Source organism: Oryctolagus cuniculus, chromosome 18 (assembly GCF_051225735.1).
Source record: "Oryctolagus cuniculus isolate XC-2025 breed Fujian yellow rabbit chromosome 18, ASM5122573v1, whole genome shotgun sequence".
Taxonomy (NCBI): Eukaryota; Metazoa; Chordata; class Mammalia; order Lagomorpha; family Leporidae; genus Oryctolagus; species Oryctolagus cuniculus.
In genome coordinates this window covers 653,753-706,075 of record NC_142884.1, presented here as the reverse complement: position 1 = coordinate 706,075, position 52,323 = coordinate 653,753, and the positions used below count along the sequence as shown (strand labels likewise).

The 52,323-nt window shown below is 43.9% G+C and overlaps 3 protein-coding genes and 1 pseudogene across 6 annotated transcripts; 2 read left to right on the top strand and 2 right to left on the bottom strand.

Annotated features, from left to right (window-relative positions):
* Positions 1–12,004: 12,004 nt before the first annotated feature.
* ORYCUNV1R1639 (vomeronasal 1 receptor oryCunV1R1639) lies at positions 12,005–12,928 on the top strand. The gene is given in 1 exon segment (NM_001167323.1): positions 12,005–12,928. A coding segment is annotated over 1 exon segment (924 nt).
* An 827-nt stretch (positions 12,929–13,755) lies between these two features.
* Positions 13,756–14,453, bottom strand: LOC100350698 (ER membrane protein complex subunit 4 pseudogene; annotated as a pseudogene).
* Positions 14,454–20,037: 5,584 nt separating this feature from the next.
* Positions 20,038–20,961, bottom strand: ORYCUNV1R1575 (vomeronasal 1 receptor oryCunV1R1575). The gene has a single exon (XM_070062675.2). It carries the CDS (start codon positions 20,959–20,961, stop codon positions 20,038–20,040), a length of 924 nt encoding a protein of 307 aa, XP_069918776.1.
* Positions 20,962–34,124: 13,163 nt separating this feature from the next.
* On the top strand, positions 34,125–46,798 carry LOC100351453 (uncharacterized). Of its 4 annotated transcripts, none has more exons than XM_017337905.4 (4): positions 34,125–34,414; positions 34,564–34,602; positions 35,119–35,260; positions 43,576–46,798. In XM_017337905.4, exons 1-4 carry the CDS (start codon positions 34,382–34,384, stop codon positions 45,045–45,047), a joined length of 1,686 nt encoding a protein of 561 aa, XP_017193394.2. In that variant the 5' UTR covers positions 34,125–34,381; the 3' UTR covers positions 45,048–46,798. The 4 variants fall into 4 exon arrangements, with proteins under 4 accessions (XP_017193394.2, XP_069919460.1, XP_069919459.1 ...); XM_070063359.2 differs by having other exon boundaries at positions 34,136–34,274; positions 35,134–35,260; XM_070063358.2 differs by having other exon boundaries at positions 34,136–34,274.
* Positions 46,799–52,323: the final 5,525 nt, after the last annotated feature.

Here is a 52,323-nt window from a genome sequence, read left to right as displayed (position 1 = left end):
AGGCTCCTCCAACAGCAGACAGTCCACTTAACACAGACATAGTTTAAAAAAAAAAAAACCTCACAGTGAGGGAAGAAGAAATAACAATGCCAAGCAACAAACACAGAAATCGAGGGAACAAGATCAACAATGACACCATGACGCCTCCAAATAAACAAAACACCCCAAGCCAAGATTATGAAGATGATGAGATAGAAGAAATGCAAGATATGGATTTCAAAAAATTTATGATAAGAACATTTAGAAGTTTTCAAAAGCAAATCCTTGAACTACAGAAATCCTTATTGGACAGGATTGAAAATCTCATGAAAATGAAATTTTAAGGAAGAATCAAAATGAAATGCAGAAACTAGTAGAACAGGAAAGTGTGACAGTGAAGAGAAATCAAAATGAAGTGAAGAGCTCAATAGAACAAATGACAAACACATTAGAAATTCTAAAAAACAGAGTCAGTGAAACAGAAGAGAGAATATCAGACTTAGAAGACAGAGCACAGGAAAACATACAGTCAAACCAAAGAAAAGACGAGGAAATTAGAAATCTAAAAAATATTGTTGGGAATCTACAGGATACTATTAAAAAAAAAACAACATTCGAGTTCTAGGAGTTCCTGAAGGCATGGAGAGAGAGAAAGGATTAGAAGGCCTTTTTAGTGAGATACTAGCAGAGAACTTTCCAGGTTTGGAGAAGGACAGAGACATCCTAGTACAGGAAGCTCATAGAACCCCTAGTAAACATGACCAAAAGACATCCTCACCACAACACGTTGTAATTAAACTCACCACAGTGAAACATAAAGAAAAGATTCTAAAAAGTGCAAGAGAGAAACGTCAGATTACTCTCAGAGGATCTCCAATTAGACTCACAGCAGACTTCTCACCAGAAACACTACAGGCTAGGAGGGAATGGCGAGACATAGCACAGGTGCTAAGAGTGAAAAATTACCAGCCCAGAATATTATACCCTGCTAAGCTCTCATTTGTGAATGAAGGTGAAATAAAGACCTTTCACAGCAAACAGAAATTGAAAGAGCATTCCACCACTCGTCCAGCCCTGCAAAAGATACTTAAAGATGTGCTACACTCAGAAACACGGCCATCAATATGAAAGAAGGTAAAGGAAGAAAACCTACCAGTAAAAGAGCATGGGAAGCTCAAAGCATATACTAGAAAATATCTCTGGGGGCCGGCGCCGTGGCTCAATAGGCTAATCCTCCACCTTGCGGCGCCGGCACACCGGGTTCTAGTCCCGGTCGGGGCGCCGGATTCTGTCCTGGTTGCCCCTCTTCCAGGCCAGCTCTCTGCTATGGCCAGGGAGTGCAGTGGAGGATGGCCCAGGTGCTTGGGCCCTGCACCCCATGGGAGAACAGGAAAAGCACCTGGATCCTGGCTCCTGCCATCGGATCAGCGCGGTGCGCCGGCTGCAGCGGCGGCCATTGGAGGGTGAACCAACGGCAAAGGAAGACCTTTCTCTCTGTCTCTCTCTCTCTCACTATCCACTCTGCCTGTCAAAAAAAATAAATAAATAAATAAAAAAAATAAAAAATTCTATTAAAAAAAAAAAAAAAAAGAAAATATCTCTGGGAAAATGGCAGGGCAAAGTCACTATGTATCAATAGTCACATTACATGTTAATGGACTTAACTCCTCAGTTAAAAGACACCGATTGGCTGAATGGATTAAGGAACAAAAACCCAACTATTTGCTGCCTACAAGAAATACATCTCTCTAACAAAGATGCATGCAGACTGAAAGTGAAAGGTTGGAAAAAGATATTCCATGCCAACAGAAACCAAAAAAAAAAGAAGGTGTAGCAATATTAATATCAGAAAAATAAACTTTAATACAAAAACTCTTAAGAGAGACAAAGAGTGGCACTATATAATGATTAAGGGTTCAATTCAACAGGAAGATGTAACTATTACAAATGTATATGCACCTAATTACAGGGCACCGGTCTATTTAAAAGATATGTTAAGGGACTTAAAGGGAGACTTAGATTCCAATACAATAGTACTGGGGGAATTCAATACTCCACTCTCAGAAATAGACAGATCATCCGGACAGAAGATCAACAAGGAAACGGCAGATTTAATCGACACTATTGCCCAAATGGATCTAACAGATATCTACAGAACTTTCAATCCTACATCTAAAGACTTTACATTCTTCTCAGCAGTACATGGAACCTTCTCTAGGATTGATCACATACTAGGCCATAAAGCAAGTCTCAGCAAATTTAAAAGAATTAGAATCATACCATGCAGCTTCTCAGACCACAGCAGAATGAAGCCAGAAATTAGCAAGTCAGCAAACCCCAGAAAGTATGCAAACACATGGAGACTGAACAACATGCTCCTGAATGAACACTGGGTCATTCAAGAAATCAAAAGAGAAACCAGAAACTTTCTGGAAGTAAATGAGGATAACAACACAACATATCAAAACTTATGGGATACAGCAAAAGCAGTATTGAGAGGCAAGAGTATAGCAATAGGGGCCTATATCAGGAAATTGGAAAGACACCAAATAAATTAGCTTTCAGCGCATCTCAAGGACCTAGAAAAACTGCAGCAAACCAGACCCAAATCTAGTAGGAGAAGAGAAATAATTAAAATCAGAGAAGAAATTAACAGGATTGAATCAAAAAAAAAAAACATTACAAAAATCAGCCAAGCGAAGAGCTGGTTTTTTGAAAAAATAAACAAAATTGACACCCCATTGGCCCAACTAACTAAAAAAAGAAAAGACCCAAATCAATAAAATCAGAGATGAAAAAGGAAACGTAACAACAGACACCACAGAAATAAAAAGAATCATCAGAAATTACTACAAGGACTTGTATGCCAGCAAACAGGGAAATCTATCAGAAATGGATAGATTCCTGGACACATACAATCTACCTAAATTGAACCAGGAAGACATAGAAAACCTAAATAGACCCATAACTGAAACAGAAATTGAAACAGTAATAAAGGCCCTCCCAACAAAGAAAAGCCCAGGACCAGATGGATTCACTGCTGAATGCTACCAGACATTTAAAGAAGAACTAATCCCATTTCTTCTCAAATTATTCAGAACAATCGAAAAAGAGGGAATCCTCCCAAATTCTTTCTATGAAGCCAGCACCTGCAACCAACCTAAATGCCCATCAGTGGTAGACTGGATAAAGAAATTATGGGATATGTACTCTTTAGAATACTATACTGCAGTAAAAAATCAACGAAATTCGGTCCTTTGCAACAAAATGGAGGAATCTGGAACACATCATGCTGAGTGAAATAAGCCAGTCCCTAAGGGACAAATATCATATGTTCTCCCTGATCAGTGACAACTGACTGAACACCAAAAAGGAAACCTGTTGAAGTGAAATGGACACTATGAGAAACGGTGACTTGATCAAAATAGCCATGACTGTTAATGAACAACTTAATACGTTATCCCTCTTAGCATTTTTTTTGTCTGTTCTACTTAATACTACTGGTTTAATTCTGTAATTAATACACAGTTATTCTTAAGTGTTGAAAATTAACTGAAATGGGATCCCTGTTTAATATAAGAGTGGGAATAAGAGAGGGAAGAGATGTACAATTTGGGACATGCTCAAGCTGACTTGCCCCAAATGGTAGAGTTAGAAACATAGCAGGGGATTCCAATTCAATCCCATCAAGGTGGCATGTACCAATGCCATCTCACTAGTCCAAGTGATCAATTTCTCTTCACAATTGATCATAATGAAAGGACTAAGAGACAAAGGGATCACATAAACAAGTCTAGTGCCTCCTAATACTAACCGATAGAATAAGAAAAGGGGAGAGCTATCCAACATGGGAAGCGAGATACACAGCAGACTCATAGAATGGAGGATGTCCTAAACAGCACTCTGGCCTCAGAATCAGCCCTAAAGGCATTCGGATCTGGCTGAAAAGCCCATGAGAGTATTTCAGGCATGGAAAGCCAAGACACTCTGGCGGAAAAAAAAAAGGTACCTGAATGAAAGATCTCTGTGAGTGAGATCCCAGTGGAAAGCACAGTCTTCAAAGAAGGAGGTACCTTTCTCCAAAGGGAGGAGAGAACTTCCACTTTGACTATGACCTTGTCTAAATAAGATAAGAGTCGGTGAACTCAAAAGGCTTCCATAGCCTTGGAAACTCATGATTGGAGGATAGGGAGATTACTGATGCCATAAATAGGAGTGTCAATTTGTAAAGTCAACAACAGGAGTCACTGTGCACTTACTCCTCATGTAGGATCTCTGCCCTTGATGTGCTGTACATTGTGATTTAATGCTATAACGAGTACTCAAACAGTATTTTTCACTTTGTGTTTCTATGTGGGTGCAAACTGCTGAAATCTTTACTTAATGTGTACTAAACTGATCTGCTGTATATAAAGAAAATTGAAAATGAATCTTGATAAGAATGGAAGGGGAGAGAGAGCGGGAAAGGGGAGGGTTGCGGGTGGTAGGGAAGTCATGGGGGGGGGGAGCCAATGTAGTCCATAAGCTGTACTTTGGAAATCTATATTCATTAAATAAAAGTTAAAAAAAATAAACAAATATCTCTTGTTCAAAAAAACAAAGAATTTAAAGAGACTTGGAAACTTAGTGTAATATGTGAATTTGCCTTGGATCTGCACAAGGGAAATATTCAAGGGTACTGTTTGGACAGATTGTGGTAGTACATTATAATATGCTTTTAATAATAGTAATGTGCAAATGTTTAAATTCCAAGTCTTTATAGTAGGACTGTGATTATATAAGAAAACATCTCTATGTTATGAATTATGCTTTTAAATATGCACTGCTATATTTCTAAACTCCACTCAAATTGTTTATATGCAGTTATGTTTTGTGTATATGTCTTATATATATGTGAAGAAAATAGAGGTAAAGAATGATAAAGTAAATGGATAAAAAGATTAGAAATTGCTAAATGGAATATTGACATGTGTATTGTTTCTACTGCATTTTTTCTGTAAATCTGAACTAAAATTTTCAAAATATGAAAACTGATGTGCTTCACTTCCTAGAAAATAAGATCTATTATATAATCAACCAAATTAATAAAACAATTTGATGCAATTGCATCTATTTTTCACATTTTTTAAAAAGATTTATTTATTTATTTGAAAGTCAGAGTTACACAGAGTGAGGACAGGCAGAGAGAGAGATAGAGAGAGAGAGAGGTCTTCCATCCACTGGTTCACTCCCCAGTGGCAATAACAGCAGGAGCTGTGCTGATCCGAAGCCAGGAGCCAGGAGCTTCCTCCAGGTCTCCTACACCGGTGCAGCCCAAGGACTTGCCATCTTTTCCTGCTTTCCCAGGCCAGAACAGAGAGCTGGATCAGAAGAGGAGCAGCCGGGACTGCAACCGGTGCCCATATGGGTTGCCAGCACTTCAGGCCGGGGCGTTAACCCGCTGTGGCACAGCGCCAGCCCCTTCACAGTTTTAAGAGTAGAAATAGAAGGGATCCTCCTTGAACTTCTAATAAGTTCCTACAAAAAAAGCTACAATACATACAATATAATGTAAACATTTTCCCTAAGTTCAATGGTGAAAGAAGAAATTTCACTGAATGTCCTTGAGCATAGGCTATTACGACGATTCAGTATGAAAAAAGGCATGCATATGGATGGGAAAGTATCAATCTTTTTTCTTCATCTCATTAAAGCATTTTAAAATAGAATCAGTATGAGCTCTACCACGAACAACTGAACTGTTCAGGTTAGTAACCATCCCTATTCTTATGTTTTCCTGAACTCAAATTCTGCTCTTGGCTCTTTCCCGTAGGCAGGCATTGTGCTGTGGAAGCTTAAGTTGCCATGTGAGATGCCTGCGTCCTGGAGAGGACGCCTGGGGTGGAGTCCCAGCTACTCCCCGCTTCTGACCCAGCTGCTGCCAATATTCCTGTGGCAGCAGATGATGGTGCAGGCATCTGGGACTCTGCACCCTTGGGGGAGACCCAGACAGAGCTCCTGACTCCTGACCACTGACCCCTGACCCTGGCCTGGCCTGGTTGATGTCTGGCTGGTAGCAGGTATTTGGGAAGTGAGCCAGTGGATGGAAGTTTCTCTCTCTCTCTCTCACTGCTTTACAAATAAATGAATCTTCACAAATCCATTAGGTTAAAAGTGATTCTTTAAAAACCCATATGGTTATCATCATGTATAACTTTCTAATTTGGGTGTATCCCTTACGTTCTGTTTCCCTCAACCAGAGTAGAAAGTCCGTGGAAGCAAAACTGTTTGAATGTATTGTGTCCTGTCATATCCCAGGTACTCAGAAAAGTGCCTGACCATAATTTATAAAACAGATAGTTCTTGAAGTACTGAATAGATGTGTCCCAGTCATATTCCCATCTATTTGGCCCACTCTGACGGCTCTTCCTAATTTTATTCGTATACTGCACACATTCAGTTTCAGAACCCGTAGGAATAAAAGTAATCCTATCTGCAGCCAAAACCAACAAGGTGATTAAAACTCCAGCAGAACACGTGTTCACCTTCCTCTCCTGCTTGCTAGGGCTCAGTGTCTCCACTCAGCTTCCACTGGGATTATTGCCTGTTTCAAACGTGAGGTCTCGCCTGTCCGTCTATGACATCTCGTCCTGTATTAATAATATCTTTAATGGATCTGCACAATTCACAAATGTTTTTCACAGGTAATTTCCATTCCCCATGCAGACACTGTCACCGCACTGCTGGGTGAAATGATAATCACTTCCCAGCAAGAAGATGAGATCATGGAGTCCCACACCCTTATCTCAGGTCCAGGGTCCTCTTTCCACTCCTGCACACTGTGGTCCTGACAGCGATGGCAGCCAGGTAAGTGCTGATTCGTTTCAGAGGACTGTTGTATTCTGAGAAGGCCTTCACCTCAGAAAATCCAGTAAGAATCACAGAAAATAACTCTTTTTCTGGGATTGGAACATAAATCTAGGAACACACATACATGCCCATATGAGGGTACTTCAAAAAGTTCATGGGGAAATGCAATTAGAAGTTTATTTTGGTGCAACTTATTTAAATCCATGCAGTTTTTTAGTAATAGAATGTTCTATGAATTTTTGGATACCCCTTCATATTTATGCATATATATTCAGGAAAGATGTTTCCTATTGTACTTTTAAAATTTTCTTGAACATGTAATACTTGTATCCCTTTAGAGCATACAGTGCAATGCATTGTCACATATATATGCTGTAAACTGATCAAGTCAGCAATGTCTTTTGGTAATCCCTTGGCATACTGCCGCCTCCTTCCCTGCACAGGGGCCGCTACACCTCTCTTCTTTCCCCCTCACTCCTGCTGACGCTGAAGCCAGCCTCACTCCTCCCTGCCTGAACACTCCGCCTGTCACAGCACTTGCTCACAAGGCTTCACTCTGCAGACGTGGGCCGAGCAGTGAGCCAGAGATGAGCCCAGGCTGCTGAGCAGGTGCCTGGTGTCTGAGAGACAGGTGCTGGTGTGTGCATTGGCTTTTGCTTTCTTCTGTCATGGTTGTGAGGAAGTACATGTTGGACTACATGGAGTCTGTAACGATGCCTGAAATTTCTGTCCTTAGTAAAAGAATGTTGAAATGCATTGGGGTAAAGGAAGTCTCATTCTCTCTGCTATGTCATGGGAGAAAAAAAAAACTTATTTCAACAAATATGTGGCTAACTATTCATAAAGCTCAAACATTTTTTAAGGGATCAACCAAGAGCTTTAAGGTCTCAAAATTTAATTATTCTCATGGCTTGAAACCTATTTTGATAGTGCCTTGTGTTTTCTTTCTACTCAGTTCCTTCAGTCGCCTACAGCATATTTTTGTTTAATCAAACCTAAAATGAAGCGAGCGTTAGAGCTGCTGCCAGAGACTTTTTCATGAGCAGCTGTAGATCCTTCTCAGGAGGTGAGACGTGTTGACTGAGGTCACCCCAGTGTCTCCACAGAAGCCCAAGGGTCAGGGAAATTGTGCGCCTTCCTCGCCTTGTGAATGCCTGTGGGTGTTCACAGGCCTGGGTGATAAAACTCACCACAACATAAGTCACAGGTTCCTGTTATGCACCTGGCTCTGTAAGGAACCTGAAACCCCTGCACTACCCGTCATTGTGTAACTCAAGTCACAATTTCTGGTCCACATCATGCCTGGGCTTCCCCTCCCCCTCCTTGGTTGCTCACCGGTGACTGTAAATCGGCCTTTTCAACCTTCTCTGGTCTTTTTAAAATGATGCCTTTCAATGAAAAATGGGAGCGTGTCCGGAGGAACCCAAAGCTGAGATGCGCACTCTGCCACCCTCCTCCCCTCCCGACCCCGCCCCTCCGCCTGGGGTGACAGAACCTCACAGGGTGAGGCTTTCCATGCTTCCTGCATTCACAAACCTCGGGAAAGACCTCTCACACCTCACCTCTGCCTGACCAACTTGCTGTCTTCCCTCCTCTCCACATCCCCTTCACGAAGCTCGCTGGCGGGTGTGCGTGCACGGTGGGGGCAGTTGCTGGCGGCACCTTGTGCTCACCTGGGAGTCCTGTTGCTCAGATGGGCTGGAGTTTTCGTCGCTGCTCACAGCCGTAATACAATTAAAACAGTGGACGTATGGCACACATAGTGAAGTACTTTAAATGCAACTGTGGGGGCCGGCACCGTGGCTCACTTGGTTAATCCTCTGCCTGCGGTGCCGGCATCCCATGTGGGCGCCGGGTTCTAGTCCAGGTCGGAGCGCCAGATTCTGTCCCGGTTGCCCCTCCCCCACTCCAGCTCTCTGCTGTGGCCTGGGAGTGCAGTAGAAGATGGCCCAAGTGCCCCTGCACCTGCGTGGGAGTCCAGGAAGAAGCACCTGGCTTCTGGCTTCAGATCGGTGCAGCGCCATAGTGCCATTTGGGGGGTGCACCAACTAAGGTTGTCTCTCTCTCTCTCTCTCTCTCTCACTGTCTATGACTCTACCTGTCAAATTAAAACATGCAACTGTCACAAAAATATGTGAGAAAATAACTTAGGATATTATAATATATATTTTCCTACCAAAATGGATTTCAAAATCTTTCCATATCATGGACACTTAAGGAACTTAAATAGTAACTTACATTTGTTGATTTATTTTATACATACACACACACACAAGATAGAGGATGCAAAATTACTTTCAGTAGAAATAACCCTTCAATTAAAATTCAGCAAATGTTAAACATGTATATGCTATATTTGAAACTCAAAAAATCATCATTCATCTGGGTAGCACTGTCTGAACTATTGCAGTGATTGGATTTATGATTTTTTTCTGGTAAGAATTGTTGTTCAATTTACAATTTTTTTCCATTTTCTGGTAAGTGTTGTGGTCTTCTATTTTAACTTCTATACATTTAACTTCCCACTGTGTTTCTTTTTCATTTTGTTGTTGGTAACTTTTGTCTTACAGAAGTTTCCCTCGTGAAATTTTTTAGAGAGATTTATTTTATTTATTTGAAAGAGAGAGTTACAGAGAGAGGTAGAGAGAGGTCTTCCATCAGCTGGTTTACTCCCCAGATGGCTGCAACGGCCAGCGCTGATCTGATCCGAAGCCAGGAGCCAGGAGTTTGTTCCAGGTCTCCCATGTGGGTGCAGGGGCCCCAACTTGGATCACCTTCCACCGCTTTCCCAGGCCAGAGCAGAGAGCTGGATTTGAAGTGGAGCAGCTGGGACTTGAGCCGGCGCCCATATGGGATGCCTGCACTGCAGGATGGGGCTTTTACCTGCTGTGCCACAGCGTTGGCTCCTCTCATGTAAATTTCAGTCTTCAATAAGACTAATTCTCATGCTGAAGATTTGGTCTAGGATTAGTCATCATTTTCCCAGCCCAAAGTATGCACTGCACCCAGTGTTTTTTATTGGGGAACTTTGCCAATTTTTACTGTCTATGCCCCATGTGTTACTTATCTCTCTTTTTAGAATGAGTGCTAGAAATTTACCCTTAGGCTTTTGACTCCATCTCCAAATAGTTTCCTTGCACATTTCAAAGGAACTGTTTTCTTGGGGTGAGTATCTCTTTGCTGCCACATCCCCAGCGGTCACGAGTATGAAGGATTCCGTGGACACTGATGGTCATAACCTAGGTCTGAGACCTCTAATGCTGTTACCTCCTGACTTAGGGAAATTCTTCCAAAATGAGTACCATCCATCATTGTGCTTTGCTTACACAATAAAAATAATACAGTCTGTACGAAAAACACAGCAGAAAATGATTGGCACTTTCCTCTTTTCAAAATCAGTTTCCAGGATGATTACACTGGCAGGCAAACTCTTTCTGTCTGGTTCTAGCCGAATCCAGAGATCCCCACTGATAAAGCATCAATCACGTGGATTGGAAGCACGTGGAGGCAGGTTTAATTGTGGGTAAGATACTCGCCAGGTGATGGCCTCTGGCCTACAGATGCAACAGCGCAGGTGCAGAGGAGGAGGTCTTGACCATTGTTTCCTCCCCAGCAGGACCAAGCAGGCCAGAGCATGACGGGAACCTGAAGGCTCAGAAAACGGGGAAGCCACTGACCAGGACCTGGTTCCTGTGCTAAAGGTCTCCAATCAGAACTTGCCACACCAGTACTCCCCAGCGGCTGCCCTCTCCCCCATCCCATAAACCTGTCCCATACCCCAGGTGAGAGAGAGAGCTAAGCTTTGCTTCACCTTCTCCTTGCTGGCTGACTTCAACAATAAAGCCTTTTGTGTTGTTGTTTTCCTCAAAGCAAGTGCCACAGTAAATGGCTCCTCTGAGTGTCGGGCAGTGAGCCCTTGCTGGATGTCATCGTGAGTTGGTTCCCTGACATCTTCCACAGGAAAACATCCTGTTTTGATATAATCTTGAAGATGTTTAACATATTTGTTGAGGTTCAAGTCATGGATGTAACTATTCCTTTTGTGCTCCATTTGTACCAATGTTTTGCAAAAGACTCCTTTTCAAGTTATGTTTCCTCCTCGCAAAAACCAGGGTATCTGCACCATCCTAGCTTTCTTGTTTGACAAGCAGCGTTGGGGACATTTGGATGTTTTCTGCCCCACACCCCGCAGCATCGTTTATCTTCAAGACGGTTGGCTTTCTTTGAGAAATCACCTCTTGAAATCTCAGTCTTGCGACTTGAGATGCTCAAGGAAAAGGGGCTGTTGGCGATGACTGTTCGTGGGAGGGAAATGAGAAATACATGTGTGTTTTAAAGTCACTGCAGGCTGTAATTCTGCCAAGACTTGTGTCGCTTGGAGCTGTGTAGATTTTATATTCATCCACAGAGATGCATAGTTTTTGCCTTGTGCTAAGTCTTCCTTACCAATTACACTAATATACTTTGATATATTTCAAATTATTAATGCAGTATATTGTGCAAATATGATGTGATAAAAGCTTAATATTTCCTTCCAGGTATTTTTGTTTTCATGTGTGTGTCTGTGTTTTCAAGTCATTTGAACTACTTCTTTCATGTGCACTAAGAACACCATGGTGATAATCAAGCTAAATTTTCTTTTAATTAGCAATGTTATGGGTAGTGATACCCAATATCTACTATTGTTTTTCAGTAGTTATGTGAAATATTGTTACTTGTATAAGTCAAACTACAAATTAGATTACTTCATAAAGCCTATTTTAGTTTCTTATCCTTCACTACTGTTCCAACTCTGCCCCTGTGTTTTGATCCTCAAGTTGAAGTGTTTTAAATGAGACATATGCTACACTCATTCTGTGTCTTGGCCTTTTGTGTAAGAATGTATCATAGAGAAAAGTCCACGTCCAAGCACAGAGATCTGCCCAACTCCTCTCTGCAGCTCCAGAGAAACTGTGGGGCACTTGCCCATCACCCCTTCAACTGTAAGGAGAGACTGAGGCTATTTAGAATTCAGTCTTCATTGAGCTTCCTGGGATGCATGAACGAAAGCGCTGACCATTTAAAGTAGAATATAGAGAAAAGGCTGCATATTGAAAAGTGAGACACATTGGCATTTGTTTGATTGTTCATTCTTTCTCACTTCAGCTGCAACCTGTGCCCTCTAGCACTTGCTGTGATGTGTTCTGCCAGCCTGGATATTGGGATTATCTTCCTCACTCAGACAGGGATTGGCCTTGTGGGAAATTCCTCCCTCCTTTGTCTTTATAACTTCACTCTGCTAACTGGACATCTTTTGAGGCCCACAGATTTATTTCTCAATCAACTGGTCTTGGCCAATTCCATTGTTCTTATCTCTAAAGGTATACCCCAGACCTTGGCGGCTTTTGGATGGAATTATTTGCTGGATGATATAGGATGTAAACTTATCTTCTATTTTTACAGAGTGGCAACAGGAGTGTCCTTCAGTACCATCTGCCTTTTCAATGGTTTCCAGGCCATTAAACTTGACCCCAGTATTTGGAGATGGATGGAGCTTAAGATAAGGTCCCTAAAGTTCCTTGGCTTCTGCTGTTTCTTCTGCTGGGTTCTGCATATTTTAGTAAATTCTTGTCTTCCTATAATAGTGAGTGGTCCATTGAATATCAAAAATACCAGTATAGAAAATAATTATGGGTACTGTTCTTGGCATTTAAGTGGAAATCTTTTAGATTCATTTTATACAATCCTGTATTTTTCTCCTGACCTCATAAGTTTGGGCTTCATGATCTGGGCCAGCAGCTCAACCATCTTTATCCTGTACAGACATAAACAGAGAGTCCAACATATTCACAGGCACCGACTCTCTTCCAGGCCTTCCCATGAGGTCAGAGCCACCAACATCATCCTAATCCTGGTGAGTTTCTTTGTCACCTTTTATTCAATATATATCACGATGACACTGTGGATGACACTGGTTGCAAATCAAGGCCAGTGGATCGTGAACACCTCTGTGCTTGTGGCATCGTGTTTCCCAGCATTCAGCCCCTTCGTGCTCATCATCAGTGACACCAGAGTCTCTCGGTTGTGTTCTGGCTGCAGGGCGGGGAGAAGTGCTTCCTAATCTGCTTGCAGTGCTGTGAGTCTGTTCTCTCCTGGGTGTTCAAGTATTCATTCCAGTGTCTGTTCATCAGAGGACTGCGTATGTCAGGATTGTGTGTCACCATTTCAAGAAGGGCAGTCCTGTCCTCATATCACTACACGAGTGTTGCAATGGAGGAAAAATGAACCTTGTACGCATAATTAAGCAAAGACTCATTTAATTCTTAGATTTGTCAGTAGAGAAGTTCAGGACATTTTCAAATATCACATCGGAGAGACCTAAGCCTAAGGCCCCAGGCAAATCTTTAATTTGAGGACTTACATAAATTCCTGGAAACTTTTTTATTTGTTTGTTTCTAACTACTTTTTTGTTGGTCTAATTTTATCTTTTAACCATTTTTTACTTTAAAAATTACTTCATTTAATTGACAAATAGTAATTCTGTATACTTGTTTTTAGGCATTGTTCTCAACTATAATTTATTAAATGGAGATGCTGTATGGTTATTGATTTAGCAGCAACTGTTGTTTTGTTTACATAGAGTTTGTTTGTATTTGTTGTTTTACTCTGTATTGGAAACACACATAAAGTTTTCTACATTATTTTCAGTCAGGGTTTGTGGTATAATTTCCTTATGACAGCAGTAATATACATATTGTCTTTCTGGAATCTGTCTCTCCAGGGGGAAAGAGCTTTTGGTTCTTTCCAGATCGGTGATTACCTTGAGTGGGTGCTTACGAGCCGATGGAGTCTAAAGAAGAATGTTAGTGAGAAGCAAATCCATAGGGCAGGTGCTCACTGTCACAGAAGTGGTCCTCAGACGTACCTGGCAGGGAGATACCATGATTGTCATGGTGGTTTCCCAGGGCAAGGCTTAGCCACTGCACTCTGATGTGTTGACCCCTGTGATTTCCACAAATGTGAGAAACTCATGAAAAAAAGTAATCCTCTTCCACCCAACTCCATTCTCTCAGGGTGCTTCGTGTAGGCTAACCCATCTGATGCATGTGTTGGCAGCAATCCCATAGACTAGCACTTGTAAACAGCCAATGCCAAACCCATCAGGTTCCCAATAAAATAGACCAAACCCTGAGGAAATTACTACCTTCAACTTTATAGCGTCTTTTTTTTTTTAATACAGAGAGAGACAGAGAGAAAGGTCTTTCTTCCGTTGGTTCACCCCCCAATGGCCGCTATGGCCGGCACTGCGCCCATGCGAAGCCAGGAGCCAGGTGCTTCCTCCTCGTCTCCCATGTGGGTGCAGGGCCCAAGCACTTGGGCCATCCTCCACTGCACTCCCTGGCCACAGCAGAGAGCTGGACTGGAAGAGGAGCAACCGGACAGAATCCGGTGCCCCAACCAGAGTACCGGCGCCGCAAGGCGGAGGATTAGCCAAGGGAGCTGTGGCGCTGGCCAACTTTATAGTATCTTTAAAGCGGCTGAAATAGCCATCAGTGCCTGCATGGGTTGCCCGTCCATCATACACGCCCTCATTGAGGGGGATGATGGAGAGCATTGCCTGCAATATACATGGTGAAGAGGTTCATTGGAATCTGTTTCAGGGGACCTAAGTCAATGTCCCAGCAGCGCTTCTCCATCAGGACCCAGTCTGTCTCTTGCATGCTGGTATAAGGCACTTGTTTGTCCAAGTAACGGTACAATGAGTCTCCCTGGCCACTAATCTGGTCCCTCCTGCCTTCTCTAGGCCCACTCAGCTTAATGGCCAACTTGAAGCACCAGCATCAGTTCCTGACCAGGCTCCCTTGGGCCATCAAGACGGTGACTGCTTATTAAAGCCAGGAAGCTTTCACCCTGAATGGTACTTGCCGCTCCCTTGCCCGCAAAGGAATGACACTGTTCGCAGCTTATCGGTCTTCAGTAGACTTTTAATGAGAAAATAACAGTGACAGAGAAAGAATGAAGGGAGGAGAGTGGACAGGAAAGCCCCCTCCTTCCTCAGCACACAGCTTATATACAAAATCTGGCCAATTGCAAGCGGGCTCAAGTCCATGCACGGAACACTCCAATCCGCTGTCTGTTCACGCAGTGTGCACGCATCCTCGGGCCAATCAGATGAGGTGTCACGCAGCAGGCAGGCTCACCACGCGGTCCTCGACGCCATCTTGTTGTTTACAACATTCTCAACTCCTCTGGAAAGTCGCGACCGTGGGAAAGCATTGCCCTAACCGAAACTAGCAACATCCACCTTGTGATAAAGACACAGCAACAGCTATCAGACCGACCTTGACGTGGGGGCTCCATGGCTGCGCATCCCATGGAGCCCCACAGTACTCCTGCGCAGGCCCACTGGTGTCTAACATCTCAATAATAGTGTATGCTTATGGGGTACAATGTGCTGTTCTGATCTATGTATACATTGTAGAAGGATCCAATCAAGCTAAGTAGCATATCTATCACCTCACCAACTTATCTTTTTTAATGTTTATGTTAAAAATCTATTCTTTTGGGGCTGGCACTGTGGTGTAGTGGGTAAAGTCGCCACCTACAGTGCCGGCATCCCATATGGGTACCAGTTCCAATTCCCATTGCTTCACTTCCAATCCAGCTCTCTGCTATGGCCTGGGAAAGCAGTAGAACATGGCCCAAGTCCTTGAGCCTCTGTACCTGAGGGGGAAGAGCTGGAGGAAGCTTCTAGTTCCTGGCTCCTGGCTTCAGATCACAAAGCTCGAGCAGTTGCAGCTAACTGGTAAGTGAACCAGCAGATGGAAGATCTCTCTCTCTCTGCCTCTCCTTCTCTCTCTGTGTAAATCTGACTTTCAAGTAAATAAATAAATCTCTAAAAAATTTAAATAAATTAAAAAATAATGTGTTGGTCATTTCTTGGTGAAAGTAGCAGGTATGTTGTTAAAGGTCATACACTGATCATCTAGTAGAGTTACAAAGAGTATTTGTGTGTAACTGAGAAGATGTAGAGGGGCCGGCACTGTGGTGTAGCTGGTAGCAGCTGCTGTCTGCAGTCCCAGCATCCCATATAGGTGCTGGTTTCAGTCCTAGTGGCTCCACTTCTGATCCAGCTCTCAGCTATGGCCTGGGAAAGCAGTAGAAGATGGCCCAAGTCCTTGGGCCCTGCACTCGTGTGAGAGACCCGGAAGAAGCTCCTGGTTCCTGGCTCCTGGCTTCGGATAGGCTCAGCTCTGGCCTTTGCAGCCATCTGGGGAGTGAACTGACAGATGGAAGACCTTTCTCTCTCTCTCTGCCTCTGCCTCTCTGTAGCTCTAGCTTTCAAATCAAACAATCAATCTTCAAAAAAAAAAAAAAGATGTAGAGCTTACAGACAGAGATGCAAAGCAAGACTTTAAGGAAGAAAGCTGGAGGAGGGGAGAAGGAGGAAGTACTGGGCAGTGAGCAGCCCTCTCCCAAGGGGAACGGGTGATTGCCTGAGAAGAGGCAGGTGCTTCCTCAGGACAGCAATAATCTCTGTTAATTGCTAGAAGGGCACAGATAGTACTAACCTCCCTGACTCCTGTTAGGCCTGGAAGTGATGCGTATGTGTTTTGGCAGATGCAAGCTTAGAAACCCAAGAGAAGCACAATTAGTCTCGTCCTTGGGTAGGGGCCTCCCCTCTAAGCATCCCAACTTCCCTCTGGTGGTTAGTTGGCTTGCAAGAGAATGCCCTTCCCACTTTAAATTAGGTTCACATTAGCAAATTATATGTATTTAAAAGATAGCTCGGGAATCCCATAAACCCCACAATACTGTAAACTCTTTTGCAAGAGTTTATGCAACAACCGAAAAGTCTGAAGAGTTCGCACAAGCCCGGATGCTTCCACAATTACTAACACAAGACTGCAGCTTCAGAAAGCCTCCATCATTCTTCTTCAGGTGGTTCTTCTGCCTCCCAGGGTGCACATTAGTGTGATGCTGGATCAGAAGCAAAGGAGCTGAGACTTGAACCCAATTACTCAGATATGAGATGCCAGTCTTCCAAGCAAAGTCTTAACTGCTATGCCAAGTGCCTGTCCTCAGACAGAATCTTTATCAGCAGCAAACCTAATGGGGGAAAATTTTAGACATTTATGACACTATGAGTAACCTTTTAAAGTTTATTAGCATGGATTTCTTGCTGTGAAGTTTTATTTCATACCTGGTGTTTGAAAAACTACTCACATTATAATTACACAGCTCTGGGCTGGCACTGTGGTACAGTAGGTTAATCCTCTGCCTGCGGTGCCAGCACCCCATACTGGTGCCAGTTCTAGTCCTGGCTGTTCCACTTCTAATCCAGCTCTCTGCTGTAGCCTGGGAAGGCAGTGGAAGATGGCCCAAGTCCTTGGGCCCCTGCACCCATGAGGGAGACTTGGAGGAAGCTCCTGGTTCCTGGCTTCGGATTGGTTCAGCTCCAGCCTTTGCGGCCAGTTGGGGAGTGAACCAGTGGATAGAAGACCTTTCCCTCTCTCTCCCTCTCTCCCTCTCACTGTCTGTAGCTCTATCTTTCAAACAAATAAATAAAATGTTTAAAAAAAATTACACAGTTCAATGAACTTTCTCAAGGTCAAAATCTCTCTGAAAGCAGTACTATAGTCAGAGTAGCATCATCTCTGCGAGCCTCCATTTCTGCCACCTAGTCACCAAGGGAGTGGAACATCTAGTATTGATGTGTAGTTTGTCTCCTAACATTCCTCACTCTTGTACTAGCAGTAAATCGATGCATGCACTCTTCTGTCCCCTCTTCTCTTTCTCTTCCTCCTCTTTCAGAAATCCCTCAGGCTGATGGAGATGCATGTGTGACAAGTGGCCTAGGATATTCTATGCCTGTTCAGATATCACTCATAAGGATGTGATGCACAATGCAGTCTTAGCTAAAACAAAAATTCACTGCACTAGACCAGTGCTTTGTGAGCTTCCAGATTCTGTGGTGAAATTCATCCATTGTGTTTATTGGAGTTGGTTTCCTTCTTGGGGATGTGACAACGTGGGTATTTCAGTTTCAGGATGCAGGATAATAAAGCCAAGTGTATGTGGAAAATGAGTTTGATGTGATTTTGCCTGGGGAGTCTTCATTGTACGCTCTCCAGCTCCATCTTGGATTGAATGGTTCGGTAAAGTTGGTGAGGATCCAGCCTTCTCTATGGCTGTTCCCTCAGTGCTGGGCAGCTGGCAGGGGTCCTCAGTGAGCTAGTACAGCCCATGCAGAACAGCCCCACATCTCTTAGAATCTGGTGTGGGACTGGCCTTCTGGTCTTGGCAGGAGGCAATTTTAGGATGTTGCGGGAAAGGGAGGTGAGGGGGACAAGGCAGGGTGTGGCTGCCTCTGGGCACTGCGTGACTCCCCTGCCAAGCAGCATGGACTCAAAGGACTCCCTGGAGCTGCACGCAGCAGTGAGCACAGCAGTCCAGGCAGCACAGAAGATTTGGGTGCATCCACAAGCAACGAAACACACAGATGCGTTCAAGAAACTGCAGTGAGAATTCAGTGTCTGGTCGACAAAACACGACCAGAATGAAAAGGACCGCCTGAAGAATGATGGATGTAAGGTCGTCACAAAACACACCAAACGCCGCAGTAAGGGAAAGGGTTTACGGGGAAAACCCCGCAGGCTGGAGGGAAGGGGAGAGGAAGGAAGGGAGAGAAGGAGGAGAGAGAGAGAGAGAGAGAGAGAGAGAGAGAGAGAGAGAGAGAGAGAGAGATGGAGGAAAGGAAGAAAGAGAGAGAGAAGAGAAGAGGAGCTGAGCCAAGAGAGCCACGTGTTCAGGAACAGGTCCTTTTAAAACTTTGCTGGAGGGCAGGCAGGGAAGCAGGAGCAGCGAATCCCATTAGGATGGGGGTGGAGCTTGACACCAGTGGTTGGGCCATGTGGCTACCTGGCTTCCAGCAATGCAGGGGTGGGGGGTGGCTAGAGCCTAGGATGATGTCAGGGTGTAGATCGCGCCATAAAGACTGCGCCATTTTCCTAATAATGGAGGCTTTCTGAAGCTGCAGTCTTGTGTTAGTAATTGTGGAAGCATCCGGGCTTGTGCGAACTCTTCAGACTTTTCGGTTGTTGCATAAACTCTTGCAAAAGAGTTTACAGTATTGTGGGGTTTATGGGATTCCCGAGCTATCTTTTAAATACATATAATTTGCTAATGTGAACCTAATTTAAAGTGGGAAGGGCATTCTCTTGCAAGCCAACTAACCACCAGAGGGAAGTTGGGATGCTTAGAGGGGAGGCCCCTACCCAAGGACGAGGCTAATTGTGCTTCTCTTGGGTTTCTAAGCTTGCATCTGCCAAAACACATACACATCACTTCCAGGCCTAACAGGAGTCAGGGAGGTTAGTACTATCTGTGCCCTTCTAGCAATTAACAGAGATTATTGCTGTCCTGAGGAAGCACCTGCCTCTTCTCAGCCCTTGGGAGAGGGCTGCTCACTGCCCAGTACTTCCTCCTTCTCCCCTCCTCCAGCTTTCTTCCTTAAAGTCTTGCTTTGCATCTCTGTCTGTAAGCTCTACATCTTTTTTCTTTTTAAAAAATTGATTGATTGATTGATCTTTCAGGGGATTTTACCATATCAAAACATCTTACTCAGCTTTTAAAGTTTTTTTTTACTAAAAGTTATTATATTTTTCAAAATACTAAAATAATAGATTTTTAACATGAACATTAAAAAAGATAAGTTGGCAAAGTGATAGATATGCTAATAGGTTGACTAGATCTTTCAACAACGTATACATAGATCAGAACAGTACATTGGACCCCATAAGTATACAAAATTATTACTTGTCAGTTAAAACAAAATAAATTTTTAATGTAAAGATAGTTAAAAGATAAAATTAGAAAACAAAAAATATAACATTAGAAACAAACAAATAAAAGTTTCCAGGAATTTATGTAAGTCCTCAAATTAAAGATTTGCCTGGGGCCTTAGGCTTAGGTCTCTCCGATGTGATATTTGAAAATGTCCTGAACTTCTCTAATGACAAATCTAAGAATTAAATGAGTCTTTGCTTAATTATGCGTACAAGGTTCATTTTTCCTCCATCGCAACACTCGTGTAGTGATATGAGGACAGGACTGCCCTTCTTGAAATGGTGACACACAATCCTGACATACGCAGTCCTCTGATGAACAGACACTGGAATGAATACTTGAACACCCAGGAGAGAACAGACTCACAGCACTGCAAGCAGATTAGGAAGCACTTCTCCCCGCCCTGCAGCCAGAACACAACCGAGAGACTCTGGTGTCACTGATGATGAGCACGAAGGGGCTGAACGCTGGGAAACACGATGCCACAAGCACAGAGGTGTTCACGATCCACTGGCCTTGATTTTCAACCAGTGTCACCCACAGTGCCATCGTGATATATATTGAATAAAAGGTGACAAAGAAACTCACCAGGATTAGGATGGTGTTGGTGGCTCTGACCTCATGGGAAGGCCTGGAAGAGAGTCGGTGCCTGTGAATATGTTGGACTCTCTGTTTATGTCTGTACAGGATAAAGATGGTTGAGCTGCTGGCCCAGATCATGAAGCCCAAACTTATGAGGTCAGGAGAAAAATACAGGATTGTATAAAATGAATCTAAAAGATTTCCACTTAAATGCCAAGAACAGTACCCATAATTATTTTCTATACTGGTATTTTTGATATTCAATGGACCACTCACTATTATAGGAAGACAAGAATTTACTAAAATATGCAGAACCCAGCAGAAGAAACAGCAGAAGCCAAGGAACTTTAGGGACCTTATCTTAAGCTCCATCCATCTCCAAATACTGGGGTCAAGTTTAATGGCCTGGAAACCATTGAAAAGGCAGATGGTACTGAAGGACACTCCTGTTGCCACTCTGTAAAAATAGAAGATAAGTTTACATCCTATATCATCCAGCAAATAATTCCATCCAAAAGCCGCCAAGGTCTGGGGTATACCTTTAGAGATAAGAACAATGGAATTGGCCAAGACCAGTTGATTGAGAAATAAATCTGTGGGCCTCAAAAGATGTCCAGTTAGCAGAGTGAAGTTATAAAGACAAAGGAGGGAGGAATTTCCCACAAGGCCAATCCCTGTCTGAGTGAGGAAGATAATCCCAATATCCAGGCTGGCAGAACACATCACAGCAAGTGCTAGAGGGCACAGGTTGCAGCTGAAGTGAGAAAGAATGAACAATCAAACAAATGCCAATGTGTCTCACTTTTCAATATGCAGCCTTTTCTCTATATTCTACTTTAAATGGTCAGCGCTTTCGTTCATGCATCCCAGGAAGCTCAATGAAGACTGAATTCTAAATAGCCTCAGTCTCTCCTTACAGTTGAAGGGGTGATGGGCAAGTGCCCCACAGTTTCTCTGGAGCTGCAGAGAGGAGTTGGGCAGATCTCTGTGCTTGGACATGGACTTTTCTCTATGATACATTCTTACACAAAAGGCCAAGACACAGAATGAGTGTAGCATATGTCTCACTTAAAACACTTCAACTTGAGGATCAAAACACAGGGGCAGAGTTGGAACAGTAGTGAAGGATAAGAAACTAAAATAGGCTTTATGAAGTAATCTAATTTGTAGTTTGACTTATACAAGTAACAATATTTCACATAACTACTGAAAAACAATAGTAGATATTGGGTATCACTACCCATAACATTGCTAATTAAAAGAAAATTTAGCTTGATTATCACCATGGTGTTCTTAGTGCACATGAAAGAAGTAGTTCAAATGACTTGAAAACACAGACACACACATGAAAACAAAAATACCTGGAAGGAAATATTAAGCTTTTATCACATCATATTTGCACAATATACTGCATTAATAATTTGAAATATATCAAAGTATATTAGTGTAATTGGTAAGGAAGACTTAGCACAAGGCAAAAACTATGCATCTCTGTGGATGAATATAAAATCTACACAGCTCCAAGCGACACAAGTCTTGGCAGAATTACAGCCTGCAGTGACTTTAAAACACACATGTATTTCTCATTTCCCTCCCACGAACAGTCATCGCCAACAGCCCCTTTTCCTTGAGCATCTCAAGTCGCAAGACTGAGATTTCAAGAGGTGATTTCTCAAAGAAAGCCAACCGTCTTGAAGATAAACGATGCTGCGGGGTGTGGGGCAGAAAACATCCAAATGTCCCCAACGCTGCTTGTCAAACAAGAAAGCTAGGATGGTGCAGATACCCTGGTTTTTGCGAGGAGGAAACGTAACTTGAAAAGGAGTCTTTTGCAAAACATTGGTACAAATGGAGCACAAAAGGAATAGTTACATCCATGACTTGAACCTCAACAAATATGTTAAACATCTTCAAGATTATATCAAAACAGGATGTTTTCCTGTGGAAGATGTCAGGGAACCAACTCACGATGACATCCAGCAAGGGCTCACTGCCCGACACTCAGAGGAGCCATTTACTGTGGCACTTGCTTTGAGGAAAACAACAACACAAAAGGCTTTATTGTTGAAGTCAGCCAGCAAGGAGAAGGTGAAGCAAAGCTTAGCTCTCTCTCTCACCTGGGGTATGGGACAGGTTTATGGGATGGGGGAGAGGGCAGCCGCTGGGGAGTACTGGTGTGGCAAGTTCTGATTGGAGACCTTTAGCACAGGAACCAGGTCCTGGTCAGTGGCTTCCCCGTTTTCTGAGCCTTCAGGTTCCCGTCATGCTCTGGCCTGCTTGGTCCTGCTGGGGAGGAAACAATGGTCAAGACCTCCTCCTCTGCACCTGCGCTGTTGCATCTGTAGGCCAGAGGCCATCACCTGGCGAGTATCTTACCCACAATTAAACCTGCCTCCACGTGCTTCCAATCCACGTGATTGATGCTTTATCAGTGGGGATCTCTGGATTCGGCTAGAACCAGACAGAAAGAGTTTGCCTGCCAGTGTAATCATCCTGGAAACTGATTTTGAAAAGAGGAAAGTGCCAATCATTTTCTGCTGTGTTTTTCGTACAGACTGTATTATTTTTATTGTGTAAGCAAAGCACAATGATGGATGGTACTCATTTTGGAAGAATTTCCCTAAGTCAGGAGGTAACAGCATTAGAGGTCTCAGACCTAGGTTATGACCATCAGTGTCCACGGAATCCTTCATACTCGTGACCGCTGGGGATGTGGCAGCAAAGAGATACTCACCCCAAGAAAACAGTTCCTTTGAAATGTGCAAGGAAACTATTTGGAGATGGAGTCAAAAGCCTAAGGGTAAATTTCTAGCACTCATTCTAAAAAGAGAGATAAGTAACACATGGGGCATAGACAGTAAAAATTGGCAAAGTTCCCCAATAAAAAACACTGGGTGCAGTGCATACTTTGGGCTGGGAAAATGATGACTAATCCTAGACCAAATCTTCAGCATGAGAATTAGTCTTATTGAAGACTGAAATTTACATGAGAGGAGCCAACGCTGTGGCACAGCAGGTAAAAGCCCCATCCTGCAGTGCAGGCATCCCATATGGGCGCCGGCTCAAGTCCCAGCTGCTCCACTTCAAATCCAGCTCTCTGCTCTGGCCTGGGAAAGCGGTGGAAGGTGATCCAAGTTGGGGCCCCTGCACCCACATGGGAGACCTGGAACAAACTCCTGGCTCCTGGCTTCGGATCAGATCAGCGCTGGCCGTTGCAGCCATCTGGGGAGTAAACCAGCTGATGGAAGACCTCTCTCTACCTCTCTCTGTAACTCTCTCTTTCAAATAAATAAAATAAATCTCTCTAAAAAATTTCACGAGGGAAACTTCTGTAAGACAAAAGTTACCAACAACAAAATGAAAAAGAAACACAGTGGGAAGTTAAATGTATAGAAGTTAAAATAGAAGACCACAACACTTACCAGAAAATGGAAAAAAATTGTAAATTGAACAACAATTCTTACCAGAAAAAAATCATAAATCCAATCACTGCAATAGTTCAGACAGTGCTACCCAGATGAATGATGATTTTTTGAGTTTCAAATATAGCATATACATGTTTAACATTTGCTGAATTTTAATTGAAGGGTTATTTCTACTGAAAGTAATTTTGCATCCTCTATCTTGTGTGTGTGTGTATGTATAAAATAAATCAACAAATGTAAGTTACTATTTAAGTTCCTTAAGTGTCCATGATATGGAAAGATTTTGAAATCCATTTTGGTAGGAAAATATATATTATAATATCCTAAGTTATTTTCTCACATATTTTTGTGACAGTTGCATGTTTTAATTTGACAGGTAGAGTCATAGACAGTGAGAGAGAGAGAGAGAGAGAGAGACAACCTTAGTTGGTGCACCCCCCAAATGGCACTATGGCGCTGCACCGATCTGAAGCCAGAAGCCAGGTGCTTCTTCCTGGACTCCCACGCAGGTGCAGGGGCACTTGGGCCATCTTCTACTGCACTCCCAGGCCACAGCAGAGAGCTGGAGTGGGGGAGGGGCAACCGGGACAGAATCTGGCGCTCCGACCTGGACTAGAACCCGGCGCCCACATGGGATGCCGGCACCGCAGGCAGAGGATTAACCAAGTGAGCCACGGTGCCGGCCCCCACAGTTGCATTTAAAGTACTTCACTATGTGTGCCATACGTCCACTGTTTTAATTGTATTACGGCTGTGAGCAGCGACGAAAACTCCAGCCCATCTGAGCAACAGGACTCCCAGGTGAGCACAAGGTGCCGCCAGCAACTGCCCCCACCGTGCACGCACACCCGCCAGCGAGCTTCGTGAAGGGGATGTGGAGAGGAGGGAAGACAGCAAGTTGGTCAGGCAGAGGTGAGGTGTGAGAGGTCTTTCCCGAGGTTTGTGAATGCAGGAAGCATGGAAAGCCTCACCCTGTGAGGTTCTGTCACCCCAGGCGGAGGGGCGGGGTCGGGAGGGGAGGAGGGTGGCAGAGTGCGCATCTCAGCTTTGGGTTCCTCCGGACACGCTCCCATTTTTCATTGAAAGGCATCATTTTAAAAAGACCAGAGAAGGTTGAAAAGGCCGATTTACAGTCACCGGTGAGCAACCAAGGAGGGGGAGGGGAAGCCCAGGCATGATGTGGACCAGAAATTGTGACTTGAGTTACACAATGACGGGTAGTGCAGGGGTTTCAGGTTCCTTACAGAGCCAGGTGCATAACAGGAACCTGTGACTCTTACGTTGTGGTGAGTTTTATCACCCAGGCCTGTGAACACCCACAGGCATTCACAAGGCGAGGAAGGCGCACAATTTCCCTGACCCTTGGGCTTCTGTGGAGACACTGGGGTGACCTCAGTCAACACGTCTCACCTCCTGAGAAGGATCTACAGCTGCTCATGAAAAAGTCTCTGGCAGCAGCTCTAACGCTCGCTTCATTTTAGGTTTGATTAAACAAAAATATGCTGTAGGCGACTGAAGGAACTGAGTAGAAAGAAAACACAAGGCACTATCAAAATAGGTTTCAAGCCATGAGAATAATTAAATTTTGAGACCTTAAAGCTCTTGGTTGATCCCTTAAAAAATGTTTGAGCTTTATGAATAGTTAGCCACATATTTGTTGAAATAAGTTTTTTTTTTCTCCCATGACATAGCAGAGAGAATGAGACTTCCTTTACCCCAATGCATTTCAACATTCTTTTACTAAGGACAGAAATTTCAGGCATCGTTACAGACTCCATGTAGTCCAACATGTACTTCCTCACAACCATGACAGAAGAAAGCAAAAGCCAATGCACACACCAGCACCTGTCTCTCAGACACCAGGCACCTGCTCAGCAGCCTGGGCTCATCTCTGGCTCACTGCTCGGCCCACGTCTGCAGAGTGAAGCCTTGTGAGCAAGTGCTGTGACAGGCGGAGTGTTCAGGCAGGGAGGAGTGAGGCTGGCTTCAGCGTCAGCAGGAGTGAGGGGGAAAGAAGAGAGGTGTAGCGGCCCCTGTGCAGGGAAGGAGGCGGCAGTATGCCAAGGGATTACCAAAAGACATTGCTGACTTGATCAGTTTACAGCATATATATGTGACAATGCATTGCACTGTATGCTCTAAAGGGATACAAGTATTACATGTTCAAGAAAATTTTAAAAGTACAATAGGAAACATCTTTCCTGAATATATATGCATAAATATGAAGGGGTATCCAAAAATTCATAGAACATTCTATTACTAAAAAACTGCATGGATTTAAATAAGTTGCACCAAAATAAACTTCTAATTGCATTTCCCCATGAACTTTTTGAAGTACCCTCATATGGGCATGTATGTGTGTTCCTAGATTTATGTTCCAATCCCAGAAAAAGAGTTATTTTCTGTGATTCTTACTGGATTTTCTGAGGTGAAGGCCTTCTCAGAATACAACAGTCCTCTGAAACGAATCAGCACTTACCTGGCTGCCATCGCTGTCAGGACCACAGTGTGCAGGAGTGGAAAGAGGACCCTGGACCTGAGATAAGGGTGTGGGACTCCATGATCTCATCTTCTTGCTGGGAAGTGATTATCATTTCACCCAGCAGTGCGGTGACAGTGTCTGCATGGGGAATGGAAATTACCTGTGAAAAACATTTGTGAATTGTGCAGATCCATTAAAGATATTATTAATACAGGACGAGATGTCATAGACGGACAGGCGAGACCTCACGTTTGAAACAGGCAATAATCCCAGTGGAAGCTGAGTGGAGACACTGAGCCCTAGCAAGCAGGAGAGGAAGGTGAACACGTGTTCTGCTGGAGTTTTAATCACCTTGTTGGTTTTGGCTGCAGATAGGATTACTTTTATTCCTACGGGTTCTGAAACTGAATGTGTGCAGTATACGAATAAAATTAGGAAGAGCCGTCAGAGTGGGCCAAATAGATGGGAATATGACTGGGACACATCTATTCAGTACTTCAAGAACTATCTGTTTTATAAATTATGGTCAGGCACTTTTCTGAGTACCTGGGATATGACAGGACACAATACATTCAAACAGTTTTGCTTCCACGGACTTTCTACTCTGGTTGAGGGAAACAGAACGTAAGGGATACACCCAAATTAGAAAGTTATACATGATGATAACCATATGGGTTTTTAAAGAATCACTTTTAGCCTAATGGATTTGTGAAGATTCATTTATTTGTAAAGCAGAGAGAGAGAGAGAGAGAGAGAGAGAGAAACTTCCATCCACTGGCTCACTTCCCAAATACCTGCTACCAGCCAGACATCAACCAGGCCAGGCCAGGGTTAGGGGTCAGGGGTCAGTGGTCAGGAGTCAGGAGCTCTGTCTGGGTCTCCCCCAAGGGTGCAGAGTCCCAGATGCCTGCACCATCATCTGCTGCCACAGGAATATTGGCAGCAGCTGGGTCAGAAGCGGGGAGTAGCTGGGACTCCACCCCAGGCATCCTCTCCAGGACGCAGGCATCTCACGTGGCAACTTAAGCTTCCACAGCACAATGCCTGCCTACAGAAAAGAGCCAAGAGCAGAATTTGAGTTCAGGAAAACATAAGAATAGGGATGGTTACTAACCTGAACAGTTCAGTTGTTCGTGGTAGAGCTCATACTGATTCTATTTTAAAATGCTTTAATGAGATGAAGAAAAAAGATTGATACTTTCCCATCCATATGCATGCCTTTTTTCATACTGAATCGTCGTAATAGCCTATGCTCAAGGACATTCAGTGAAATTTCTTCTTTCACCATTGAACTTAGGGAAAATGTTTACATTATATTGTATGTATTGTAGCTTTTTTTGTAGAAACTTATTAGAAGTTCAAGGAGGATCCCTTCTATTTCTACTCTTAAAACTGTGAAGGGGCTGGCGCTGTGCCACAGCGGGTTAACGCCCTGGCCTGAAGTGCTGGGAACCCATATGGGCACCGGTTCCAGTCCCAGCTACTCTTCTTCTGATCCAGCTTTCTGTTCTGGCCTGGGAAAGCAGGAAAAGATGGCAAGTCCTTGGGCTGCACCGGTGTAGGAGACCCGGAGGAGGCTCCTGGCTCCTGGCTTCGGATCAGCACAGCTCCTGCTGTAATGGCCAACTGGGGAGTGAACCAGCAGATTGAAGACCTCTCTCTCTCTCTCTCTCTCTCTCTCTCTCTGACTCTCCTCACTCTGTGTAACTCTGACTTTCAAATAAATAAATAAATTTTTATTTTTTTTTGACAGGCAGAGTGGACAGTGAGAGAGAGAGAGAAAGGTCTTCTTTTGCCGTTGGTTCACCTTCCAATGGCCGTCGCGGCCAGCACGCCGCAGCCAGCGCACCGCGCTGATCCGATGGCAGGAGCCAGGTACTTATCCTGGTCTCTCATGGGGTGCAGGGCCCAAGTACTCCACTGCACTGCCTGGCCACAGCAGAGAGCTGGCCTGGAAGAGGGGCAACCAGGACAGAATCCGGTGCCCCGACTGGGACTAGAACCCTGTGTGCCGGTGCCACAAGGCAGAGGATTAGCCTAGTGAGCTGCAGTGCCAGCCATAAATCTTTTTAAAAAATGTGAAAAATAGATGCAATTGCATCAAATTGTTTTATTAATTTGGTTGATTATATGATAGATCTTATTTTCTAGGAAGTGAAGCACATCAATTTTCATATTTTGAAAATTTTATTTCAGATTTACAGAAAAATGCAGTAGAAACAATACACATGTCAATATTCAATTTAGCAATTTCTACTCTTTTTATCCATTTACTTTATCATTCTTTACCTTATTTTATTCACATATATATAAGACATATACACAAAACATAACTACATATAAACAATTTGAGTGGAGTTAGAAATGTAGCAGTGCATATTTAAAAGCATAATTCCTAACATAGAGATGTTTTCTTATTTAATCACAGTCCTACTATAAAGACCTGGAATTTCAATATTTGCACATTACTATTATTAAACAGCATATTATAATGCACTACCACAATCTGTCCCAACGGTACCCTTCAATATTTCCCTTGTGCAGATCCAAGGCGAATCACATATTACACTCAGTTTCCATGTCTCTTTAAATTCTTTAATAAATCAATCCCTAAGCCTTTCACAGAATTCCTTGAAATTGTCATTTTTTTAAAGATTGTGGGCCAATTTTTTTGTAAAACTTCCATGTTGCCAAAAGATTAAACTTTTGAATATTTCTCAGGGAAACCACAGGAGGGATACTCCATCTTCCTTGGGGCATTGTCTTTAGGTAGCACAGGATGCTCTAGTTTTTTCAGTACTGGGTATGTTAGTTTTGATTATTTTAATGTTGTCAGATGTCCTGTCTTCAAACCTACTGCTTTTCTTTTATAGTTATTGAACACTCAGGAGATATTCTAAGTTATGTAAATATATGGTCTTTTACTCACAGTTTTAGGAACCACGGATGATTTGCTAACTTGGTGTGTTCTTATTAGGTGACATTGCACTGTGGGGTAGACTTCCTATCCCCCATTATTCCGCCTTTCTTTTTTTTCTCGCTTTCACTCATGTATCCGTATCAACAAGGATTCACAGATTCTAAAACTTCTCATTGGGTTATAATCTGGAGTTCTGAAGTTGTCACTATTTACTCTGATACAACATCAGAATAAAGCCAATAAGTACTTCTTCAATCTGGTTTCCTTTGCCCACAGTCCTGTTACCATGTCAACATTGTTTCCTGGGAACTTCTTTCTGATACAACAAGGCACTCCAGAAACTTTTCCTTGGACAAGAATCAGCCGTTTTACAAACAAGTTTTGCTTCCTTTTGTTCCAAGCATTAGATGGGTTTAGGCTACTGGTATGCCAATGCTTCAAGGCCCTGTCAGAACACAGTGAAATCTGGTCATAAGTGATATCCATGCCATAATATTAGGCAAAGCCATCAACCAGACTCCAGTGTAAGTAACATTTGCATTCAGGGAAATGAACAAACTTTATTTATACTAGAAGAGATGGCAAATACTCTTTTCTTTTTAATGTAAAATTTAAAATGTAACCTACATGCTGCAAAAGATCTAGAAGAACTCCATGATTCCATGATGCCATACATTCCCACTTGTCCTTTTCCAGGAGATTTCCCCATAAAGTGACGACTACTGTTCTGCCAGCTGAAATCAGTTTTGGCTTTTGGCTTGTTCTATAAAGTCATAGGAAAGTATAATCTGTGTCCTTTGTAATCCCAGGATTCTAATTTTAGAAGTGATTGAGTGATGGCACCATGAAATTAACATCACTGAAAGCACTTGTTGCTGAGATTTGCAGAGAGCAGGGAGACAGCGCCACGCAGGAAGCATGAGACTTTGCTTAGGAGGCAGAAGCAGGAGGAGGGGAGGGCTGAACCAACATATTTATATGTGCTCTGGCAGGCTTTGGGTTGTAGGGATGGCCCCTTGTTGTCTGGTAATTGGTGCTGGCATGGCTGAGGTGCAGCAGAAATGCTGCTTTGATGTGCAAGATTTGGGTAAGGAGATGGGTGGGGTCACAGTCCTGGATCTGGGGTCTTCACATGAAAGGCAGACTCTAGGGAAGCTCCCAGCACTCCTTGGAATTAGTTAGCTGTGGTGGTCACCAGCTTTCTAAAATGCCAAACATCATCACATGCAGAAAAAAAAAAACATATCATCAGAGCTGTTTGATGTCTGGCTTTTCATACTCCTGATATTAATCAGGATGATGTGTCAATAAGTCATCCCTTTTACTGATTAGCAGGTTTCAACTTTCTATGTTTAGGTATTATTGAAAGGCAGAGTGATGGGGGAGGATAAGAGAGAGGGAGAGAGGGAGACAGACCGGTGTGACTTGAAGCATGTGGTGGAGCAACCATTATATAGCTAAGATGTTAACTCCCTAACAGCTGTCCTTAGATGAGCCATGTCTCATTGAGGCAACCGTCTTTTACCCAATCTTTCTCTAGTTGTCCTTCTCTCCCACTCTTTGTAGAACTGTGTATTATAAATTTCCCAAGGCTTGGATAGCTGTCATCACTAGGGAATGTGCTGTCTGTGTCTTGGCCACTTCCTTGAGGAAAGGAGTTTCAGTTGTTCTCTGGGACCCTCTCTCATCTATTCCCTACTCTAGTCACTAAAGGAGCTCTTTGGAGATGTTCAGGTCCATGATAAAAGTTCTTTCCCTGTAGTCCCGTAACACTTCACTGACCAAGTCAGAACTGTTCCTTCCATGTTGGTATTAACATTATCAAGATTTCAAGCCATATCTAAACAGCAGCACAGTGCTAAAGAAGACCATGTCAACAGCTCTTAGGTTAGCTTTCCAAGCTAGTGTAAATTGAATGGGTAGGGGGACAACAAGCCCAGTGGGTACAGCTTATTATTTATACTGATAGCCCAGTCACGCCAAGTCCCACATTACGTCACTGAACCAGAGGTTCCAGATAAAGGTGGAATGGGTGGTGGGTTGATCTACTGGGGTGGAACCACTGATAACCTAGAAAATCTTTTTTAAAGATTTTAAAATTTTCAGATTTAAAAATCTGAAAAGGAATATCTGACAGAAGCATCCTGAGGCAGAAGAGTGTTGGCTGATGCTTGGAAAGTAACTGTCCTCTCAAGGTGCTCAGGAGCAAGAACACATGCGTACTTCCCAAAAGACAAACAGGATCCATGCTCCAGAGTCTGCAGTGGGCCTTTCCCACGCGGAGACAAAGGACAAGTCACTAGTGATGGAAGTCCGATGACTCTGACACAGAGAGGTGATGAGGAGGGTCCTGCTGCAGACTGGAGGCGCTGTGGTACATGGGAGCAGCCTTCAGTGAGGCTCTGTGTACAGCAAGAGGCTGCAGACGACTCTCAGACGGTACCTGGACATATTGAATGGTGGCACACCAATGAGCACACCATCTCATCCACATGAACTCCATCTTAATGTTGAACTACATGAGGATTTACCTCTGGTAGATCTGTCTGTCCCACTTGTGAAAATAGAAGAAAAGTTTACTTCTGTTGTATCCCAGTTAAGTGTACTAATACAAGAGCTGCCATTGTCTGATCAATCTTTTTTGACAAAATAACTAAAGGGTTAGCTGAAGCAATCTGAGTAAGAATTAAGCCTGTGGGTCTACCTTTGAGCCCAATGACAGCATGATATTTGATAGAGACAACTGCGCAAAATGTGAATCCTCACTTAATGTAGAAGGAAGAGTTCATACACTTAATGGCTGTTCATTTCATAGGAAACTGAACTTAATTTGCTTAACTTTAACTATTATTTTTCACCCACAATCAAATCTCTGTTTTGCCTATTACAATACATAAAGCCCCAGGATGCCCACAGGTGTGTAACAGCAGCATCCCCTCCTGTGTCCAGGCTGCACCACATCACCTCATGCTGTTCTCAGAAAAGTGGATGTGAGAGTCGAAAAGCCTGCTCAGACAGGTAGATCTTGAATTACACCATGGAAACCTAGTGCTGTGTGTTGGACTGTGAAGGAGGTTTAGGTAAAATGTACATGAGTGCCTGAGCTAGGCTCAACAGACCAGAACAAACCACGATGGAATTATTCTGCTGTTTCTCATTCCTGCTGAAGCTATCTTACAAAAATAGACTATTCTATGCCCAACAGAGTGGCATTCTATTTCAAGATGGGAAGCTGGGGACCAGCACTGCAACACAAGGAGTGAAGACACCGCTGCAGTGCCAGCATCCCATATGAGCACCAGTTCGAATCTCAGCTGCTCCACTTCCAATCTAGCTCTCTGCTGTGGCCTGGGAAAACAGATGGCCCAGGTCCTTGGGCCCCTGCACCCACATCGGATTGGCTCAGCTCCGGCCATAGCAGCCATCTGGGGAGTAAACCAGCAGAAGGAAGACCTCTCTCTGCCTCTGCCTCCACCTCTAACTCCATCTTTCAAATAAATAAATCTTTTTTAAAAAGCAATTGGATTTTTTAAATGAATTTGTTGAAATGTTAAACTTCCAAATTGGTTAAAACTTAGTTGTTTAATATTTTAAATAAATGATACACTGATACAATTGCTTTCTCAACACCATCTATAATTCTTTTTTTTTTTTTTTTTACAGGCAGAGTGGACAGTAAGAGAGAGAGACAGAGAGAAAGGTCTTCCTTTTGCCGTTGGTTCACCCTCCAGTGGCCGCCGCAGCTGGCGCATCGCGCTGATCCGAAGGCAGGAGCCAGGTGCTTCTCCTGGTCTCCCATGCGGGTGCAGGGCCCAAGGACTTGGGCCATCCTCCACTGCACTCCCTGGCCACAGCAGAGAGCTGGACTGGAAGAGGGGCAACCGGGACAGAATCCGGCGCCCCGACTGGGACTAGAACCCGGTGTGCCGGCGCTGCTAGGCGGAGGATTAGCCTCTATAATTCTTTACTTTTCTTCCTGATATACTTTATCAATATCAATTAGTTTTGCTTGAAAATGCATCGCTAGTACATACATATAATCATACATTTTCTGTTTATTCAAAGATGCCCTATTTATTTTCTGCCTTCAATTAATTTTCATATTTTTAGATATAAAGCAGTCCTTATCTTGTTTCCTGCCCATGATCATAACTTCTAAGTCATAATTTTTCTTTATCAACACAAAATCTTTGACAACTCAATAAGAGTAAAATATAGAGCTAACATGAAGAGAATTTTCTGTTTCATGAATATGTTATTGTAATGCTCCTTAAGAAGTGACATTTAATACTATTTTTATCCGCTAAAAAGGTCCATGTATGTTAGGAAAATGAGCATGCAAGTACAAAGCTCAGGGCTGATGTGGAAGCACTGTCTTGTGTTCGGCTTCTGGACTGCCCAGTACGTCCTCTGTCTCCTCCCTGACAGAACTGACTTGCACACTTCAGGCCGCCCGCATTTGGGGAACAATTACTTATTGTTCTGCTTCCATCTCCCGTAAGATGTCCACCAGGGTCGGCTTCTGCGAGTCCGAATCCAGGTTTAAATAGTGACGTGCACAGTCAGGCTCGGTTAAGACCCCCCAGAAATCCTACTGAGACCCTTTTTAAAAACCGCAACGGCGCGGTGGCTCAATAGGCTAATCCTCCCCCTGTGGCGCCGGCACCCCGGGTTCTAGTCCTTGTCAGGGTGCCGGATTCTGTCCCGGTTGCCTCTCTTTCAGGCCAGCTCTCTGCTGTGGCCCGGGAGTGCAGTGGAGGATGGCCCAAGTGCTTGGGCTCTGCACCTGCATGGGAGACCAGGAGAAGCACCTGGCTCCTGCCTTGGGATCAGCGCAGCGCGCTGGCCCCAGCGGCCATTGGAGGGTGAACCAACGGTAAAGGAAGACCTTTCTCTCTGTCTCTCTCTCTCTCTCTCTCTCACTGTCCACTCTGCCTGTCAAAAAAAAAAAAAAAAAAAAAAGAGAGAGCCTCCCCAGGGAGGACTGGACAGCTCTGGGGCCTGCCCCAGCTACTTCGGGCGAAGACCGGCAGTCCCTGCATCCAATGAAAATCAGAGGTTCCGTGCGGACGTAGGCGCTGGGGCGGGCCTTCCGGCGTCTTCGTGGCGTCACTGGGCTCCCCCGCCCCGCCCTGCGAGGTCCGCTCTCAGCGGTTTACGCCTGTACCCCGCGTCGGGAAGGAAGTGACGGACAGAGAGGGCGCTAGAGGTGAGTCGGAGCGCGGGACCCCGCCGCCTGACGGGCCGTCCGGGGACAGCCGAGCGCATTCTGCCCCGGTCGCCGACGGCTGCAGCCCCGCTGACCCGGAGAGTCCGATGGCGGCCGCCGCGCTGTGGGAAGTGGCTGAGGTAAATCTGTGTTCTCAGGGCCGCCGGGGCGCTCCTGGTGGGGGTCCCTGTTCCTGACAGCCGGCGTGAAGGGGGTGGGAGAGCTGACAGGTGGAGGGGCGGCCACGGAGCGCCTGTGTGGTCACACCCTCGGTGGTCTCTTCCCACAGCTTCCCATGGCTGCCGAAGTGCTTTCGGAACCTCCACGGGTGAGTGAAGGTCGCCCCATCTCCCCCTGCTCCTGACCTTCCGTCTTCTCTGGATTTGTGGTGTTTGGGACTCGCATTCCCAAGCTCAGAGTTCGGGGTCCAGGACAGGAGTTACGTAGGCAGCTTTCCATTTGGGGGCCACCAGTGGACAGCCGTGGGTACTTAGCAGAGGTACTTAGACCAGTCCGTGGGACTCCTTGAGGAGGAGGCTGCGTTCAGGGAACTGTAGGTCTCCTTTCTCGTCAGTGGGAACGAACTCGTGTGGTGGAAAGGCAGGAGGCGGGCAGCGGGCGTTGGGGTCAGAGAGACGTCATCTCACCCAGGGGTTGACAGGTTTCAGCAGCTTGCAGTAGAAAATAGGAGCCCAGTGACTGTTGGGAACATGAGGCAGGCACCAGTGGCGGAAGGGTCTGGTATCTGAGTTAGGGAGCTTGGAAGGAGAATAAACGTGGGGGTGGGTATGTGGGGACAGGAATTATGGGTCTTCCCTAGGGAAACTGTTCTTCATTCCTGCAGTCCCTGTCGTGCCAGGGCAGTGTGACCTTTGAAGATGTGGCTGTGCACTTCTCCTGGGAGGAGTGGGATCTCCTGGATGAGGCTCAGAGACGCCTATACCTGGATGTGATGCTGGAGAACTTCGCTCTTACATCCGCCCTGGGTAAGACCCTCATAACCTACTCTGTGCTTTGGACTCGGCTCTGCTTCTTCTCCTTTTCCTCAAAAGTAGCTCTGTCCTTTTGGTCATGGTCCTGTTTGGCCCATGCATACTGCTTCCTTCCCAGTTCCCTGGATAGGTGCATTTTGCTTACATCCTTCCCCTTAGTACCCCAATACCTGTTCCCCAAAAGCCTCATGGGTAAGATCGGGATCAGTCATCTTTCAGTAAGTCTAATAGGTCACACCTAGCTTGCCTTGCCCCTGTGTGCTGACTGTGTGGGTCCAAGGCACCCAAGTTTTGCTCCCTTCCTATATCTGCCATTTGTTCATTCCTGAAAGGTAGTCATTGACATTGTCACTTCTTACACAAACTGTTTTGCAAGAATCTCCTCCAAGTTTTTCTTCATTTCTTTTAAATTGTGGTTAAATATTCATAACATAAAACTTACCATTTTAGCAATTTTTATGAAATTGGTCAGTGGCATTTAGTATATTTACCTTGTTATGCAAACATCACTACCATCCTTCCGTAGAATTTTTTTCATCTTGCAAAACTAAAACTCTGTACCCATTAAACAATCATTGTTCTCATCCCTTGGCAGCCAACATTCTTTCTCTCTGTCTCTGATTTTAACTACTCTAAGTACCTCATGTGAGTGCAATTAATTGTATGGGATTTGTTCTTTTCTGTCTGGTTTATTTCATTTACCATAATTTTTTTTGGGGGGGTAAGATTTTATTTATTTATTTGAGAGGCAGAGCTACAGACAGAAAGGACTCTCTCTCTCTCACTATCCACTCTGCCTGTCCAAAAAAAAAAAGAAAGAAAGAAAGGTCTTCCATCTGATGGTTCACTCCCTAAATGACTACAATGGCCAGATCTATGCCAAGCTGAGCCAGGAGCTTCTTCCCATTCTCCCATGTGAGTGCAGGGGCCCAAGCACAAGGGCCATCTTCCACTGCTTTCCCAGGGCATCAGCAGAGAGCTGGATCAGAAGAGCAGCTGGGACTCGAACCTGTGCCCATATGGGATGCCAGCACCACAGGCAGAGCTTAGCCCACTATGCCACAAAGCCAGCCCCGTACTTAGCATAATTTCTAAAAGGTTCATACATGTTATAGCATGTGTTAGAATTTCGTTCCTTTTTAAGGCAGATTAATACTCCATTGTATGTATTTACCACATTTTGTTTATCTACTCATCCATCAGTGGGCACATGGGATATTTTTACCTTTTTGCTTTTGTGGATAAATAAATCTACTGTAAATGCAGAAGTACAAATATCTTTGCATGTCCTTGCTTTCAGTTCTTTTGAGTATACCAGAAGTGGAATTGCTAGATCATATGGAAATTCTATTCATTTATTTGCTTTTCAATTTTTTATTTGAAAGGCCAATAGAGAGCGAGCTTCCATCCACTGATTCAATTCCCAAATGCCCACAACAGCCAGGACTGGGCCAGGCCAAAGCCAGGAGCAGGGTACACCATCCATGTCTCTTACTGGGGTGGCAGGAACTCACATACTTGAGCTGTCATCTGCTGCCTTCTAGGGTACTTATTAGCAGGAACCTGGATCAGAACCAGAGTAGCCGGGACTCACACAGGAACCCTGATACGGGATGAAGGCATCCCAAGCAGTGACTTAACTGCTGAGCCAAATGCCCCTATTTTTAATTTTTCGAGGAATTACTGTACTGTTTTTCATGATAACTGCACCACTGTATGTTGCTATTAGCAGTATACAAATTAGTCCCTCCATAACTTTACCAACACTTATTATTTTCTAATGTTAACTGTCCAGATGGATGTGAGATGATCTCACTGTAGTTGTGATTTCCATGCTGATTAGTTCTGTTGAGCATTTTTTTTTACTATGCTAATTGGCCATTTTTATATCTCTTTTGGAGAAATGTTTATTCAAGTCCTTTGACTTTTTTTTTCTTTTTAAGATTTTATTTATTTTATTTGAGAGTTAGAGTTACAGACAGAGAGGGAGAGACAGAGAGAAAGGTCTTCCTTCTGATGGATCACTTCCCAAATGGCTGCAATGGCCAGAACTGTGCCAATCCAAAGCCAGGAGCCAGGAACTTCTTCCTAGTCTCTCACATGGGTGCAAGGGCCCAAGGACTTGGGCCATGCTCTTCTGCTTTCCCAGGCCATAGCAGAGAGGTGGATTGAAAGAAGAGCAGCTGGGACTAGAACCGGCACTCATATGGGATGCCAGAGCCACAGGCAGAGGATTAAACCACTGTACCACAGCGCCGGCCCTGTCCTTTGACTTTTTAAAGTAGGTTGTTTAAAATTATTGGATTTTATATGAGAAAGGTGATTTTTTTTTGACAGAGTGGACAGTGAGAGAGACAGAGAGAAAGGTCTTCCTTTTGCCATTGGTTCACCCTCCAATGGCCGCCACAGCCTGCACGCTGCGGCCGGCGCACTGCGCTGATCCAATGGCAGGAGCCAGGTACTTATCCTGGTCTCCCATGGGGTGCAGGGCCCAAGTACTTGGGCCATCCTCCACTGCACTCCCTGGCCACAGCAGAGAGCTGGCCTGGAAGAGGGGCAGCCGGGACAGAATCCGGCACCCCGACCAGGACTAGCACCCAGTGTGCCAGCCCCGCAAGGCGGAGGATTAGCCTAGTGAGCCGCGGCGCCAGCCGAGAAAGGTGATTTATTTTAATAATTTGATATATTCAGCTACATTCATGTATGTGATATGTTCTGGATCAGATACATAATTTCCAAATGTTTTCTCCCATTCTGTGGGTTGCCCTTTTACTGTGTTGTCATGTCCAAGAAATCACAAGAAATTTCATTATGTTTTCTTCTGGAATTTTTTTTAATAAAGATTTATTTATTAAGGCTGAATAACAGAGAAAGAGAGAGAGAAGCAGAGAGAGGTCTTCCACGTTCACTCCCCCAGAATGGCCGCAATGGCCAAGGCTGGGCCAAATAAAGCCAGGAGCCATCGGCTGGCGCCGCGGCTTACTAGGCTAATCCTCTGCCTATGGCGCTGGCACCCCGGATTCTAGTCCCAGTTGGGGCACCGCATTCTGTCCCGGGGTCTCCTCTTCCAGTCCAGCTCTCTGCTGTGGCCTGGGAGTGCAGTGGAGGATGGCCCAGGTCCTTGGGCCCTGCACCCGCATGGGAGACCAGGAGGAAGCACCTGGCTCCTGGCTTTGGATCGGCGCAGCGCACCAGCCGCAACACGCCGGCCATAGCGGCCACTTCGGGGGTGAACCAACGGAAAAAAGAAGACCTTTCTCTCTGTCTCTCTCACTGTCTAACTCTGCCTGTCAAAAAAAAAAAAAACAGGAACCTGAAGCTTCTTCTGAGTTGGGGCAGAGGCCCAAGCACTTGGGTCATCCACCACTGCTTTCCCAGGCACAGTAGCAGGGAGCTGGGTTGGAAGTGGAGTAGTTAGGACTCAAACCTGCACCCATGTGGGCAGCCAGCACTGCAAGTAGGGCTTACCCACTATGCCACAACACAGGCCCCTTTTCTGGGAGTTTGATAGTTTTGACTGTTACATTTAGATATCTGATCCAGCCTGGATTAAGCTTTGTATATGGCATAAGCTAAGGGTGTAACTTCATTCAAAGCATGTGGATATCCAGTGTTCTTAACATCATGTGTTGAAAAGTCTCTCCTTTCCCTTAATGAATTGGCTTGGCCCCGTGTTGAAAATCATTTGACCAGATGTTTGAGAGTTTAATGCTGGGCTTTGTGTTCTATTCCATTTATCTACATATCCATCTTTATATTAGTACCACTCTGTTTTAATTACCATAGACTTGCTGTTAAGTTTGGAAAGTATGAATTCTTTAACTTTGATCTTATGCAAAATTGTTGTAACTGTCCAGGGTCCCTTTATGAATTTTAGGATGGATGTTCAATTTCTGCAAAAGAAAATCATTGGGATTTTTGATAGCTGTTGCATTCAATCTGTAGATCACTTGGGTGGCACACACATCTTAATAATATGAGTCCTCCAATCCATGATCATATGATGTATTTTCATTCATTATTAATCTTTAGATCCTTTTAGCAGTATTTAGTCATTTTTAGTGAACAAGTCTTTTACTACTGTTATAAACAGAATTTTTTTCATAGTTTCCTTTTCATAGTGCTTATTATTAATGTATAGAAATTCAACTTATTTTTGCATGTCTTATTTCTACCCATTTCCTGAATTTGTTTATTATAAGTGTTTTTTTTTTTTTAAGATTTGTTTATTTGTTTGAAAGTCAGAGTTACACACAGAGAGGAGAGGCAGAGAGAGATAGAGGTCTTTTATCTGATGGTTTACTCCCCAATTGGCCGCAACGGCCGGAGCTGTGCCCATCCAAAACCAGAAGCCAGGAACTTCTTCCAGGTCTCCCACGTGGGTGCAAGGGCCCAAGGACTTGGGCCATCTTCTACTTCTTTCCCAGGCCAAAGCAGAGAGCTGGATGGGAAGAGGAGCAGCTAGGACTAGAACCGGCACCCATATGGGATAATGGCACTTCAGGCCAGGGCATTAACCCACTGCGCCACAGCGCCAGCCCCTAACATATGAAAAAAACAGTTTTATTTTGGTGGAATCTTTAGGGTTTTCTATTTATAACAGCTAAACAAACAATTTTACTTATTTCTCCATTCAGATCCCATTTTTTTTCTTTCTCTTATCTAATTGCTATGATTAGAACTTCCACTGTTATGTTGAATAAAATGGTAAAAGCAAATGTCCTTTTCTTGTTCCTGATCTTGCACAAAAAGCATTCAGTTTCTCACCATTGAGTATAATTTTAGCCTTGGATTTTTTTTGTATAAGGCTTTTGTTATTGAAGGTAATTTCTCAAAAATTAAAAGTAATTTCTCTCTATTCCCAGTTTAAGTGTTTTACTCATGAAAAGGTGTTGAATTTTGGCTAATGTTTTTTGTACACCATTGAAATGATCATATGCTTTTTGCCATATGTTGGCCTATTTTTATATGTTAAACCATCCTTGCATTACAAGAATAAATTCTAGTTGCTCATGGTGTGTAATCCTTTTGATATACTGCAGAATTTTGTTTGATAATATTTAGTTGATTATTTTTGCATCAGTAACCATCAAGAATATTGGTCTCTGGTTTTCTTGTAGTGTCTTTGGAATGCTGAACTTGTAGAAAATATTTGGAAGTGTTCACTTAAGAATTTGGGGAAAGAATTTGAAAAGGATATGTGGTCTTTGTTAAATGGTTGGTAGAATACATCATTGAAGCCATCAGGTCTAGGACTTTTTTTGTTGCTGATTTTTTATTGCAAATTTTGTCACCTTACAAGTTAGTATCTATTCAGGCTTTTTATTTCTTTGTGATTAGGTCTTGCTGGGTTTTGTGTACCTAGGAATTTGTCCATTCATACTGGTTACTCAGTTTGTTGGCCTACAGTTATTTTAGTCTTACTACCCTTGTTATTTCTCTAGAATGATCCCACTCTCAATTTTTTATTTTAGTAATTTGGTCTTTTATCTTGTTCTTAGTCAAACTAGATAAAGGCCTGTACATTTTAATAACTCTTTCAAGGTTATTAAACATTTTTCATCTTGGCTTTAATCTTTTTTTTCTGCTAAATTTGTCTTTAACTTGTTCTTTTTGTAGTTCCTTAAGTTGTAAAGGTAGACTGTTGAGTCTGGATTTTTTTTTTTTTTTTTTTTTTTTTTTTTTTAGTATCTTTAATTTGTTCTTTTTAAGTAGGTAAAGATAGTCTGTTGAATCAAGATCTTTCTTCTTTTTTAATGTTTATGTTTATAGAATAAATTTTCCCTTTTCTGCTTTTGCTGTATTCTGAGAGTTTTGGTTTGTGTGTTTTCATTTTCATTCTTCTCTGTGATTTCTAATTTACTCCATTGTGTGTTTTAGACTGCATTGTTTAATTTTTAAAGTTACAAATCTTCCAATTTTCCTTGTTATTAATTACCAGCTTCATCCTATTGTTGTCAGAGAAGATACATTGTATGAAGTCTCTCTTTTTAAATATAATAAGGCTTGAGACCAGTGTTAGAGCATAGTGGGTTAAGCCACTGCCTGTAACACCAGCGTTCCATATGGGTACTGGTTCATGTTGTGGCTGCTCCACTTCCCATCCAGCTCCCTGTTAGTGTGCCTGGGAAGGTAACAGAAGTTGACCCAAGTACTTGGGACCCTGTGACCCACATGAAGACCCATTTGGGCTTCAGCTTGATCAGCCCAGGCCATTGCAACCATTTGGGAGTGAGCCAGCAGATAGAAGATCTCTCTCTCTCTCCTTTTCTCTCTGTAACTCTGCCTTTCAAATAAATAAATATTTTTTAAAAATAAAAATATAGTGAGGCATCATTTATGGCATAAAGTATGATCTATCCAGGAGACTGTCTCAGGTGCACTGAAAGAAATATATTGTTGTTGTATAGAATGTTCTCTATATATTTGTTATAACTAGTTTATTGTGTCTTCTAGGTCCTCTGTTTTGTTATCTTCTCTCTGGTTGTTCTATCCCTTATTAAAAATGGAGTATTAATATCTCCAATTATTGAGGAACTCTGTTTCTCTCTTCAGTTCTGTCAGTTTTTGTTCCATGTGTTTAGTGCATAAGTGTTTATAATGGTTATCTTCTTGCTTTGTTGAGCCTTTTATTGATATAGGATATCTTCTTTATCTTTGTGACCTTTTCTGGTTTAAAGTTTCTAATGTAGCAATTCCTACCCTCTTAGGGTTACTATTTCCATGGACTATCATGTCATTTTCAACTTATTTGTGTGTTTTGATATAAAATGAATCTCTTAAAGACAGCATATAGTTAGATCATGGTTTTATTGCCCATTTTGCCAGTCTTTGTTTTTTGCTTGGGGAATTTAATGCATTTAAGAGTAATAACTGGGCCGGCGCCACAGCTCACTAGGCTAATCCTCCGCCTTGCGGCGCTGGCACACCAGGTTCTAGTCCCGGTTGGGGCGCTGGATTCTGTCCCGGCTGCCCCTCTTCCAGGCCAGCTCTCTGCTGTGGCAAGGGAGTACAGTGGAGGATGGCCCAAGTGCTTGGGCCCTGCACCCCATGGGAGACCAGGATAAGTACCTGGCTCCTGCCATTGGATCAGCGCAGTGCGCCGGCCGCAGCGTGCAGGCTGTGGCGGCCATTGGAGGGTGAACCAACGGCAAAGGAAGACCTTTCTCTCTGTCTCTCTCTCTCACTGTCCACTCTGCCTGTCAAAAAAAATTAAAATTAAAATAAAAAAAAGGAGTAGTAACTGATGAAGAGGGACTGATTTATTATATCACTAGTTCTTTTGTGTTCAGCTGGTATTTTTAGTGAAACTTGCATTTCTTGTTATTTCCTTTATGTATTTTCTGTATATTTTTAGTAGTTACCATGGGATTACATTGAACATCCTAAAGTTACAGTACTCTAACTTGAATATATACCAAGTTTAACTTCCTTAATTTTCCTTTGCTCTGTTGTGTGCTGAGGTGTTCTGGGCTAGTGTTAGCTGCTCATGTGTCTCATCTTTCCCATAGAATTTACATTACTCTGTTCCCATAGTTACTCATTTGGGCTAGGAGAAGAGTCTCCTTCAGAGATTGTTATTGACCTCAGTCTAATCAAGGTGGAGTCTGAGAGGGCCTGGCCTAGGGAAATAGGGAGGACATGGCATAGGGAAATAGGGAGGACATGGCATCAAGACTATGGTTCAGATTATACTAGGAACCTGTCCAGCTTAACCTATGTTTTGGTGCCATTGCCAGTGACAGTGACACCTCATTTCTACCTTCTCATCTCCATTGTTGACATTTACCAACTTAGTTGTTTCTACTACTTAGCATTTTTATTTTTGCTTTCAGCCTAGAGCTAATTCCCACCTGCCTGGCTCTTTATCTCACCTGTTCCTCACTGTTCCCTTTGTGTGTTTTTAATTTCTTGTGTTCTGAAGGGCACATATGTCCTTTAATCATCCCTGAACACCATTTACTATTCCAGTCAGATTTTCCATGCCCTGGATATATACTTCATAGCATCACGTCACCAGCAGATCAGATATGCTGCTAAGTCATTGACAGGAATGAATTACAGAACATGCCTCATTCCTTGTATCAAACCTTATTCTTGTGTTTTGTTCCTGACAAGGCTTACTCTATGCTGTGACCCCAGGGGCCCAGTAATGCATGGTGGTTGCTTCCTCCACCTGACGCCAACTTGCTTTTCCTGAAAACAATCCCCTGGACTGGTTCTTTGCTATGTGAGATATAAATCCGTGATTGTTTCATCTCCTCTCGTTAAGGGAAACATGTCCTTCACCGTTACCTCTTTATTTTCAGGTTGTTGCCTTGGAGTGGAGCATGAAGAGGCACTTTCTGAACAGAGCATTTCTTTAGGACTATCACAGGTCAGGACTCCCAAAGAAGGTTCATCTTTCCAAAATGCCTATCCCTGTGATATATGTGGCCTGGTCCTGAGAGACATTTTGCACTCAGCTGAACACCAGGGAACACATCATGAGCAGAAACCATACACACATGGGGAACAATTCTCCTTCACTGCAAACCTTCAACCACACAAGGAACAAAACACTAGGAAGGTATCCTTCAGAAACTTTGTAGACAGAGCCTCATTCATAAATAGTGGTATAGTCCATGTGTTAGGGAAGCCTTTTACCTGCAAAGAGGTTAGGGAGGGCCTTCTGGCCAGCATGGGATTTCTACAACAGGCCACTGACACAGGGGAGAGACCAGGTAACAGTAACAAGTGTAGGGCTTCCTTTCTCAGTGGGAAAGGTTATCACAACTGGGGAGGATGCAAGAAAGCCCTTAGCCACATAGACACACTTGTTCAGGACCAGAAAGTCCTCACTAGAGAAGGGATTTTTGAGTGTGGCAAGTGTGGGAAAGCCTGCACACGAAGATGTAATCTCATTCAGCACCAGAAAGTCCACAGTGAAGATAGGCCTTATGAATGCAATGAGTGTGGAAAATTCTTTACCTACTACTCCAGCTTCATTATACATCAAAGAGTTCACACTGGAGAAAGGCCTTTCAAGTGCAATGAATGTGGGAAATCCTTCAGCCAGATCTACAGCCTCAATAGCCACAGGAAAGTTCACACTGGAGAAAGGCCTTATGAGTGTGGTGAATGTGGGAAATCCTTTAGTCAAAGATCCAACCTCATTCAACATCAGAGAGTTCACACTGGAGAAAGGCCTTATGAGTGTAGTGAATGTGGAAAATCTTTCAGCCAGAACTTCAGCCTCATTTACCACCAGAGAGTTCACACTGGAGAAAGGCCCCACGAGTGCGGTGAATGTGGGAAATCTTTTAGCAGAAGTTCTAGCCTCATTCACCACCGGAGACTTCACACTGGAGAAAGGCCATATGAATGTAGTAAATGTGGAAAATCTTTTAAACAAAGCTCCAGCTTCAGTTCACATCGGAAAGTTCACACAGGAGAAAGACCTTATGTGTGTGAGGAATGTGGAAAATCCTTTAGCCATAGTTCCAACCTTAAGAACCACCACAGAGTTCACACTGGAGAAAGACCTATTGAGTGCAGTGAATGTGGAAAAACATTTAGCTGCAAATCTAACCTCATTAAACACCTAAGGGTTCACACTGGTGAAAGGCCCTATGAGTGCAGTGAATGTGGGAAATCCTTTAGCCAAAGTTCTAGCCTTATTCAACACCGCAGAATTCATACAGGGAGAAGGCCTTATCAGTGCAGTGAATGTGGGAAATCTTTTGGCAGCAAATCTGTCCTCATTCAACACAAGAGAGTTCACACTGCAGAAAAGCCTTAGCTGTACAGGGAGTATGCAGTTTCTTTTTAGTTTCATTACACTGGAGAAGAACACTTGTGAGTGAGCCATGTACTTGAATTAAAGCCCCAATAACTGAAGATACACACTGAGAAGATTCTCTTTAAGTTCCAGGTATGTGGAATCTTTAAGGAGTTATATTACACTTTCTAACCTGCCCAGGGTCCTTGCCACTTTACAGTTCTGAGACAGAAACCATTTCACTTCTGCCACCTGCCAGACCCACACAATACACATTAGTCACCACCCAACAGGTTCAGGGATGCCAACCTCTGGGTTTACTCATTTGCTGGAGGAAATCGTGAGTGGTGTGAGACTTCAGGGGCTCCTCATTCCCTTGTCAAAAGGGCATGGACTTGACCCAGTTTTGTAACAGAGATCCTGGTAAGAGTTTTTGGCTGTTTGTGAAGGACTGCCTTTTTCAGAGACTTGTTGTAGTCTTGATGCTTGTCATAGATATTTTTTCCCCCAGTCTCCAAGTTACCAACATGGAAACCGCCTTACTCACATTAGTTTTTTATCATAAAGTCTTTATTGTTTAAGCTCTTTTTAATCCTGGAGGCTCCATTTACTATATGAGGTCACTTTAAAATGACTGGGCCATGCCAGCATTATGGACTACCACAGGGTGGGAGGTGGGATGGGAGGGAATCACAATTTGTATATCTGAGACAACCATATGCCACAGGATATAGCTCCTTTCAGACTTGTCTTGATTTGAACTGGTCTCCAAGACTCCTAAGAAAAACTACAGGGTTTTATGGTCTTAATTTCTGGATTGACACACCAGAATTTTTGTGGGCTCGGGGGACACCTGAGGAGGTAGGATAACCTCCAGTGCTTCTGGGAACAGTCTGAATTGTTTTGTTTACAGGGATAGTAATCTCTAGCACTGTTGAAGGCATTTTCTACTTCAGGTCCTGCAAAGGAGCTGAGTGTCCTAATTAACATAATTCAGTAGGCTAGCATCACTAAGATTACGGAGACCAGAAGGAAAAATAATTGGCTCAGAAACACAGGATTAATGGGAAGTAGAGAAACCAACAGCAAACTAGCTGGAATGTACTCCTTATAAATGTTTTAGTGATTTTCTGAATCTGTGTGTACATTCTCAGGACCTTCAGGTACTTGTATCTTTTGTAGCTGAGATCACTATCAGGAAAAAAAAAAAAAAGAGCTAAGTTTTATGTGTAACAGCAGCCGTAGCTACAGAAGGCAAAACAGGTGTAGAGAGAAGGGCACTCCCTTAGTCCAGGTGGCTTTGTGACCTAGACGTCATTTTGTGTGGAAACAAACAATATTTGCTGCTACTGAGACAAGGTTGACACTTCAACATCATCAGGAAACATGAATATAGGGTTACCAAACCTGGTAATAAACTATCAAATTATAATGAACATACCAGTCACCACTAACTTATCTCATGCTCTGCTAACCACCCACCCTTGGCCCTCCCAGCAACCAATGATTTACTTTCCCTTATAATAGGGTAGTGTATATACTCTAGAATTTAATATGATTTGATTCCCAGAATGTTTATTTTTTATTTTCTGGTATCTTTCATGATACATAATTATCTTGAAATTTTTCAATGATGTTTCTATGATCTTATTTATTGCTGAGTACTATTTTCTATGGATACACCATTTCTTAATTCATTCATCTGTTTATGGGCACTTAGCTTATTTTTGGGTTTTGATTGTTTCAAATAAAGCTGCTACAAATGTGTGTAATTCTTTATATGTATGTTATTTTACTTGGGTTAACTCAAAGTACAATGCCAGAGGCAAGAGATATGTTAATATTAACTTATTAAGAAGCTGTGCAAGGGGCTGGCACTATGGTGTAGGGGATAAAGCTGCTTCCTGTAGCACGAGCATCAGTTTGTCTCCTGGCTGCTCCACTTCCAGTCCAGCTCTCTGCTAATGCACCTGGGAAAGTAGCAGAAGATGGTCCAAGTGCTTGGGCCCCTGCTACACATGTGGGTGACCCAGATGAAGCTCCAGGCTCCTGGCTTCAGTTTGGCCCAGCCCAGCCCAGCCCTGGCCATTTGGGGAGTGAGCAAGCAGATGGGAAATACCTCTCTCTGTCTCTCCCCCTCTTTCTGTAACCGCCTTTCAGATAAATAAATCTAGAAAGAGAGAGATGGAGAGAAAGAAGAAGAGAAAGAAAGGAGAGAGTTCCGAAAGAGCCAGAGATTGGGGTCAGGCCCCTGCTTTTCCAGACTTAACTGTGGTCTCAGGTTGGGGTTGGGCTGGGTGACTGGATCTGGCCCCGGTCCCTGGTCCCACATGTGTTTACACGTTAACCTGCCTAACTGCTGTTCTGGGCTATGCCCATAGCCATGTTTATGTGACTTGGTGTAGGCTGGGTGTGGGTGGAGGCAGCTGAGGAGCTGGGCCAGGGCAGGCTCGGGAAGCAGATTTTCTCCCTTGCCCCTGGCCCAGTGGAAACTAAGCACTGTGCTAACCTGGAGAGACTTAAGGCATAGGGATGAAGAGGCTGTACCCAACAGCAATAAAATTGATGCCAGGATTGGCAGAAAAACAAAAAGCTGCAAGTGAGCCAAAGTGGTTATTTGCTGCTTACCCCCCAGAATTCCAGTTCTTCCATACTCTTGCAAATATTTGTAGGGTCTATCTCATAAATTTTACGCCCCCCCCCCTTTTTTAAGATTTAATTTATTTATTTGAAAGAATTACACAGAGAATTAGAGGCAGAGTGCTAGTTCACTCCCCAGTTGGCCACAACAACTGGAGCTTTGCCGATCCGAAGCCAGGAGTCTCCTCCAGATCTTTCCACATGGGTGCAGGGGCCCAAGGACTTGGGCCATCTTCCACTGCTTTCCCAGGCCATAGCAGACAGCTGGATCAGAAGTGGAACAACCGGTACTCGAACCGGCACCCATATGAGATGCTGGCACTGCAGGCAGTGGCTTTACCCACTATGCTGTAGCACCACAGCAAACTTTACTGTTGCAGTGGATTCGTTTCTAGGAGGAAGAGCATGGTGGGGCAAGAGGTACGGAGAAACCACACAGACCCCAGGGTGAAAGCAGGCCAGAGGAGAGCAGCTTGCAGACTCGTTTATTTCAGTTGCTACAGCAGCTTATATAGCCAAGGCAGCCTATCCAGTCAAGGGGCGGTCTATGCCCTAACCAATCACAGCCTGTTGCCAGGCAGTTTCTGTTGCCAGTGGCCATCTTGGCATGGCCTTCTCATTCCACCACACTTTACCCTTTTAATAAATAAACCAGCTAGTGTTTTTAATTATATTTCCCAAAGATGTCCAACAGTTTTTCATGTGTTGCTTTGCCACCTATATATCTTTGGTAAAATGTTTGTATCTTGCTTATTTTTATTTTGTTAGTCAGTTTGCAATACTACCGTTCAACACCTGGAACAAACTAATGAAGGAAAGGCCTGTTTTGGCTCACTGTTTTGGAGGTTTATAGCCCAAGATCAGGCGTGGCCTTTGGTGAGGTGGGAGATGGCAATGGTAGAGCACAGTACGTGTGGATAAAGGATCACATGGTAAGCCAGAAAACAGAGTCAATTTTACAGACCTAGTCTGTAAAATTTAACCAATCCTTTCATGAAGACCACCTTCTGAAGGCATGCCATGAGTGACCTTAGACCTCCCATTATAGGTCTACCTCCTAAATACCATAATTGGATTCTTTCCACACTCTTCGGTCCATTAACAATGACATTCATGTTTAATGTCACGCACGAATTTGAAAGCCAAATCTTGTTCCAACCATAAAATAAAGTAGCTCATTTTTGAGTTATAAATTAGCTCATTTTTGTTCTCCAGTTGTTTTCATGCTATACAGTGTATGAGCACATATAACACAGACTTTTAAATTTAATCTGTATTACATTATTTCTAAATGTAGACATTGAGTAGTGCAGTAAATCAAACCATGGTTTAGTATTTGCCAATCTCCCTGGTATACATCCTCCCATATGGCCACTTTCAAACTGTCAACATCGGGGCCTGCACTGTGGCTCACTTAGCTAGTCCTCCACCTGTGGTGCTGGCATCCCATGTGGGCGCCGGGTTCTAGGCCCGGTTGCTTCTCTTCCAGTCCAGCTCTGCTGTGGCCCAGGAGGGCAGTGGAGGATGGCCCAGGTGCTTGGGCACCTGCACCCACATGGGAGACCAGGAGGAAGCACCTGGTTCCTGGCTTCAGATCGGCGCAGCGCTGGCTGTGGCGGCCATTTGGGGGGTGAACCAACGGAAGGAAGACCTTTCTCTCTGTCTCTCTCTCTCTCTCTCTCTCTCTCTCTCTAACTCTACCTGTCAAATAAGTAAAAAAAAAAAAAAAATTGTCAACATGATGTCACTGAACAAGAATTGGCAGAAACATGGCATCTGTTCTCTCCATAATGGTCTACTAGCTGCCAGGAACCTCTGTAACAGATCACGTGTAGTAAAATGATTTGGAAGTAACTATTTTAAAAAGTTTAATACAGGTATAATTGACAACACAAACTGCATGTGCTTCTATTGAAAATACAACACTATAGTATCTGGCTTTTAAGACCCACCAGTGTTCCATCAGAAGCTATGTAAGAAAAGCATGAGGGGCCAGCACTGTGGCATAGCGGGTAAAGCTGCCAGCTGCAGTGCCGGCATCCCATATGGGCACCGATTCAAGTCCTGGCTGCTCCACTTTTAATCCAGCTCTCTGCTATGGCCTGGGAAAGCAGTTGAAGAGGGCCCAAGTTCTTAGGCCCCTCCACCCGCAGGTTAGACCTGGAAGAAGCACACGGCTCCTGGCTTTGGATCAGTCCAGCTCCAGTCATTGCGGCCATTTGGGGAGTGGACCAGCGCATGGAAGACCTGTGCCCCCCCTTGCCTCTGTAACTCTGCTTTTCAAATAAATAGATCTTTTCTAAAGAAACAAAAGCCTCAGATCAGCATAAACTTTGCGACTTAAAATTTCTTGTTGTTAATGATCTATTTATTTAAAAGGCAGAATAGCAGATCTTCCATCTGCTGGTTTACTCCCTAGACTGCCTGAATAGCTACAGCTAGGCCAGGCCAAAGCCAGGAACTCCATCTGGGTCTCCCACATTGATGAAGGGGCCCGAGTATTGGGTGACCTTCTGTGGTTTTCCCAGGCTCCTGAGCAGGAAGCTGGACTGCAGGCAGGCAGGCAGGACTCAAAGCATCATTACAGTGTGGGATGCCAGAGTTGCAAGCAGCAGCTTGACCCACTGTGCCACCATGCCAGCACCCAAATTTTCAATTGTAAACTGTAACATTGGATTCTCAGCATTAGCTGTATGCTTCCCAAATAATATCTATTAAGATCAGCAATATAGCCTATATAAATACTGTTGTTCAACATGATTATTTCCTTTGTAAGAAAACTAAGTACATCAAAAGATTCCTTCATATTATCCAAATACACTTGAAAACCGCATAAATAAAAGATTGATTTAACTTTCTGGTGAGTTCTAATAAGATTGTGTTCTGTCCTAACAAGATTGCCATTTATTTATTTTGTTTGTTTGTTTGTTTGAAAGGCAGAGTTGCAGAGAGGCAGAGGCAGAGAGAGAGAGGTCTTTATCTGCTGGTTCACTTCCCAGATGGCTGTAATGGCCAGAGCTGTGCTGAAGTCAGGAGGCAAGGGCTTCTTCCTGGTCTCCCACGTGAGTGTGGGGGCCCAAGGACTTGGGCCGTCTTCTGTTTTCCCAGGTCACTGCAGAGAGCTGGATCAGAAGTGGAGCACCCAGGATTAGAACTGGTGCCCATATAGGATGCCGGCACTGCAGGTGGCACCCTTACCCACTATGCCTCAGCACAGGCTCCAAAGATTGCCATTTTAATGACAAAAGTTCTGGGGTTTTTTATACAATAGAGTGACTGTAGATAAAGTGCTATATATTTCTCTATTCAAAACGAAAGAGGGGCCAGACCTGTGGCACAGCAGGTTAATGCCCTGGCCTGAAACACTAGCATCCCATCTGGATGCTGGTTCGTGACCCACTGCTCCACTTCCAATCCAGCTCTCTGCTATGGCCTGGGAAAGCAGTAGAATGTGACCCAAGTGCTTGAGCCCCTGCACCCATGGGGGAGACCCGGAAGAAGCTCCTGGCTCCTGGCTTCAGATCTGTGCATCTCCTGCCATTGCAGACAATTGGGGAGTAAACCATCAGATGGAAGATATCTCTCTCTCTCTCTCTCTCTCTCTCTCTCTCTCTGCCTCTCCTCTCTCTGTGCAACTCTGACTTTTGAATAAATAAATAAATCATAAATAAATAAAATAAAAGAGCCTCTTGGGCTGGCGCTGTGGCATAGCAAGTAAATCCTCCACCAGCAGTGCCAGCATCCAATATGGGCACCAATTTGAGTCCTGCCTGCTCCACTTCTGATCCAACTCCTTGCTAATGTACCTGGGAAAGAAGCAGTAGATGGCCCAAATCCTTGGGCCCCTGAACCCACTTGGGAGAACCAGAAGTGGTTCCTGGCTCCTGGCTTTGGACTGGCCCAGCTCCAGCCATTGTAACCATTTGGGGAGTGATCCAGCAGATGGAAGCTCTCTCTATCTACCTCTACCTCTCTTTAACTGTGCATGTCAAATAAATATTTTTTAATAACCTTCTAAGAGGGGCCGGCGGTATGGAGCAGTGGGTTAACGCCCTGGCCTAAAGCGCCGGTATCCCATATGGGCGCCGGTTCCAGTCCCAGCTGCTCCTCTTCCCATCCAGCTCTCTGCTATGGCCTGGGAAAGCAGTAGAAGATGGCCCAAGTCTTTGGGTCCCTGCAGCCACGTGGGAGACCTGGAAGAAGCTCCTGGCTTCCTGGCTTCGGATCAGCACAGCTTCAGCCGTTGTGGTCAATTGGGGAGTGAACCATCGAATGGAAGACCTCTCTCTCTCTCTCTGCCTCTCCTCTCTCTGTGTAACTCTGACTTTCAATAAATAAATAAATCTTTTTTAAAAAAAATAGCCCTCTAAGATTGGATTTTCGCTAGCCAGTTTTGTGCTGGAGTGGGTAAAAGCTGCTGCCTGCCACACCGGATCCCATATGGGTGTCAGCTCAAGTCCTGGCTGCTCCACTTCTGATCCAGCACCTTGCTAATGCTCCTGGGAGAGCTGTGGAAGGTGGCCCAAGTACTTGGCCCCCTGAACCTACAATGGAGACTTAGAGGAATCTCTTGTCTTTGCTTCAGATTGCCCCAGCTCTGGCCATCTGGACATTTGTAGAGTGAACCAGTGGGTGGAAGATTCTCCATCTCTCTGTA

Excerpts from the sequence above, each read along its gene's own strand:
- ORYCUNV1R1575 (XM_070062675.2), bottom strand. The coding sequence starts at position 20,961 with ATGTGTTCTGCCAGCCTGGATATTGGGATTATCTTCCTCACTCAGACA.
- LOC100351453 (XM_017337905.4), top strand. The coding sequence starts at position 34,382 with ATGGCGGCCGCCGCGCTGTGGGAAGTGGCTGAG. Across the intron at positions 34,415-34,563 it reads CGCTGTGGGAAGTGGCTGAG|CTTCCCATGGCTGCCGAAGT; the intron begins GTAAATCTGTGT and ends CTCTTCCCACAG. Across the intron at positions 34,603-35,118 it reads TGCTTTCGGAACCTCCACGG|TCCCTGTCGTGCCAGGGCAG; the intron begins GTGAGTGAAGGT and ends TCATTCCTGCAG.